Source organism: Alligator mississippiensis, chromosome 1 (assembly GCF_030867095.1).
Source record: "Alligator mississippiensis isolate rAllMis1 chromosome 1, rAllMis1, whole genome shotgun sequence".
Taxonomy (NCBI): Eukaryota; Metazoa; Chordata; order Crocodylia; family Alligatoridae; genus Alligator; species Alligator mississippiensis.
The window spans coordinates 47904597-47976060 of NC_081824.1; the positions used below are offsets into that span (position 1 = coordinate 47904597).

The 71464-nt window shown below is 45.9% G+C and overlaps 2 protein-coding genes and 1 long non-coding RNA gene across 5 annotated transcripts in view; 1 reads left to right on the top strand and 2 right to left on the bottom strand.

Moving 5' to 3' along the window:
- The first annotated feature begins 2176 nt into the window (after positions 1-2176).
- LOC132251247 (uncharacterized) lies at positions 2177-26538 on the top strand. Its single transcript, XR_009463203.1, has 3 exons — positions 2177-2390; positions 18391-18530; positions 25544-26538. It is a non-coding gene; the product is annotated as an uncharacterized LOC132251247 (long non-coding RNA).
- On the bottom strand, positions 23265-40489 carry LOC102573318 (glutathione S-transferase A4). 2 transcript variants are annotated; one of them, XM_019488438.2, is made up of 7 exons: positions 40407-40475; positions 34380-34485; positions 33272-33323; positions 29085-29217; positions 28536-28677; positions 26538-26669; positions 23265-23577 (listed from the first exon to the last, which is right to left on the bottom strand). In XM_019488438.2, exons 2-7 carry the CDS (start codon positions 34464-34466, stop codon positions 23452-23454), a joined length of 672 nt encoding a protein of 223 aa, XP_019343983.2. In that variant the 5' UTR covers positions 34467-34485; positions 40407-40475; the 3' UTR covers positions 23265-23451. The 2 variants fall into 2 exon arrangements, with proteins under 2 accessions (XP_019343983.2, XP_019343985.2); XM_019488440.2 differs by lacking the exon at positions 34380-34485 and having other exon boundaries at positions 40407-40489.
- Positions 40490-57640: 17151 nt separating this feature from the next.
- LOC102557849 (glutathione S-transferase A4) overlaps positions 57641-71464 on the bottom strand; it is a 15676-nt gene continuing 1852 nt past the window's right edge. For both annotated transcript variants that reach the window (XM_006262426.2, XM_019500597.2), the window contains exons 3-7: positions 70185-70236; positions 67369-67501; positions 62250-62391; positions 61560-61691; positions 57641-59066 (exon numbers count right to left, since the gene is read on the bottom strand). In XM_006262426.2, the coding sequence (XP_006262488.1) occupies positions 58941-59066; positions 61560-61691; positions 62250-62391; positions 67369-67501; positions 70185-70236 (585 nt within the window). In that variant the 3' untranslated portion in view covers positions 57641-58940. The remainder of the gene's footprint in view (positions 59067-61559; positions 61692-62249; positions 62392-67368; positions 67502-70184; positions 70237-71464) is intronic.

The window sequence follows — 71464 nt, forward strand, 5'->3', positions numbered from 1 at the left end:
TCAGTCTGGAACCAAACCAGATGAGTTTTGTCAGACTTAGCTACTTCAACCTGACCATACTCTCTCTACAAAAAACTCAGCCTTGTTCCCTGTCTAGGGAGTGTGAAGTAATCACAAACATGCATGTAATGAACTGGATGTCTAAAGTGTTGCTTTGGAAGAGAAAAGGAAATGATCAAAACTCAGCAATTGAAATTAAAAATTAAGATTTTTCCCAGGTGATAGACTGAAAATCACAAGCAAATCTTATACAATGGAATTGCAAGCTATCATTATTCAGGATTTTGAGGAATGATTTCTAAAATAGCAACATAAACATGGCAATACCCATCAGGAAAGATGATTTACAATAGATCAGGAGTCCAAAAAGACAACACTATTAGTATCCTTATTAATGGAGATGATGAGCCTAAGGTACCATTGTACATCACATGTATTTCACTTTCAATCTTCCCAACATTCGGATAACAAAGGAGAATTTTGCCATTTCATGGTTCATTTAGACAAAGGTAACTGAAGTGTGCACAGGAGGGCTCCATGCACTAGTCAGACAGCATGTTACAGCATTCGAAAGGAGTGTCACTGTGGTTGTGAGAGAACCTTTTTTAAAATAGTTCAAGAATTTGATGACTTCTAGTAATAATTTCCAGTTCACTAAAAAAATAGAGGTGTGTACAGAAGTGCTCCATGCATGTTTTACAGTGATGTAATTTAGAGCACTTGTTAAGCTCTATAAAGTCACAGCTATAACATAACAAAAGTGCAGTGTTTGATTGTGGGGAGGGGAGCCAACGAACCTCCCTGCACTTTCCAGGCTATGATGCAGGGGGCGTTCTGTAGCCTCCTGGAGCTTCGCCACTGGTCAGAAATTTGACCAGTGTACAGAAGTTATTTAAAGTCCTGTACATTGCTCAAGTAACATACCTCATTTAACAAGGGTTAAAGCACTGTACCCATTTAAGTGCTGTAAAACCATGCACTTCTATTAAGTTACAGCAATAAAGCACTTTACATGGTGATAAAAGCAACTTCAGTACACAACTCAATCTGTACATTGTTTGTTACCATAGGCGACTGGTAGGAGAGTATGGGGGGGCGTGTACCCTCCTGACAGGGCCGTCCCCACTGCTGATGCCACAGGTGGTGTCTGCAGGTGCTTGCCAGCTCCATCCCCACGGCTGGTGGCGTCTGTGGATGCTTGCCAGCTCTGTCCCCAGTGCTGCCATCGGCATCTGTGGGTGTTCACCATCTCTGTCCCCACCGCTGCTGCTGGCTTCTGTGGGTGCCCGCCCCCAGACTCGGGAAACAGCAGGCACCCATGTTTGCTACTTTCTACTCATAGAATTAGCCTTGCTAGCACTCATTTGGTTATAATATTGTCATTCCTTATCACATCCATGGAAAACCATTTCTTTTAATAGTGATGTAGAACTCAGGTAATAAACTCAGAACCATGGAACACAACCCTAAGTGTAAACCCAGGCAGATTTAGAGACATTAATAGAGCTATAATGTTTATATCACCTGAGGTTCTGGCCGTGTGTTTTCTCTAAATGTAATACTAAAGAGAAAAGTTGCAGCATATAAAAAATATTGCTTTAAGACTGGCTTGTCCAACATACAGCCCGTGGGCTGCCATGTGGCCTGCCAAGCTGTTTTCTGAGACCCAAGGTGCTGCGACAGGAAATGAAAGTAAACACTGCTTACTTTTGTTCCCACCCCTTGTCCCTCCCTCAACCCCTCAGCAGGTGACCTGTGAACATGGACTACGAGGTAGTTGGCTGCCCAGTGACTGCTGACCCTCTCCGTGGGGAGAGCAGGGCCCCTCTCTCAGCTCCCCTGACTGCAGCCATGGAGGCTGGGGTGGGTGAGCTCGCACCAGGCGGGTCCCAGGGCCCGGGCCGAGGTGCCCCCCGCCCCCTCCATGCCCATCACGCAGCTCCTTTAAGCCCCATGCTGGGGGCGGTCCGCACTGCATCGGAGGGGAAGAGGCAGCACAGTCCAGTGTGGGGCTGAGCACACGAGCGTGAAACATGGCTGCCTGGCTGTCAGCAGGGCCGTGTCCCTGGGTGGGATGCTGAGGAGCCTGTGCGGGGGTGCCACACGCATGCGTGCACTCATGAGGAGGAAGCACAAGGTCACACTCGCACCTTCCTCCTCCTCCTCCATAGGAGCCGGGGGTGAAGAGGGAGGCAGGCTGTGCACACGTGGCCATGTGTGAAGACCAGGCTCCTCATCCCTGATGGAGCTGGGCAGTGTCCTGAGGCGTAGCTTCTCCTCCTCTTCCTCCTCCTCACTGCTGCTGCTGGAGGCCAACAGCCGGCTGCTCCTCCATGGCTTCCTCTACCTGGTGCTGTACCCTGCTTTATGCTTCTTTCATTCACTGAGAAGTGAGTAGAAGAGAAAGTGTTTATTTTAGTCAAGTGTTTGGTATTATTTCATTGTTGCTTTTATATTGTTTTTATTTTGGATTTTAAACCACATTTCCAGACCCATTTCATTGTCACTTCCTGCAACTTCATTGGTGTCAAAGGTCACGTGATGTGATACCTCTTCCTGTGAGGTCTTTGAATGTGGCTCGCTGGCCCACTGGGTGATAAAAAGTTCATGATCTGGCCCCACATTCAAAAAGGCTGGACAACCCTGCTTTAAGATCTACTGTAATTTCACATTTGTTTCAAGATGTCTGAAGCACCATGCATATGATATAACTAGTGAGCTGTCAACTAGTGCTATTTGTCAAAGAATAACCAGAATAGAATAAGGGACAGAGTTCATTTGTGAACAAACTCCCTTCCTCCGAGTGTTAGTGTAATCAGAAATATGTGCTGGGTGCTGTGCTAGCTAACAATTAGCTTTTCACTCAGGGAACAGACTACCTAAAAGTTAATAAATTATGCACTGAGGATAGTGCCTACTTTAGCACATTTTCTCCAGCAACCATTTGTTATAGCAGTAAGAAACAAAATATTAAGGAAAACATTTTCTTTCCTTCAGCACAAAACATCTGTCTTTCTTCCTCAGCCCCAGCCACCTCCGGTTTTACCAGAAAGGCATTATGATTTGGATTACAGAGAAGCTCTGTTTCATCTTATTTGGCGAGTTGTTTCACTGCCTGCTCTGCTATGTAAGCCAACCTGTTTAGAAGGAACAGTTTCTCAATTCTGTCTTTGCATTCAAAATTATGCTGCCTCTCTTCCAGGCTCTCTTCCTTATGCCAGTCTGTTCTTACACAAGCCCTTTTTTCAGAAATGTTTCCCAATCTCACTAATACCAGTTCAGGCTCCACCAACAGAAGTATAGACATAGATGGAGCAGAGGGTTGGTAGATGGATCTACCAGTGTCTTGGACACTATGACTAGGGACAGACATTCAAAAAGTCTGAGCCTGAATTGATTCAATCTTTGCAGGTTAGTCTAAACTACAGAGATTGAACCAATTTGCAAGTGGATAGACATTCATTTTTCATTCCGGAAATGCAGATATATGCCTGCAGTGGCTCAGGCCAGAAGCCTAGGGGCATTAGAGCAAGTTCTCCCTTCCCTTCCTCAGGGAGGCTGAGCTGGGGGGAAGTGGGGGGGGGGATGTGGTCAGCCCCAGGAGGGACTGAGTATGACTGAGAAGGGTTTTAAACCCCCACCTTGGCCTGTAGGGTTCAGAAGGTGGGGGAAGAGGGAGTATTGCCAGATGGGGGCATGGCCAGATCCCCATAGTGGGGGAGGAGGAGGAGACCCCTGCCTGTTGCAGTGGCTCCCTGACAGCTGGGAGCAATCCAGGCACACAGCTTTGCTGCCTGGCCCTTTAGCGGGACTCTTTCCCCTCATCTTCCTCCCTCTCCCTGGCCACCGCAGGGCAGGGAGAAGGGCTCTGTACAGTGCTGCCCAGCCCCAGAGGGGTACTCTTCCCCCACCTCCTTCTCCTTGCTGCCACTGACGTGAGGAGGGGAGGTCTGTGCAGTGCTGCGCAGTCCCAGAGGGGGACTCTTTTCCTTCCTCCTCCCCCTGTGCTGCCACTGCAGGGGGGTGGGGGGGGGAGGGCTCTGCATGGCGCTGCCTGCTTCAGCCCAGCCTGGGTGCGGGGAGTGGCTATCACTAAGCCACAGCCACTGGAAAGGGCCCTGCCTCTGCAGCCTGGGCTGGTCCTGCTCAGCCCTGGCTGAGGCTGCTGCAAGGCAGGATTGGCGTGGCCCAGTCTGTGGGCGTGCGGCCCTTCCCAGTGGCTGCAGCTCAGTACTAGGGAAGCTGCCAGCAGCTGCACAGAGCCCCCCTCCCCACCCCGTGGTGGCTGTGGGGGAGGAGAAGGAGGAAGAGCCCCCCTCCATCACCACACAGAGCCCCCCCCACCCTGTGGTGGGGGGGCAGAGGGGAGAGAGTTCCCCTCTGGGGCCAGGCAGCACCACACAGAGCCCCCCCCCCTCCACCCTGCTCTGTGGTGGTGAGGGGGGAGAAAGGGGTCTGTTCCACCCTGGTTGCGGGCCCCTGGTGGGAAGAGGGGGAATTAACTCTCTCCCTGTCCCCTTAGCATTAACAGGGCCATTCTGGGGTGGCTGCAGTTCCTACTGGTGGGATGGGGAAGGGAGGGGGGAAATAAACTCCCTCCATGCTTGCAGTCCTTGGGGTACCCTGACAGAGGCTGCTGTCCCTTCCCCTCACCTTGCTGCTCCAGTGGTGGGGTTGGGGGCGGGGACATAGCCAGCATGGACCCATTAAGGCAAAGGGGGAGGGAGGAGGTTAATTCTGTCCCTTCTTCCCCCGGCACAGCAGCCGGAATCTGCCAGACCCGGCTGCTGCCTCTGCTGCTCACCTGTAGATGGGCAGACCCCAGCTGCAGTGGGAGTGGGGGAGCAGAAGGAGGGAAGAATTAACCCCCTCCCTGCCCACTTTGCCTTAATAGGGCTGCCCCTGCTCAGCCTCGAGAGCAGAGAGGTGGGGCCAGCCCTGCTCTCTGGGGCCAGCCCAGGGCTTCAGAGCAAGCTGAGATGCTGGAGGACTCTGGTTTAACTTAAATCAGCAAGGACACAAGTTCCATAAACCAATTTGACCCAAATTAGTTAAATTTGATTCTACATTCAACAGGTTTTTCTTAAACCAGGCCATTTTGAAGTTGGTTTATGTGCACTGAACTTATGTTATGTTACAGGTTTAACCAGTTACGTTATGTTACAGGTTAACCAGTCTGATCATTTAAACCAGTTATTGTGTAATTTCTGTATCTAGGCTATGTCCTCCCACCTGCTCAGGGCCAGGCTACACAACTCAGCCATAAAAGTGTTGGCAAGTCTACACTAGTGTTGTAGCAACAGTGGGATTAAGCATTGTTAGTGGAATTAAGTAGCAATAGGGGAATTAAGTAGTGGCAATGGTCAAAAGACACATAGCATACAGAAAGCTTTGTGTCCTCACAAATTACATGTCCTGGTCCTGTTTGAATTTTTTTTTTTTTTTTACCTTTTTACCTACTGATAATGAGCAACTGAATCACTGAATTACTTTTTATGTCTACAAACATAGTAAGGAAATCTATCACAACAATTCTACTACTATTGCATTCCTTAGCCCCACTGAAGTTATTGTCAAATGGTGAAAGAAATGTCCTGTGCATCTCTAAGGCTCAGTACTTACTATTTATTCATCCTAACTTGTCCCAAGCTCTTGAAACAATTTGAGTTGTCAAATTATAGAGCTTTGGAATTCCATCTATGTTGGGGCGGGCAATTATTTCAGCTGGAGGTCTGCTTAATGAGTTTTGGTGAGCTGTTGAAGGCCACATGGGTAGCCCCACCCATTGTCCCATACCCTAGTCACCATATTGGGACCAGAAGTCCCGCCCCACTAACCCCTAACTTTTACCACCAGAAGTCCCTCCCCTTTCCTCCCCCAATACTCTGGGGGGGGGGGGATCTTAGAACCAGAAAAAAAACAAATCATACATTAAAAGTCAAACACCTCCTATAACATATTTTAATTTTATTACAAAAATGTTTTTGAAATGATTTGTTTGCATACTATATAAAGAGGTTATTGCATAATAACTAAAAAATAAAGTCTTACTCTAGCATATCATGTGGGTGTGTGTGTGTGTATGGTGATGTGTGGGGTTATATGGTGGGGTGTGTTTATGTGTATGGTGTATGTGTGTGTGTGTGTATGGTGTGTGTGTATGGGGGTGTATGGTGGGGTGTGGGGGTGTTCCTGTGTGTGAGGGGGCATAGGGTATGGTGGGGGGTGTGTATATGTGGGGGGTTGTAGAAGCAAGGTGTGGGTGTGAGGGAGGGTGGGGAGTGTTGGGACCCCCCACACACTCCCCTACGTGGCCCGCTGCCCCCACTGCAGACAGCAGCTGCAGGCAGGGGGTGATTAGGGCGCTTGTACCCAATGCAGGTGCTGGCACCCGGAGGGGTACGGCTCCACCCAACACTGCATGAGGCAGGGGGGGCGAGGAGTGCAGCCTGCCCGACCGCCTCTATTGTGGACGCTGTGCGTGGCGTGCCTGAAGCTCCCGCACTCACACAGGGGGAAGACCCGCGGTAGCCTCTGAGTGGAAGTAGGGGCGGGGCTCCCTCCACTTCCAGTGGAGTCTGGGACCTCTGTGGCAGGGGTCAGGGAAGGCAGCCAGCTCCAGCACTGGGCTTCCCCCGGTGCAAGTGCAGGAGCTGCAGGTGCACCGTACAGAGCTCTCACAGTATAGGCAGTTGGGCAAGCTGTACTCATAGCCCCCATGCTCAATGCTGGCTGGAGCTACATGCCACTGGGCACCAGTGCCTGCGCTGGGCATGATTACCCTAAGTGCCCCAGCCTGTGGCTGCTGCCAGCAGCGTGGGCCACACGCCATGTTGGGGAGTGTGTGAGGGGTGGCCACCCACACCCTGTCCAGCCAGTCTCCACTCTCCCGCCACCCTTCTGGGGGGAGGAGGGGGACTCTGTGCTGCTTTCCACACTTCCACCCAGCTGCAGCTCCATGGCATCTGCCCTGGACCCCACCCCTGCCACTTCCCTTCCTGCTGCCTGGAGCAAGTTGGAAGCTGGGGAAGCTGAGCAGGTTCCCATGGGGGCAGCTGCAGCAGGGGCAGCAACAGCCCCACCCTGAAGCTGCATGCTGGCAGGATGGGCCCTTTTGCCCACAAGGGTGGGAGCTAGGCACAATAGGGTATGTTGGGTATGTGCATGTGTGGGCGCCTTGCTTCCATTCTCCTAGGTGGAAGGGCTCTTGGCAGGGCATAATTTGTTGGTGGGCCATTTTTTGCCCATTCCTGATCTATGTACAGGAAAGTCCAAACCTGCTGAATGGAGATGAGGTCCCAGTGTGCAGTTATGAGCTTTCTGGGATTTTTGTAGACACAGACAAGAAGAATACAGATATCTCAAATATGGCAGTTTGCCATGAAATAAGTTGGGGGAGGGAAGAACTCTTGTTATTTCCTTGATTTTTCTATGTTATAAGAAAGGAAAGGCACTGTCAGATTCAGGAAGCACTTTCAGATTGGGGTACAAATTTCCCATAGAACATGTACCACCTCCTTTGTATATAGGCATGTAGGCTTCAACTGCTCTTCAGAGGTGGACTCAATTCCTTCAGGGAGGCTCCAGGCAGGTGCAAACAGAATATGGATTCTGTTCTGATGAGACCTCAGTTAACCTACATTTCAGTTTTAAAGCCAACAGTTTATAACAGGAAAACCATGTCAGATCAGCAGGAAATCAATCAAGCTATCTATGAAATGGTTAAAATGTTCTGAAAAATGTTAACTCCCAAATATAGATTTATATATTCTTTCAAATGTATTTGACTTAAATCTATTTCCTCTGCTTTGTGGCTGCTGGTTTGATTTGTGAAATATGATTTACATCACTTATTGTTCGTGTTAAGGGACTGTGAAATTACATTGGCAGATGGATTCTTTTTGACTGCCAATATACTGCTTTCTATAATGTGGAATTAGATAGAATACAACAACAATAGTACTTAGTACTTATATCCAACAGAATGGAAAAAAAACAACACAATGGTTATGAAGGAAGTGGTTTGGCTATAGCAGGAGCTAGGAAAACCATGCCTTCAGCACAGGGGTTCTCAAACTGTGGGTTTGTTCATGACCCAGGCGGTCACAAGCAGCTTAAAAGGAGGCCGCAGACTTCCCAGGGAGTACACGTGGCAGCACGGGGTGGTAGATGGCAGCAGTGGTTGCCGTGTGCAAGCTCCCTGTCCCCCACCACCACCATCCAACACTCAGGGTTATGGTGTCACAAAGTTTGAGTACCCCTACTTTAGTATGTATGAGCTTTGGAGAGAAAGTGCTCTGTTCTGTAGGCAGAATATCAGAATAATATACACTACTCTGTGATGAACCCTGTAATCTGTGAGGGATTCCTCATATACTTTGGTGCTGCATCCTGTGTAGGTAACAGCAGCTTGGCTTGAGTGCAGATAACTAAAAGGGAGCAAGTCAGAATTGCTAGGCCTAGAATAAAACCTTTCTAATTGCCTTTCATGGGATTGCTGGGATTAGCATTGCTTTACCATTTTATGGGATTGCTGGGATTAGCATTGCTTCACTATTTTATGGAATTGCTGGGATTAGCATTGCTTGACCATTTTCAAAACCTGTACAAATGGTGATGCCAATAATTGTCATGTTACTAATTGCCATGTTAATACACAATGCATGGTGCATCTGCTAAAGAGCAAGTGTTTCTGACATTCTTCTTTATCGTGTTACGTATTGATCTGTCACTGAATGTTATTTGTAATAGAGGGAATTGTGAGAGTAAGAAGGCTTCATATTCTTCAATGTGAAGAACTGTGAGAGTAACAAGAGTTTGCATTCTTCAATATGAAGAATTATGAAAGTAAAAAGGGTTCATAGTCTTCAATATTCTTCATATTCTTCACATTCTTCAATCACTATTAGATTCAAGTACATGCACCTCACCCTGCTGGGCAGATTGCCAACTGGAAAATTTTGCCCATAATCTTTTAAAATCTGCATAATATGAGAGAAAATCATTTCTGTAAGGTAAAAGGGACACACACTGGGTAGTTAAGACATGCAAACCCTGATATTTTCTATCATGAGATGTATATAATAAATATATAAGGGGGACAGTAGGTGGAGGCATTTAAGGCCAATTCAGCTACATTGATTGCCCTTCCCTTTTTGTTATTCAGTTGTTTGTGGACATGCTTTATAGATGTGGAAACAGCAGCAGAGACAGACATTGAATGTTTCTTTTTTTGTGGAAGCCAATATAAAGAAAGGGTCTGACTTGCACCTCTCAATGTATCCTTCATTGCAGCATCCTGTAGCTGTCACATACAATCTCATACACTGGGAATGATCTGCTGTTTTCCTATGAATCAATAACACAAAATTTTCCTCCTTTTCATCAGGGGTGAGAAAGGCTAAAGCATGATCATTACATTTAGGTCCACTGCCCCCTCAGTGTACATACTGATCCTGAAGAAATTCAGTAAATAGTTTGCAAAATCACTGTACTGCATGACACCACAATGCCTGTATATACTACCTGTACCCAAGCAATTAGGGCATCTGTTACTTGGAAAGTGAGCCTCATGGCCTTCGGAGCAGGGGGGGGGGGGGGGGGGTAATAGCCATACTCAGAGCTTTTGAATTGTCTTGTACAACATAAAGAGATTTAAAAAAATCAGAGTAGGAGAAAAGACTTGGCTACAATGTCACCAGTAATGAAATGATGAAAAATATTCACTTCTCAGAAGTAGGGGGAAGTTATTTGTGTTGGGGTTAGCTTTCCAGAAAGATCATAGGTTCATAGGAAAGTTGGGCTAAAAGGGACCCCACCTCATAAGGTCTTCTAGCCCAGTCCCCTGATCAAGGCAGGATCATTCCTGACTAATCCATGCCAGCCAAGTGTCTGTCCTAACCTGCTTTTGAAAGTTTCCAGAGATGGGGATTCCACAACTTTTCTATGTCACCTGTTGCAGTGCCTAACCACCCTCCTAGTAAGAAAGTTCCTTCTAATCTCCAGTCTAAATTTCCCTGCTGTAGCTTGAGCCTGTTACTCCTACTCCTGTCCGCTAAAGCCACAGAGAACAGCCCATTTCCAACCTCTCTATGATCACTCTTCAGGTATTTGAAAATCATTATCAGTCTTCTCTCAGTCTTCTCTTCTCCAGACTAACTAACCCTGGCTCTATCAGCTTTTCCTTATAAGTCCTGTCTCCTAGGACCCTAATCATTTTTGGTGCTCTGTGCTGGACTCTTTCCAAACTGTCCACAGCATAGGGTTCAAAACTGGACACACTACTCCAGTTGAGACTTCATCAGTGCTGCATAGAGGAGAATCACTTCTCTTGATTTTTCAACAAGATGGCAGAATGTTAATTGGATCAGTGAGCCACTTGCTGTGGGGACCACACCACTGGACCCTCCCCCATTCCTCCTCACCATGCTCAGAGCCCAGCCCCCATCACTGCATGTGAAACGGCCCTCTCCTGGCCACACATGCTATATGGGCAGCTCACTCCCTAGCGCAGCTTCCCTCCACTGTGCATGCGGCACCCCACCCCTTCCATTTCATAGATTCATAGATTCATAGAAGTTAGGGTCGGAAGGGACCTCAATAGATCATCAAGTCTGACCCCCTGCATAAGCAGGAAAGAGTGCTGGGTCTAGATGACCCCAGCTAGATGCTCATCTAACCTCCTCTTGAAGACCCCCAGGGTAGGGGAGAGCACCACCTCCCTTGGGAGCCCGTTCCAGACCCTGGCCACTCTAACTGTGAAGAAGTTCTTCCTAATGTCCAATCTAAATCTGCTCTCTGCTAGCTTGTGGCCATTGTTTCTTGTGACCCCCGGGGGCGCCTTGGTGAATAAATACTCACCAATTCCCTTCTGTGCCCCCGTGATGAACTTATAGGCAGCCACAAGGTCGCCTCTCAACCTTCTCTTGCGGAGGCTGAAAAGGTCCAGTTTCTCTAGTCTCTCCTCGTAGGGCTTGGTCTGCAGGCCCTTAACCATACGAGTGGCCCTTCTCTGGACCCTCTCCAGGTTATCCGCATCCCTCTTGAATTGCAGCACCCAGAATTGCACGCAGTACTCCAACTGCGGTCTGACCAGCGCCCGATAGAGGGGAAGTATCACCTCCTTGGACCTATTCGTCATGCATCTGCTGATGCACGATAAAGTGCGATTGGCTTTTTTGATGGCTTCGTCACACTGCCGACTCATGTTCATCTTGGAGTCCACTAGGACTCCAAGATCCCTTTCCACCTCTGTGCCACCCAGCAGGTCATTCCCTAGGCTGTAGGTGTGCTGGACATTCTTCCTCCCTAGGTGCAGCACTTTGCATTTCTCCTTGTTGAACTGCATCCTGTTGTTTTCTGCCCACTTGTCCAACCTGTCCAGATCTGCTTGCAGCTGTTCCCTGCCCTCCGGCGTGTCTACATCCCCCCCATAGCTTTGTGTCATCTGCAAACTTGGACAGAGTACATTTGACTCCCTCGTCCAAGTCACTGATTAAAACATTAAAGAGTATCGGTCCAAGGACCGAGCCCTGCGGGACCCCACTGCCCCCACCCTTCCAGGTCGAAACCGACCCATCCACCACGACTCTCTGGGTGCGACCCTCCAGCCAATTCGCCACCCACCGGACTGTGTAGTCATCCAAGTCACAGCCTCTTAACTTGTTCACCAGTATGGGGTGGGATACCGTATCAAAGGCCTTCCTGAAGTCTAAGTATACGACATCCACCCCTCCTCCTGTGTCCAGGCGTTTCGTAACCTGGTCATAAAAAGAGACTAGATTGGTCAGGCACGATCTGCCTGCCACGAACCCGTGCTGATTTCCCCTCAGCATAATTTGTCCTGCTGGGCTCTCACAAATGTGAGCCTTGATAATTTTTTCAAAGACTTTGCCAAGGATGGAGGTGAGACTGACTGGCCTATAGTTGCCCGGGTCCTCCTTCCTCCCCTTTTTGAAAATGGGGACCACGTTGGCCCTTTTCCAGTCCTCTGGGATTTGGCCCGTGTGCCACGAGCGTTCAAATATTCCTGCCAGTGGCTCTGCAATGATGTCGGCCAGTGCCTTCAGCACCCTCGGATGGAGCTCATCCGGGCCTGCCAATTTAAAGGCATCCAGTTCTTCCAAGTGACTCTGCACCATCTCAGGGTCTACGCATGGAAGTCTGGCGCCTTGCTGCTGCCTCTCTGCAACCCCAGTGAGAGACTTGTCGTGCCCCTCACTGAGGAACACTGAGGCAAAGAACTCGTTGAGGAGTTCAGCCTTGTCCCCCCTGTCTGTCACCAATTGTTTCTGCCCATTTAGCAGGGGTCCTATTCCTCCCTGGGCCTTCCTTTTACTCCCTATATATCCAAAAAATAATTTCTTGTTATCTTTTACTTGGGTTGCCATCCTCAGCTCCATGGTAGCTTTGGCCCGTCTAACTGCCTCCCTGCAAGCACGAGCAGAGGAGGTATATTCATCTTTGGTGATCTCTCCGTTTCCACCTTTTATGTGCTCCCCTTTTGTCCCTTAGGCTGCCCTTGATTTCTCTGGTCAGCCAGGGAAGCCTCCTGGCCCCTTTCCCTCTTTTGCCTCGCTCGGGGATCGTCTTGCTTTGTGCCCGAAGGATCGTTTCCTTAAGGCACAGCCACCCTTCTTGGGCTTCCATTTCTTCAAAACTCCTACTCTGCAGTGCGTCCTTGACTAATCGCCTGAGTTCATTGAAATCAGCTTTCCTAAAGTCTAGCACTTTCACCCTACTAGTTACCTTACCCACTCGACGTCTTATGGTGTATTCTATTATTAGGTGATCACTGTCCCCCAGATGGTTACCGATCTGGAGGTCCGCTACCATGTCATCTCCCGTTGCCAATACCAGATCCAGTATGGCATTCCCCCTAGTGGGACCGTGTACCTCCTGTGTCAGGTGGAGGTCCTGTACACAGGTTAGAAACCTGCATGAGCGGTGGGACTTTGCTGTCTGTGTCTTCCAGCAAATGTCCAGGTAGTTTAGGTCCCCCATGACTACCACCTCTTTAGCTTTTATGGTCTCCAAGAGTTGCCTCAGGAGTCCCGAATCTCTTTCTTCCCTTTGATGTGGGGGTCTGTAGCAGACCCCTACCACCAAATCCCTTTCTCCTTGCCCCCCATGTAGCCTAACCCACAATCCTTCTACTTCCTCGTCCTTGGATTCCGTCTTGATGAGGGTTGATATATATTGCTCACTGACATAGAGCGCAACCCCTCCCCCTTTCTTCCCCACCCTGTCCTTTCTGTACAATCTATAGCCCTCAATATGTACCGCCCAGTCATGGGATGAATCCCACCAGGTTTCCGTTAGCCCTACTAAGTCATAGGTGTTTAGTGCAAGCAGGAGCGCTAGTTCATCCTGCTTGTTTCCCATGCTCCTAGCATTAGTATATAGGCACTTGAGCCCTGAGACTGGTGCCTTTGCTGCCCCCCCCGCTCCGAGTCCCAAGGGGCCCTTTGATTCTTACCTTCTCATTTCTTACCTGTGCCGTAGTACTGGCCTCCCCATGGCTTTCAGGTTCCCAATGTTGGGCCCCAGCTCCAATACACCAATGCTCTCTTTCTTCAGGCTGGGCTGTCCTTGTGGGTGCCACGTGGTTTGGTGGTCCACAGCTTCCCCCACCCTCATCTTCCCCTCCCCCCGACGAGCCTAGTTTAAAGCCCGCCGGAGGAGATCCGCCAACCTAGAAGAAAACACACGCTTACCTTTGGGGGACAGGTGAAGCCCATCCCAGCTGAGCATGTCCCTTGTCGTGATGTGCGGGTCATTGTCCATGAAGCCGAAGCCCGCCTCGAGACACCACTGCCGAAGCCGCCAGTTGGTCTCTCGGATACAGTTCTCCTGCCGTCTTCCGTGTCCGTTCACTGGTAGGATGGAAGAGAATACCACCTGTGCACCGAACTCCTTCAGCACGCCGCCCAGAGCACTGTAGTCCGCCATCAGGTGATCAGGGGTTCTCCTGGCCGCATCATTAGTACCCACATGGACTAGGACCATGGGGTAATAATCGGTGGGCTTGATCCTGGCCTGGATTACCTCCGTCACATCCCGAATCTTTGCTCCAGGGAGGCAGCATACCTCTCATGCTGAGGGGTCCTGGCGGCAGATGGGCCCTTCCATGCCTCTCAGGATGGAGTCGCCTATGACGAGCACTTGTTGCCTCCTCCTCTGCATCCTCTTGGATCTCTTGATCTGTACGGAGTGTGAAGAATGTGGTGTTTCTTCCTGCCCAAGGGTTTCCTCCTCCCCTTCCATCTCCTGCGGGGTCGCCAGGGCCTCGTACCTGTTCTCCAGTCGATCTGGAGAAGCTGGTACCAATTCTCTGCGAGCTGCTCCGGTCCTGGCTGTGACCGTCTGTCATTCTGCTGTGGAGGGCTTTCCCCGGGCTGCTTCTTCCTTCGGTGCCTGGTCCTCCAGGGAAAGGAAATAACTGTCAATTTCATCCTCTGCCTCCCTGATCCGCCTCAGCCTGCTAACCTGCTCCCGGAGCTCCCTCACCTGCGCCTCCAGAGCCCTAAGATGGGCACCTCCTGGACAGGTGTGGGGGGCCCCCCAATCTCTGCCCCCCTGGTCCTGCTGGGGATCCCCCACAGGCCAGGAGGTAGGGAGACATCAGCTCAGTTGCGCATATCATGCTGGCAGCCCCCCTACCGCAAGCAGCATGGGCAGCCTGGCCCTTCCCACCGTGTTACCCCACCCCAGGAGCAGGAGCAGGAACAGAAAACTGGAGGAGGGAGGAGGAGACTGGAGACTCTGGCTGCTACTGCCACCACCAGAGCACTGGGTTAAATGGATGGCCTGGAGGGAGCCTGCAGTTCTCATGCTAACACCTCACAGGCCACATGTGGCCCATGGGCAGCCAGTTGGACAGCCCTGAGCTAGGGCAAGAAAAGAAGTCAAGTCATTAGGGTCAGATCCCACAAAGGGATCTAAGCATTTGATGCGCAAAGGTATCCTGCCTAACTTTCAGGTGCCTGCTCCCTGGAGACGGATCCATGTGCCTCGGAACAGGATCTGAAGTCAGGCATCTGATGAAGCAAGATATCTGCTTACAAAAGCTTATGCCATGCATCCCTGATTTAGTTAGTTTAAAAAGGAGCAAATCTATCCTGCCTTCAGATTACCATGGCTAACTATGGTTCAGTACCATCCAGTCATGCTGCCACCTTGAAGAGAAATGGGGAGGAAATTTTGAAGATGATCTGATCAAGGAGCATTTTCTCATTGTTAGTCTGGCCCATGGTGGCAGTTCTTTTGTTCCTGACTTTCCTTCCAGTTCAACTTTCACTTGCTCACTTTCTCCCTCCTGTGAGAGCCCATGCGCTCAGTTTCTCTCATTCTCAGTGATTACCCCATGCTTTCACCTCCACACTTTCAACTGCTGGACTTTTCCTCCCTTCTGGAGGCATCTGTGTCCCCAGTTGACAGCTTGGGGGCTGCTAGACAGTCACTGCAACAAGTAAAGGAATCAGCAGATGCTATTGAACCATTCAGTTTGAGTTTCAATAGACTTGAGTTTCATGTAAGTGTCCTGCATTAATTCTTTAATACCAACCTGTTTCCAGTTTCTGATCAGGTTTTTTTGACCTCCAGTGAAATGCTATACATTCAAGGGGACTGTAGCTCCACCTACTGAGTGCACAGTGCAACTTCCCTCTGAGTCAAAAAAAGGAGGAAAAACAACAGAAGAAAAAATGAAAAAGAATAAAACTCCTCCCATCGCTTCTGTGGAAGTTTGACTGGACCATTATGGAACAAAAATGTATACTTCTTCTAGCAAACACATGCATCTGTACTAGTCTTTATCTGCTTTTCTCAGTCTCTTTGCTGTGCAAAACTGTGCTTTAAAATGGATAATTCATCACCATGATTTATTATAGAGTCAAAGGGCGGGATGGGATCTCAAGTGCCAGCTAATTTAAACCTATACATAAACGTGTACACTCTTCCTAAATCATCCTTGCCAAATGCTTATCCAACCTCCTCTTAAAATCTTCCATTGAAGGAGAGTCTATTGTCCAGACTGTCCTACAGCCATATCATTCACCCTCATTGGACAACACAGGACTATAATATTCACTTTGCAAAAACAAAGGGTATATTGGAACACCACATGTGACAAACTTGTAACTCACTAGCGGGATTTAACCAGTTAGCTTCCTTCAACCCATCCACATCAAAGATAACACCAGAATAGAAAAATGGAGCCTAACTCTCAGGTAAAGATGCATGACACCTGTTGGTAGATGGTGTCTACACTTGTCATTACAGCATTCTCTATGTGAATCATCCCCTGTTACACTTCTCCCCCCATGCAGCAGATTCTTAGGAAGTTAATAGTGACAAGGGAGGATATAGAAAGGCTTATATAGCTGAAGAGCAACCATCTCTACCTCACTTTCCTCTCAACAGTGACTGCCAGGGACAGCCTCGTGGAGAATATAACAAATGGGAATATAACATGGGAATATAACAAATATATAAAGTAGACTATAGACAAGACCCCAGTAAAGTCAGAAGTCTTCTTGGTCTTTATGCAGCCTGCACATAAGGTTGGTAATAGGCAAGGAGCTTTTGTTTCAAAATCCTTTTGACAAATATTATTAAGCCTGTCACATAAAGCCCTGATTCTAGAAATACTCAGACATCTTGATAACTTTATTCACAAGTAAACTGTCAACTTCAGTTCTAACTGTGGTTTCAGGGGGGAGTGAGGTCTGGAGTATATGTACATGTGTTGTATTTACTTTTTGTATTGCAGTTGTACTTACTGAAGTCACAGATCCATTGTGCTAGGCACTGTACCAATATATACATATTGTAGAAATACATTAAAGAAAGTATGTATTTCAGCATTTGTGAGATCAAGGCAAAGGGTAGTATACTAGTCACACCAGATACCACTGACAGCAAACAAGATAGTAAGTTGCTTCTCTAAGAGAAGTTAGTGGTCTTTCACTCAACAAGGAATTCTGTTTCCCTGTCCCACTGGAAATTTTCTCAATAGTAGTCTCATGTTCTGTTTTACACAGCAAAAAAAAAAAAAAAAGGATTCTTGAGAAATCTAAGCTATTACAATTCTGAGGACTAGAACAAGATAGGGTATGTTTAATTCAACTCTTGCTTCAGCTGTTTGATATATTGTTTGCAGGAGCTGAAAAACCCTGGTGTTTTCATTCCCAATGATGGAGTGTAACAGGGCTAGAACTGTGCGACTGTGTACAGCTCAACATCAGTTTAAACAGCATATTGTTTCGCTGAAGTGTAGTGGGGGTTTTATAATAGTTTTTGCAAAATAAGCAGTCCAAGGTGAGATCTTCCCTTCAACTTTCTTATTAAATGTTTCACTTGTTTATTTCTCTTCCCTTCTCTTCTTTATTATATTATTTGTGACACCAGTGTTAACACTAGCTTCTCTGACTGTTCACCACAGATTTTTGTCTTTTTAGTATTGTGAGATAAAAAATGCTTCACATTTCATGATGTCTGAATTTGCACAATTCTATGGACATAACATTTAAATAAACTGCATTAATGAAATGCTGCTATGATCTTGTGCAAAGCTAAGAAAAATTGGTTAATGAGGAGGAAATAATGAGATTTTTCATAGCAAACTGATCAAATCAAATTAACTCTTGAGTCTTAATTTATAAGAGATGATACTAATTAATGCATTTGGAACTATTTCAGAACATGTAAGCAAAGAATTTCAGAGAAATTCCACTGCATATTCAAACATCAAATGTCCATCATTTTTTGCTATTTCATCTGAAAAAGTGTCTCCTTTCTCTATTCCATTTAATTTCTCTGTCCCTTTCAATTAGTCTTAGGGTATTGTTACACATGACAAAAGGTATGTACTGACTCTAAGGAATGTTAGCATGTCTAGTGAGCAGTTGCACCTTAAGGGTTAATACCCTCTCTACAAACTTGAGCTGAAACACAAGCTGCCTAATATCAGCTGGAGATAATCCTCACCCAAACTCAGAATTTAGCTGGCCTTTTTCTGCTTTCATGTGCAGACACTCCTGTCTTAAGAGAATTTAACACATGAGAAAGGTAATGTCTAATAATGACACACTCACTTTCCTATCATGTTAATTAATTCCAAAACAAATTTTAGGATATCTTCTATATGAACTGTCATTTGCAAAACACAAACTCCATCCCCTTAACACTTGTATACAGATAAACAGTCCCATTATAAGGTTCAGGACCCTCTTCCCTAACCCTCCTTCTTACCCCCAGTGCTCTAGGATCAGAATAATTCCCCATGCTCAGCAACCTTCTCCCTGTGAATGACCAACCAAGACAGGAAACAGGAGAAGCAGGGCAAAGGACTCTACTGTTGCCTCTTTCCTGTTTTTGTGCCTTCTGCAGCTTCAGTACTCATGCCACAGGAATGGGAAAAACTAGTGCCTAGTTTTCCAGGCAGCAGAAGTCCTTTAATGACAGCAGGTGGTACCGGATGTGCAGCTCACCTGACGTGGTCAACACTGCAAGCAGATTATGGCGCTCAAGTAATTTGGTTTGTCTTAAAGTCTCATTTCCTAACTCCTGGAGTCAAATGACAATGGGAGAGTTTCAATTTTCACTAACAATAAAATCAGCATGTTGTTAATCCTTGTCATTGAGGAAAAGGCTTTTACAGGTGAACCTGGGTCAGCACAGCCTGTTGTAGTGGCCTCACTACAAAGACGGGACAAACAGACTTTGTCACTGCCACCTACTCCCCCCCAACCCCCAGGGGGTACATCAGCTGACACTGCTTTAATTTCTACAAGGGTCTTCTATGAGAGGATGAGCTACACCCTACACTACCCAGATGTAGAACTGTTTTGGCCCAAGGTGCCATTTATTGAAGCCCCTGGGTTTGCACTACCAGAACTTCTCCCAAAATGTTTTCAGAAGCTAGCTTGTTATAGAGTCAGCAAGCCTTTGGAAGGTGAAGTTCAGCTGCACCTACGCCAGACTTAATCTCACCAGGCTAAGCTCCCCAGACTCTCATCTCACCAGGTAGAAATAATGAATGCAGTCACATAAAACAGGGTCAGGGACTTGCACCACCAAAGAAATGAAGCTGTCAGATATTCAGTATTAGGTGCTTACTGGTACTCACAGATCTTGCCTCCCTTAATAGCACATGAGGAGTAGTCCCCTTGCTCTACCTGTGGCAGGTTAGGGTGTTATGTCTTGTGTCAAGTCAGGGTTGACTGGGTAGTGTTATTAAGTTAGACAATGGATTTGTAGAGGATGGTCTGGATAGGGATGATCCTGCCCAGGTAGGGGGGTGGACTAGATGACCTCTGGAGGTTCCTATTTTTCTCTGCTTCTATTATTAGAACAGAATTTGCACTGCCTGCATGTTGCGGGGGGAGCCACCTAAGCCAGCCAATGGAAAATGTTCAAGAAAGAAGCACCCCTTCACCTCTCTGGAACTTAGAAACTTACCCATTCGCAATGCATAGGGGGTGCATGTGGGTGCACATACACCTCCTGAGATTGGCCATGCACCCCCTGGAAGTACCAGCTGTGAAACTGGAAGTACCAGTTTCGCCCCTTGTGGTTCCACGATTGGCACTCAGCTGCTGGGGGACACTTTGCACCCCTACCCCTGTTGCCCCCCCGGTCTGTGATCTGGTGCCAAGACTCGGGAGGCACCAGTCACCAATGCACTTACCTCTGCTCAAAATTCGCAAGCCTAAATCCCCTAGCTAGAATAGCTATGGAAGAATACTGGGCCCATTTTCCTCATTCTGCCCAGTAGTTAAAGGAGTCAAGCAGGATTTGAGAGACCCCAGTTCATTTCTCTCCATGACCTGAGGTACATCTCCCAGGTAAATGTTCTAACTGTCAGGCTACAGGATATTCCGGGGGGGGGGGGGGCAGGGGTTCTCTGTACCCCTCTAATTAGAGCTATTCCACTTTCAGTTCATGGGATAGAAACATAGAATAATAGAAAGTTAGGGCTGGAAGGGACCTCAGGAGGTCATTTGGTCCAACCCCCTGCTCAAGGACCAGGCCTAACTAGATCAACCCAGCCAAACCGTTGTCTAGCCAGGTATTGAAAAACCCCAACGATGGAGCACCTCTCTGGGTAACCTGTTCCAGTGATTTACTATCCTCCTGGTAAGAAAATTCTTCCTAATATTTAACCTAAACTTCCCTTGCTGCAACTTGAGACCATTGCTCCTTGTTCTGTTATCTGCCACCACTGAGAATAGCCTAGCTTTATCCTCTTTTGAACCCCTCTTCAGGTAGTTGAAGACTGTTACTAAGTCTCCTCTTTTCAAGACTAAATAAGCCCAGTTCCCTCAGTCTTTCCTCATAAATCATGTTTCCCAGTCCCTAAACTATTTTTGTCACCCTCCACTGGACTCTCTCTAATTTGTCCACATCCTTTCTATAGTGGGGGGCCCAAAACTGAACACACTACTCCAGATGTGGCTTCAGCAGTGCTGAATAGAGGGGAATAATCACTTCCCTTGAGCTACTGGCAACACACCTACCAGTGAAGCTCAGGATGCTGTTAGCCTTCTTGGCAACAAGGACACATTGCTGGCTCATATTCAGCTTGTCCGCTGTAACCCCCAGGTCCTTTTCTGCAGAGCTGCTGCCCAGCCAGGCAGCCCCGGCCTGTACCAGTGCATGGGATTGTTCCGTCCTAAGTGCAGGATTTTGCACTTGTTGTTGTTAAAACTCATGAGATTCCTTTTGGCCCAATCCTCCAATTTGTCTAGGTCACTCTGAATCCTAGCCCTACCCTTCAGCATATCTACTACTCCCCCCAGTGAGTAGTAGAAGAGTGGGACAGAAGATGACCATGACTTACCATGGAGGTTAGGGTATTTAATTTGGGTTCTCCTGCATAAAATTAACCTTTAAATACTATACTATGTAGCTGCCTCACTGCTCAGGCCATCAAGAGTTAGGCAACTCTGTGCATGTGTAGAGGCAGTTGTTTACAGTATCTGGATACCACACTCCAAGTAAGGCATGTTACTGAATAAGTCCTATGCATTCACCCCTGAGGTTGTAAATTAGGGGTGTAAACAGCTTGCTATGGAACTGAAATCATGACTTAGCACTGTGCTGACGCTGACTCTGGCAGCGTAATGTTGCTTGCAGGACAGCCTAAGAATGATGCCAGGACAGACTCAGCACCACTCTAGGTCATTTACACTACAGATTTGTGAGTCAAGGTGCTGACAAAATGAACAGAATGAATAGGACTTTCTCTTTGGCAGCATGCTGGTCTTATTCAGAACATGATTAAATGTACCCTGAGGTGCCTAGAGAACTTGGCTGGTGAAAAATTAGGCAGTTTCAGGGTTAAGCAGCAGCAACAGAGCAGGCATTCTGAGGTTTTACATTTTGGAGTTTGGTGTCTAAATTGGCAGGGAGACAAGAGAAAATCGCTTACCTGCTTTTGTGGATCTATCCTTGGGTAACTAAAGACAGGCCTGGTGGGAAAACAGGTGCAGTGTCATTTAGGGAGGGAGACCATAGAGGCAGGAGATAACTACAAGACAGGACATCCCTAGAGTAAAGCAGATTCCTGGTAGGGAGGAGAAGCCAGCTGGCACTGTAGCATAGTTCCAGGCAAGGTAGTGGCTACCCTGTGCAGCTTGAAGGAAGAAGACATTTATTCTAGGGACTGAGGCTGGGAAGTAGCCAAGAGAAAGGACTCTCCAGAAATGGCAGGCTAGTGTTCAATATAAGCAGCAGCAAAAGTAAGAAGGGTTTCAGTTATAGACAGAGCCCAACTGTACAGGATTCTTTAGACCAGCATTTCTCAACCCGTGTATCGTGACCACGCAAGAATATATGAAAGGGTCACAAACAAACTTTAAAAATGGACTCTCCTTTAAAGAAAAACATGGAGAAGTGTGGTGTTTCCCTTTCAGGCTGGCAGAGTTCCAACCTGCAAGGGGTTACTTGCCCCCCGCCCCTGCCCTGCACACCCACTTCCTGCCCCACCCATGGGGGGACTGGGGCCAGTGGGTCAGGAGTGAGGGGCACTGGGTTGGGACTGGCCTTTGATGTTTACAAATGTGTCCTGGTACAAAAAAAGTTGAAAACCACTGCTTTAGACCAGCTACCTGCACTAGACAGTGAATTGTTTGCCCCTATACTGACATAAAACTAAGGAAGTGATACTCCCACTGTACTCAGTACTGGTGAGACCACAGTTGGAGTATTGCGTCCAGTTCTGGGCGCTGCACTTCAACAATGTGAAAAACTTGAGGGGGTCCAGAGAAGAGCCACCTGTATGATCAGGGACTTGCAAGGCAAGCCAGATGAGGAAAAGCTGAGGGACCTGGGCCTCTTTACCTAAAGAAGAGAAGATTGAGAGGGGACTTGACAGTGGTTTACCGCTATATCAGAAAAGTGCATCAGGAGTTTGGTGAATAACTGTTCACTAGGGCACTCCCAGGGAAGACCAGGACCAATGGATACAAAGTCATGGAAGACTGCTTCAGGCTTAAGACCAGGAAAAACTCAGGGTGTCCAGCCTGTGGAATAAACTCCCTCCAGAGGTGGTGCAGTCACCTATCCTGGAGGTTTTCAAAAGGAGACTGGACAGTCACCTCACTGGGGTCACCTAACCCCGGTTGTCTTTCTGCCTAGAGTGGGGGTGGGGGGGCTGGGCCTGATGATCTGCAAGGTCCCTTCCAGCCCCACAATCTATGAATCATACATGGGTTTGAAGGGACCCCTGTAACAAGGAAGATGATAGACTGAGGAGAGCCCAGGAGGGAGATGAATCAGAGACTATGAGAAAGGTTATGCCAGAAGAGAGGTAGAAGAAGAAACAGACCCCTGAGAAGGAAAGTTGTATCTAGTTTGAGATTGGGGTACAAGACTTGTTTTTTTCTTTGATACCTCAGAAGGGATAATCACATCAACAAATGAACTAGGCTGAAGGTGAAAGAATCACTTAGGATAAGAGAAAAACTGAGGAAGGATTACTGCAGTGCCCCATCATCCTGTGAGGGGTTAGGTTCTGGGGTTGCTTTATGCAACACTGCTGTATATCAGAGACTGTTCTGGCCTGTTGTTTATTGGATCAATTCATACACTACAGCTCTGCTACATGTATAAGTGAGGTCCTTCGGGGACACAAACCTCATTGCTTCCTGACTTAGTCCCAGAGTTCAGCTTCTAATACCCTTTTGTACTCTTTCTTGTAATTTATATTCTGATGGTGCCTGCAATACCTCTCTCCAAATGGACAGGAATATGTATATGCATTCACTGTTCCTAACCAATCTTTTATTTCAACATTTTATCAGGAACTTAACATGTATTAAAACAAACTGGAATCAGAATACAAAGATTAATCAGAAGGTTTTAGATCACTGGGTTGCAATTATTTTTAACGTCAGTGGTAAGCCACCTATCCTCTTCTAAATGTTCCCCGAGGGTAGAACTTGGCATTTAGCCTTCCTTTAAAATTTTCATCACAGTTGCCACATATTTGTCATCAGGCTGGGGTTTCCTCTGACTTCCAGGCTGCAGGAATTTCTTAATTGTTGCCATGTTGCTTATTCTTGTTTTAAAACCCTAAAATGAGAAACAATGCAGAAGCAAGAAAATAACTTACAACAGCTTAAACAGATAAAGCCAACACATTGATTTTGAAGAAACACAGCTCATTATAGAAGTAAAAGAGCTGCTTCACTGCCACTGATATAAAAGATCCTATTATCTTGGCATTTGGAACAGATAAAATCCATTTCTTTCTTTCAGCAGGGCCCACTGGCCCCAGTAGGCTTTTGCTCCTGTCAACCAGAGAAGGAGCAGCTCTCAAATTTCTGAGGCTGAAGATAAATGGAAAGCAGACATTCGAAAGAACTGGGAATATTACAGACAGTCTGGAAATCTGAATTTTAAAACTCCTTTTTCATTGCTGCCACTAATGATGTAAGCTGGTTAGGTGTAGGCATTTTAACCACCATATTGTATACACCTGCTAAGATAACATGGTTATCTATCAGCCCTACCTAGAGTTAATGTTCCTGTTCTGTCTAGAAGGTAGAAATACCCTGAAAATTCCTAGTACAACACCTTTTCCAAAGCTGAATCTAATACAAATTTCAAGCATCTGGAAGTCTCTAAGTTTAGGTGAGCAATTTTGATCACAGCGGGTGCCTATACACGTGCAGAGAGGTTGTTCCAATGTGCTGTAATTATAGCATGTTGGAGCAGACTCGATTAATCAATTAATATAATCGAGTCTGCTGAAGCATGGTAATTACTGCACTCCAGCAGACTCCAGCATCATGTGTATCAGTGTCCCCATGCTAAAAAATGGCGGTAGGGGCACTTCAACTAAAGTCCATTAAATGAGCTTTAGTTAAAGTGTCCCTGCCACAATTTTTTCAACTGATACACATGATGCTCTGGATGCTTTAATCAGAGAGACTCTTGGATCCACTCCAATTAAAGCACCCCCACCCACACACCTGGAGCATGTGTATAAAATAGCCAAGGGGCACAGATATAAGTGACAATTTTCACCCAATCTGGCCACAGAAGGTGGTCTATAGCTGTGACCAAACACAAATTCATGGCTGCAGACTGCTTCAACTTTGGCCAATCAAGTGAAAATCTGACCCCTCACTGTTTTAAAACAGTGTGTCTTCTGTAACTTGTCTGCCTGCCTGCCAGCCTGTTGCTGTTTTCAGAATGGGAGGTGGGGAAAGGGAGCAGAGGGAGTTTGGTCTGGGGGTCTGGAGTGGGTGTATTGGAGACCAAGGTGGGGCAGCTCCAATTCACTCAACCCCACCCTTCAGCACTGGCTGGGAAACCCCTAGAATAAGCTCTTTTTCCCCTACTCCTATTCTGAAAACTTTGCAGCCTCGCAGGGAGAAAGGGCCATTACTAGGGGAAATGGGCTGCAGGCTACCCGCTAGGACCAACAGTGAACTTCTGTTTGGTCCAGGGCATTGTTATAATTCAGAAACGCTTCCTGCAAAGTGTTCTTAGCTACAACAGGGAGCTACACTTCTGTCTGCACCCTACATTCTCATCTGGCTTCAGAATGAAACAGCTGGCACTTGCTGACTCAGTCTGTCTCCCTTCCTTCCTTTAGAAGGTTAATCAGAGATGACAGGACATGAAAAAAGAAGTTTAAAAGTAGGGATGCAGTAAGCATTGATTCCAGAGAATACTTCTCCACTTGGTGGTTGTGGATTACCCTTGTAATTCATGGCCTAGTAACCATGTGGACAAAAGTCTCTGATAGGCAGTACTGTGGTACTAGCACCAGATGCCCTAGCACCAATCAAATGTAAGTAATTAAGTAGTAGTGCATAAGGGGGTGCTCTGTACATGACCTACACTGGACACCAAAATGCCTGGCTTCAGCTCTGCTGATAGGACTGCCTCATTCCACTTTGAAGTACAATATAATAGAATGATGCATCTCATTTCAGGCTTACACTGGAGATGCTTAGATTAAAAGCTAGCCGGTTACAAACTTGGAATTATTATGGTTAGTTGTGTAATTGTTTGCTTTGGATTTCAGACAAAGTACTTAGAGTACACAGCCTGAGGGAGCAAGAGAATGTGCACAGGAACAGCATCCGCAACCCAGTCTGAATTAGCTGGCACCCAGCTGCTGCATTACCAGTGAACTCAGCCTGCTTCTTCCCATCAGAGAACAGCCTGCAGTATATATGGAGACCCTCTGATCCCTGGTCTAACTCCAGAGCAGAAATGCAATACAGCTACGCTGTCTGATACTTTGGTGCATGCAGAGGAACCCCAAGAATCTCACCCTTAGTTATTCATAGATATATTCATAGATATTAGGTTTGGAAGGGACCTCAGTAGGTCATGGAGTCTGATCCCCTACCCTGGGCAGGAAAGAGAGCTGGGGTCAGACAACTCCAGCTAGGTGCTTGTCCAGTCTCCTCTTGAAGACCCCCAAGGTAGGGGAGAGCACCACCTCCCTGGGAAGTCCATAATATATATACAGTTTTATTAAGTTTTATTAATTAATACTCAATTAAGCTTTGAGTATTAAGGATTATGCCATTAACTCTACTGAAGTTAAAGATATTATCCCACTGTAAAATAAGCCACAGAAAACATATTGAGGGTTATTCTAATCCAAATTATATCACCCTAACCTTAACAAGATTTAATATTTATCCTGGGGTAACTCTTAAAGGACAACCAGATCTGGGCTTCATTGGGATGATACAAAAAAACAGAAGGGCAGCAGCACCCCTCTGCAGGCTGCACAGGCACCGCCCAGCTGGCCAACATGGGGGAGAAGCTTGCACACAGTGGCTGCTGCCACTGCTACCCACCACCCTGCACTGCTGCTGCTCTGCATCCGGCCATGCACCACCTCCCCACCCCGCCCAGCTGCTGGGGGTATACTTATTAAAAAAGGTTGAAAACCCCTGCAGTAGTGTTTCCAGATGAGATCAGAACCAGCTCAAGAGTCCTTTGAAATGAGCATTTGGAAGTCTTTGTTCAAGGCAGTCATTGAGCTGTAATAGGAGAAATACCTGTAACAGAGGAAACTCAGAAAGCACAGTGGACTCTTTCTCTTCTACCATTAGAATAGCTTCAAGCAGGTGTACATCTGCCCAGCTGAGCTGGTTACCAACAAGAAACCCCTGGCCATGCTGTTTCAAAGCCTATAGAATACAAGGCAATACACGTTATAGGTACAACTGGAAATACAGTTAACTGAACATAAAGAATTACAAGGTCATACTCTTTGGATGAAACTTTTGGATGGGATTTGAAAAGTGACACAGTGACTGTTTGGGACTTATGCTCCTATATTATGTTAGTACTCCTGACATGCCCACTATTAGAATACAAAACTTTGGCACTAATTGAAATGTTTGTACTTAACAAACTAAAAGCTTTTTTTGTTTCTATTAACAGTGGAAATCTCTGGTGACTGAAACAGAGATGTACACTGAAGTAAAATATTTGTATTAGCTAAGAAATAGGAGGTGTAGGGATTATGGATATCAGGAAACATAAATGGCCAAGTGATGGCTATAGTTGAACCAGAGACACCCTAGAAAATGAGATTTTAATTTTTAAATTCAAATGGCCATCAGACCTGTTTGGCATATGGAAATTACTTAATTTAATTTATGGAGAATTCCATGAGGCTCATCAGCATATTATTGTTTTCCATCCAAAGGAGATTTAATTTTACAGACATTATGAAATGAAAAATGTTAATTGTGTGGTTGATAAGGATCTATTTTGCTTTAGTTTTGGAAATGACATGTTCAAAAAGTATGTTTTTTTATTTTTCTTTAAATTTGGGAAGTTTATCTTTGTATATTATTTTTCATTCTTGTACTGAAAATGTTCCAATTAAATGCAAATATGCTCTGAACATGACTGAGCATTGACCATTTCTCTCTAGGCAAAAATTCAGTGACATGTTCATACATATATTTTAGTGAAAACATAAAGTAAGCAGTGAAATTGACATAACTGTTATCAGTTCTTGCATGTTTTGTAGGAGGTTTTCAAATATTATAGTGGTGGAGACATAAGAGTACACTGAGGAAGACTTACATTTCAATATTTTCAACTGTAAATGACTTCATAGAACTGAGGGTTTGCAGCTTGAAAAGACTCCCCATCACTGAAATGTTATAATTTTAGAGATATTGTTTGCAATACTCTTAGTAATCCTGAATCGGATCTGTGTGTCAATAGAGTATTTACACCAAAATGCATGAACAATGAATACAGAGGTAGTCCTTTATCTTGTGAGTACATTATAACCTGTCTCTACAATAAAAGCTGCCATTGTATGATTTACCTTAGTATAAAGAAGGATTCTAGTATGTTCTTTCTTCCACTGAAGTTAATGAAGAGATTGTTATTGACTTCACTGGAAGCCCTAAATGAGGATTTTTTTTTTAGTAACCAAAGGACTTAAAAAATATCAGGGCAATGGGTAGCTTACTTATTTTTGTTATCTTGAAAATCCCACCTGAATATTCAAACAATTCAAGAGTTTTCAAATTCAAGGATTCTTCGAATTCCCTCAGTCCCACTATCTTTAACTAGCTGGCTAGATACTGAGCACATCACAAGGCCAGGGGTCTGTGGATTTTCCACTGGTTCCCACTGAATTCCAAGGAAATTTACTACTAATTTAAATGTGAGCATAATTATGCCTGTACTCAGTGCTTGGGAAAATCCCAGCCTAAGCCTATATGCCTGTTTCTGGAAGCAGATGATTGGACAGGAAAGCAAAATGGGATTAAGCTGTGTAATTCCCACTAACTACAGCTGCAGCTACCAGACTAAATCACTTGCAGTCCACTTTGTATGTTTACCCCTCTCAGTTACAGGTCTACTTCTTTCCCAGGTATCTCTCTAAAATGGGGGTTATTCCATTTCCTGGCTTGAAATTGAAAATAGTTAATTTCACTCACAAGTATTTGGACTAGTGCCTCCCCTGTATGTTTTTGCAGTCATGACAGTGCCATAGAATGAATCATTACTTAATTCCCATTTACCTTTTCATAGGCTGGGAAGTATCGGTTTTTGGCTTTCTCAATGATTAAGGGAAGATTCTTTTTTTTTGCCTCAGGTGGAGAGAAAGGAAGTGTTAAGATCATTTGCATGAGGTCTGTTGTTCCTTCCACATATGTGTCAATGCTGTTGTGGGGGAAAGAAAAGAACATGTATGAATTATATCAGATATTTCAAGCAACTGATGAAATGTAACTGTTTACAGATAACTTTATATAATCTGTTTTGTTCACTATAGGTGGCAGGATAGGAGGAAATAGTATTAAATTTCAGCTAAGCAGCTTTAGATCAAATTTCATGAAAACCTTAAAGACCAACTCTTAAAGAAGAGTAGGTCAATGGTACAGGATTGCCTCAGAAAGTTGTAGAATCTCATTCATTGGAGATCTGCAAGAGTAGATATTTGACTGTGACAGTTTAGGAATAATGAATCCTGTCTGTAGGGGGGTGTATTCGATGATCTTTGAGGTCCGCCACCCTTCCCCCCCCCATGTCCATTACAGTTTTATAATCAAAAGGAGGGGTTACGCTACAAGGCTCGCTCCTTCAGGCCCTTCCCATAGAGGTTGTGCTTTCCTGCTATGTAGCTGAGGATAGCTTTAGTCTGCACCATCTTCATTCCATCAATCTCCACCAGTGGAACTTGATCAAACAGGAGGTGTCCATCTTTAGAAAAGAAAGTTCAGTGTATTGTTACTTAGTCAAAATGGAACTGAAAAAAGTCTTAGCTTTTAGTTCATTTCCTATTGTATTTTAGAAGAGCTTTGATTTCTCCCAGGACACTAACATTTAATGCAGTAAAATTAATGTTGTGGAAAAGATTAATCCCAGCTACTCTGCAGCTAACCTCTAGAATAATAAATGTACATTTTACTTTATGAACCTATGATTAGAGATGTTTGCTGCCATGAAGAATGCAACAAAGAAGCAAAAAACTGTCCTCAAAGAAGCAAAAAACTCCTGATTTAAGTAGTGCAGGGTTAGGCCCAACAAGACATTAGTTATTATACTTCCTAATATACTGTGTCACAACCCAAAGTTGTGATTTTTTGTTTGTGTGTGCTTCGGCACTGCTAAATTATTTTTCCCGCTAAATTGCAGCTTCCTTGCACGGTAGAGTTTTCTGCTGCAGAAGAGAACCCCGGTGCAACGGAGTATTCCTGCCAAATTTGTAGCTTTCTTTGCATGGTGCATTTCTTTTGCATCCAAGAAATGCATGGTGCAAGGAGTTCCCGCCATTTGTATGAAGATTCGTGCCACATTATTGGCCGATTCTAATACATGCACATGTGGCGGCTAGCGATTGGCTTGCTAGCTGTATAAAGAGCTTGAGTGGTTTCCGCCCAAGTTGGAGAGAGAGCAATTGGAGTTAGAGAGGGAGAGCGTGAAGATCTCTAAGCGCTGCGGATCCTTACGGACCCAACGCTTTTCTTAAAAGGCAATAGAGGCCTGATAACCAAACCCGCGGAGCTTCAACAACTCCAGGGAAAAGAACGAACAGCCTCTAGCCTCTCCCCGTCACCGATAAATTCCTAGACGTATCCCTTCCTGTACGAGAAACTACCGAACCTGCGGAGCTTCAATAACTCCGGGGCAAAGAACGAATTGTCGTAGTCCTCTAATGAAGATTTAAGCGGAGCTGAACCTGGAAACTGTCCAGCCTACACCACGACCATCTTTGGTGTAAGTAAACAATCTTTAAATCAACCACTACGCGTCCGTGACTAATTCTAGCTCGCCCCCGGTCTTCTCCAGCCCCGCGTGCCAGGGCTGCTGGCCACAGCCCGCGTGCGCAAAGACGGGCCCAGCTCGCCCCCGGCCTACACATACTGCATTTGCTATAAATACATCTTGGATTTAACAGGACATTCTGTCTATTTTCCTCTGCTCACAGCACTGAAAATATTTAATTAACCTAAGATAAAAAGGTTCTTCAGTTGTTGCATATTAAACAGTTGTTTAGTTTCACAGTGTAATAGATTATGAAAAATTAGCATTCAATTAGCATCCAAATTCATTTTCAGTAAATACTTGTATAGAAGTAAGGTGTCTTCAGTTTCTGAGGAATCCTGTTTGAAAAGGAAGGAGCAATCTTTGCTTCTATTCTTGCAAGAAAGGAAGCAATCATCAGCCTTCAGGAGAGGGTTTCAGGCTATTAATCTTATGTGAATGGAGGCATCTTTCTGCAGGCCACAAAAGGGCCCCTTCTGGCTAGTTTTATGCAACCCTCCCCATGCTGATGGTTTAGATCATATTCTGAGGCCCCTAGAGGAAGCCAGGGACTGGAAAGGGAACCAGGCATAGACGGCATCTATACACGAGCAGGAGGGCTAGTTCGATGCGCTGTAATTAAAGTGTGTTGGAACAGGCTTGATTAATTGGAGCATGGTAATTAGTGCGCTCCAGCAGTCTCCTGCATCTCATGTATCAGAGTCTCCACGTTTAAAAATGTCAGCAGGGACACTTCAACTAAAGCTTGTTGAATGAGCTAGTTCAAGCACCCCTACCACCATTTTTAAGTGTGGGGATGCTGATACACAAGATGCTGGGGTGCTTTAATTAGAGCTGACAAGGGCAATCAAGAATCGAGAGGTTCTAGTGGTTCTAGTGCAACTCAGGCACACGTGTCCATGTGGGGTGGGTGGCTCTGGATTCTTGATTCAGCCCGTGACACGCGGTTGCTGCTGCTCCCACTTTTCCATCTTCTGTTGTTGTCTACTCTAGCAACTAAGCAACTAAAAGTCAGGTGCTGGAAAGCTAAATGCTGTGGTATCTAACTTGCTTTTTAGATAGTTTTCTCTCAATTTCCTGTGAGGACCTTGTGACTCTTGGAGGCTCTGTGGTTTTAAAATCAGCAATAACACCTGATTATTTCTCTGCTGCTGGAAAAATTGCTCTCCTATAAAGCCCTAATGCCCAGTGAGTGGCTCTAGCTGTGGTGGGTGTTGGTTGTAGCTGTGCTGGACTAAGGACTAGCTCTGGTGCAGTTCCACTCTTGTTCTCCCCAGGCTAGATTCATTCAGGTCCTGACTGATCTTAGCAATCAATCTATTCATGCATATATCTGCAAATACCATCCCATGGTCTCTTTAGCACAAAACAAGTGAGGCAAAGCATCAAAAGAGATACATAAGCATGTCAGAATGATACTGACAGTTCATAAATCTTAGTGAAATTTGTGTTTAACAGATTTCCCAGATCATCACCTCAGCTAGTAGGTGCCTGCTGCAATGAATTATATCCTTTTAGCCCAGGGCATTCAAGCAAGAATCAGTCTTGAACTGTGGGAAATTACTGAGACACTCTTACAAGAGCACTCATTTATTTTCTTCTCAAATAATACCTATTGCATCCACCCTCCTTTATGCCTCAGTAGAACAAATATAGATCAGGTCCAAACACAATATGCAATACAAACAGAAATCAAACATCTTTTTATTTACTAGTGGTGTACAAGACAAAACTTGCTGTTGCATTATGAGAAAAAAATGAGAAGATTAAGCACAGGTTTATACCAGTACAGCCCCACCTCCATATACAAGTGGAGGACGTCTACATAATCCAGAGTCTCTTCTAAATTGAAGACTCATAAATCTTCCTCTTTGCTGTTAAGCTACCTCTTTTCAGACAATTTAGTATCTTAGCTTGTCTTTCTGATGTCTCTTCATAAATGTCCAGTTACCATCCTCACATCTACATAAAACATTGAGTTCTAGATCCATCTCAACAAGCCCTCCCCTCTGCTCCTCACCAGAGATATCATCGCCATCCTCCTAGGCTCTATACAGCACAATACAGATCAGATAGGGAAACCTGAACAGTGCAGCCACTGGAAGCAGTATAGCCATGTTAGTGAGGTTTTCCACCTGAGCCGTGTTGCTTCCAGTGCTTTGAAGAAACTAGCTCAGAGTTCCCTATATACAATGTGCTTTCTACAAGGCTAGTAACCCAGGCATCAACTTTAACTTGGCCCTTTCACTAGACATGCACATTAAACCCTTGCCATTCTTGTCACTTTTTTTTACACCACAGCTCTGAACTCAGCTCTACCTTTTTGATCACACAGCTAAAACCCTAGGTCAGGGGTGTTCAGCCTGCAGTAGGAGGTAGAAGGCAGGGCAGGATGGCACTTTATAGACCAACTCATTCAGAGAGGAATGAGCTTTCATAGGCTACAGCCTACTTTATTGCAGCCTTTCAAGTGTTTGAAAAGTGCTATCATACCCCCCTTCCCCCCTGCCTTAATCTCTTTTTCTCCAAGCTAAACAGGCCTAGGTCTCTCAACCATTTCTTGTTCAGTTTTATCATTTCTATCACCTGCTTCTGGAAACTCTCTAATTTCTCCATAGCCTTCTTAAACTGAGAAGCCCAGAACTGCCACAATACCATTGATGAGGCCTAACCAATGCCGAGTACGCTAGTACCATTACCTCCTGCATCTTACACCTAATATAGTCCAAAACTATCACATTGCTGACTCATGTTGAGCCTGTGACCCACACAAATCCCCAGTGCTGCCAGCCAGTTACTTAGAGAAAAGCAGACTACCATATGAAGGATCTCATTTAGATATGCCTGTGGTCTTGCTATAAATGGATCTTGAGCTTGTTTGGAGGTTCTAGCAGGGAAGCACAGCTATCGTATACCCTTGACCGAAGCATGGTGCCATTCTATCTGGAAGGTCATCCTCTTTGACCAAGCATGCAAACTCAAGTCTTACCTTGAATTAACTTGAGATACTGCTCTCTTGTTTCCAAAAAATCCTCCTCAAACTAGAAAAGAGATGAAATACATTACAATATCACACTCCAAACAGACTGTTAGCACATGACCACCTCATGATCACATGGCAAAACAGAGCAATATATCAAACATGGCACAATAATTAAAAGACAATGAGCCACCTTCTCAATGGTTTTCTCCTGCTGAGCAGGGAAAGTACAGTATTACCCTTTGGGGTCTCCAGATCCTGGGCCCAGTCTCCCAGCACAGGTCAGAGCCTAAGGGAACAAATGTGGTTAACCTCTGCTCTTTCTATATGATGACCCATAAATAAGCAAAGTACAGGCCGACAGATCATATCAGCATATAACAGAGGAGCAAGGGAAACAAGTGACTCCCTTTGAACTCATGCTGCAAAACAATGAGTTAGCTACATCCTGTATCACATGTACATTATAACTGGGATGCTAGTGCCATGACATGATGGTATCTTTATAAGAGTGGAAACTCAAGCTAATTTCTGAACTTTGTAATACTCTCAAAATTGCTCAAGAGGTTTATAAAACCTCAAACTCCACTGGCATTGCCCATCCTGAACTTTAACCATTAAAAATAATGTACTGAATGGGCACATCTATACAAGACGCTACTGCGCAGTAGCAATGAGCTACTATGCGGTAGCTAGTTGCTACTGTGTAGTAACGTTGCCAGGCACTAACCTTGTGGTGGTGATATTGCTCAGTAGTAAGCAGCTACTGCACAGTAACATCGGAAAAAACCCATGCAGTGATGGTACTATGCAGTAACACTGGTACCTATACAGTTATTTAGTACAGTATTTGCAAAAGCAAGTACTAAATGACTGCACAGTAACAACTATGCAGTCCACCATGTAGACATGGCTAATGATACCTACATTCAACCTACTGGCCAAAGTGACTACCATGGCCAGGATTTGAGAGCCAGCTGTTATATATACAAATTTTTGGTTGATCATTAATGATTCAGAGCATGAACAACCCTTTCAGTCAGCCTGGAGTAACTTCTTTTTCCATGGGCCTGTGTTATGTAGAATGTCCAGTTGGAGGATCACAATGCAGACTAACCTCCACACCAGCTGCTGCCAAAAGCCACCGTATTGATTCCATTCGCCCTCTCCCATTGAAGTAGGTAAGTTTAGGTTTCCCTGACATGCTCCCACGTTTCAGGTTCCTGAACAAACATTAAGCAAAGAAGTATGTTTCTCAAATGTCAGTGTAAACAAAGATTTTTGGGGAGAGGGGTGGGATAGGGTGTGTGTGTCCGACTCGTGCAGCAGTGCCCAACCATTTGGCCCCACAGGCTGGATGAGCAGTGCCAGGTCAGTCCATGAGCTAGATACAATCCATACGCCTGATCCCAACATATGGAACTTGGAAATTGGGCGATGGGGAGTGGTGATAGTGTTAATTGCCAGCGCTCTCCCACAACCAAATTTCTGGACCCAAGGGAGCAGTACAGGCCAGACGACATGACTCCCTGGGCCAGATTTCATACTGATAAAGTATAATTTTTTGCACTATACTAGCATGCCACAGAACCCTTTGGAAATTACTTGTAAAAAATGACTGTTCTTTGTTCAGAGGGAAGAAGCAGCTGGAGAGGAAGAAAGAGAAAAGGTAAGACATGCAAAGGAAGGAACTGAATGGGGTAAGAAGATCCTAAGGTTTTTAACTATTTCCCTTAGTATAGTTATGTCCTGTATTTTCAAAACTCTCTCACATAAAGTTTTCTCCTTGAGCTATCTGTTAGGTTACCTATAATTACTCTAAATCTGCAGCTGATTGTATCCTTCTGCCAATTTAATTTAAATAAAAAAAATAGGTTGCCTACTTGCAAACTTAACCTTTATTTTTAAAAGAGTTAAAGTTTTATAATAGGATAAGCAGCTGTGAATAAGGATCCCATGCAATAAGAGCCTCAAGGGGAGAAAATGCCGTTGTGGGAGTTGCCAGGCATAAAACATGTCAGAGAAACTGCAGAATGATTTTGCTGAGACACACCTACTAATGCTTTGCCTTTAGGTGAGACAGAGTTAACTGATCAAATTAGAAATGATTTGCTATGGTTGCAGTTTCTATTGTCAGACCACTTTTGCCAGTGTAGAAAGAGGCTACAGCATGTTGATCCTGGGACAGCTGTGTCTAGGGTGTCTTTACTTGTGCTCGGGGGGGGGGGGAGGGAGGAAGGGGCACTTTACAGCAGCTCTTGGGAACTACTCTAATTAAAATGCCTGCAGTGTCTCATGTATTCAGCATCTCTGTGCTTCAAAATGGTGGTGGGGGAGCTTTAACTAAAGCTTGTTTGATGAGCTTTAGTTAAAGCACCCCCAGCACTATTCTGAAGTACAGGGGTGCTGAATACACATAATGCCAAGGCTGCTGGAGCATGTTAGTGCACTCCAGCGAACTCAATTAATTGAGCCTGCTCCGACACGTGCTAATTAGCATGCACAAGGGCATGTGTCTGGCATGTGTATAGGTGCCTTATATTAGAGGCTTTTCCTGGGATAAAATCATTTGCAGGTGGAGGGGGGAGAGAATAACACACATTTCCTAAGCAATATCACAGATCAGGGGTTTTCAACCTTTTTAATAAGTGTACCCCTTCTGAGGTTCAGCTCCTGTACCCCCTTATATTTTTTCTTGTTTTTAGGGAGGGGGGAACATTGAGGACCCCACAGTGCAGGAGGGAGTGGGTCTGGGGCAGGTGCTGCACAGCTGGGGTGGGGTGAGGTGAGGGATGGAGCCATGACCGGCTCATCTGGTGAGCTGTGACCAGTGGGGTTCCTCAAGGATCTGTCCTAGGGGCTATACTTTCCAACATCTTCATCAATGATGTAGACATTGGTGTCAGAAGCAGGCTGGCCAAGTTCGCCAATGACACCAAACTCTGGGGTAAAGTATCCACACCTGAGGACAGGAGGGTGATCCAGGCAGATCTTGACAGGCTCATGAAATGGGCAGATGAGAACCTGATGGTGTTTAACACCGAAAAATGTAAGGTTTTTCCACCTTGGGAGGAAAAACCTGCAGCATGCTTATAGGTTCGGCAGTGCTACGCTGGCTAGCACTACAGATGAAAGGGACTTGGGGGTCATGATTGACCACAAGATGAACATGAGCCTTCAATGTGATGCTGCAGCTAGTAAAAAGAGCAAAATGATGGCTTGCATCCATAGATGCTTCTCAAGCAAATCCCGGGACGTCATTCTCCCCTTGTACTCGGCCTTAGTGAGGCCGCAGCTGGAGTACTGCGTCCAGTTTTGGGCTCCACAATTCAAAAAGGATGTGGAGAAGCTTGAGAGAGTCCAGAGAAGAGCCACACACATGATCAGAGGTCAGGAAAACAAACCTTATGATGAGAGGCTGAGAGCTATGGGACTCTTCAGCCTGGAAAAGTGCAGATTCAGGGGTAATCTGATGGCCACCTATAAGTTTATGAGGGGTGCTCACCAGGATCTGGGGGAACGTCTGTTCACCAGAGCACCCAAGGGATGACAACATCAAATGATCACAAACTTCTCCGTGACCGATTCAGGCTGGACATAAGGAAGAACTTCTTCACTGTCTGAGCCCCCAAGGTTTGGAATAGACTGCCGCCAGAGGTGGTTCAAGCACCCACTTTGAACGCCTTCGAGACACATTTGGATGTTTATCTTGCTGGGATCCTATGATCCCTGCTGACTTCCTGCCCTTGGGGCAGGGGGCTGGACTCGATGATTCTCCGGGGTCCCTTCCATCCCAAATGTCTATGAAATCTATGAAAATCTGGGCTGTGTGGTGAGGGGGGAAAGCTCCCGCAACCGTGCACACCTCAGGAGGGCACAGGGGCCATGTGACTCCAGATCTGCATGGGGAGGGGTGGGGCAGGGCGGGGCAGGGCAGGCTGTGTTGCCCCAGTGGTGGGACAGGAGCAGGGGCTGTCCAGCCGGGGCAGGGCACTGGACTGAGCCATGCGGGAGAAAGGGGGGCAGCTCCCACTGCTATGTGCCCCCCTGGGAGGGCATGGGGGACATGTGCCCCTGGATCTGCGTGGGATGGAGTGGCCTGTGGCCAGGGCAGCACTAGGCTCTTCCCGGTGGAGGCTGGGTCAAGCTATACTCAGGGTGGGTAGCAACAGTGCTGGGAGGGGGTTGGGGGGGCTACAGTGAATTTTGGAGTGGCTGCAGCCCCCCTGCCCATAGCTCCACTCCTGTAGGCCCCTACTCCCATATGCCCCTGGATCTGCACGCAGGGCAGGCTGGGGCTCAGCAGTGCCAGGCTTTTCCCAATGTGGGGGTTGGGCCTGACTGTTCTTGGGATGGGCAGTGGCACTGGCAGGGGTGTTATGGGAGGGGCTGTCACCACTCCAGAATGCACCATAACCCCTACAACCCCCACCCAGCACTGCTGCCACCCACCCCAAGTGTTGCCCAACCCAGCCCCCACCAGGAAGAGCCTGGTGCAGCCCTGGCCCCAGCCTGCCCTGTGCCGCCCCATGTACAAATCCAGGAGCGCCCCCCCACCTCCCCCCACCATGCCCTCCCGAGATGCGTGTAGCAGCAGTGCTGGGAGAGGGGCCAAATGAGGGGAAAGCTCACATGCAGCTGCCACCACCAGCCGTTGGCTATTAGCCAATCAGGAGAGCAAGCTGGGATGGGAGGCGGGGAAGCACTGCAATGTGCTGCATGGAGCCGGGGGTGCCCAGCATGTCCCTCTCCCTCTCCCAGGTAAGAAGCGAATGCACCAGGGGGACGCTGCTGCCGCGTCCCAGGGCACGCTCCATCCCTGCCCGCCCACCTGTGCGTACCGCCGAAGACCTTCCTGAGTACCCCTGGGGTATGCGTACCCTGTGGCATTCCATTCCATTCATCTTCAGGTATAAAGGGGGTTATCTGAAATCATATTTAGTGCACATAGTTGCTTAGCTCCAGCACAGAGGTAGGTGAAGAGATTGCAAATACCTAATGCCCCTTGTCAGGAACAAGGCATTGTCTCATGATGGAGCAGGGGCAGCCACTGTGAGAACTGGTAGATGGAGAATGTCTGGCTGAGTGTTACTGACAGTGCAATGGGGCCAATTCTGGTCAGATGTGGTGGTGTTCATAAAGCTGTTCCCCAAGAACCTCAGATTCCACAAAAAACAGTTTCTTGTTTTGAGGACAAGTAAGGAAAGCTTGAAAATGTAACTTTGCTCTTACCACACTGTCTCAGAGATCAGAGGACAAAAAATAAAATCACCCCATTATTTTAAACTAAGCATAAATTGGGAGAAAGGGCAACCTGTAATACTTGAAAGCTATGTTTACCTTGCCTTAATGCAAAAGGGTGAGATAAGCCATTTATTTAGAACCAGTGGATCGCTTTCATAAGTACCCTCATCAGAACACTCCTAGAATTTTCTCTAAGCATGGACATCCACGCAGATTTCTGTTACTGAAAAATTAAGTTCAATGCCTATTCGATCCCAATGGATGTGATATGATCTGAAAATGCATGCCATAGATGCAGTCTGTCTAGCGGGTCAGCAAGAGGCAGCTAGACTGAGGGCGTCTGCCTAAATGCCCTCTCAAAAAAGCCTTTCATAAACTCATACAGTTGAAGGTGCTACATCCAAAATTGATTTAAAAAAAAAAAAAAACAACAACTGACAAGGCCCCTTGAAGTAGTTCTGCTAAGAGTCAAGAAATGTTATTAACAAAACCAAGAGCTCAACTATAAATATACTCTAGGTGCAAGGAAAACTGAAAGGAAAAATCACCACTTCTGTTTTATTAAAATATATTAATTGAAGCAGCTTTTGCCAAACAAAAGAAGGCTAATGCCTACATGTCTAGTTGTTTTTGTGTAAATGTTGTCTGGTGGTTGTTGTGAGTGCAATTATCTGTATCGCACTAGCAACGAACCAGTCCTGCATGATAAGTTATCACATTCTCTGAATACTTCTGGTCTTTTGTATCATCTCAAGGCACATGACTATGATATCTAATGTGCAAAGGCTCATAGGGACTAGCACTCTAACACTGGAAACCAGAGATTCTGTTAAGTGTTTTCAAATGCCAAATATCTGAAGTGCAATCCTCACAAGGAGCTGTATGCTGTTCACCCAGATGGAACAAATAGGTTGAAAAATTCCCAGTACCATTTTATACAGCCGAGTAGTAATATGGATGATTGCCCAGATTAATTGATTGCCCGGATTAACACCACACAGAGAGAACCAAATCCACCCTCAATTAATCCAGAATAACAGTATCAATTTACTGTGAATTTATACTTGTAACAGAGAAAACAGTTTGATTCCCCATTTTTAGTTTTGAACTTTTCAGTCAGAAGTGGCTGTTGTCACGATTAGGAGCAACCTGATAGAAGATGTTTTAAATGTTTTTGTTTAACGAGCACCTTCCCTCTATACCAGCCTGAGCATCCCTTCTGCAATAAACTCTAATGCGTTATTCTCTCTTGGTTTTCAGTAGCAGCAATTTTGATAATCGAGGATCAGGAAACAGCAAATATTTCTAAAGTAAGATCCTCTGAATTCAACAGAAACTAGCAACAGGTTCAAACTTGATGCACGTCTTCTGAGACAAAAGGTTTCCGTACTGAATTTCAGAGTAGGCTAAATCAGCCAGTTTTCATGCTCAGATCTAAAAGTAGTCACCTCCAGATTGTAGGCTGGCATAGAATCATAGCAAATTCGGGTTGGAAGGGACCTCAGGAGTTCATCTAGTCTATCCCCCTGCTCAAAGCAGGACCAATCCCAACTAGATCATCCCAGCCAAAGCTTTGTCTACCCAGGTCTTAACCTCCAAGGATGGAGGTCATGTTCAATTCTGAAAATCCCCTTCTCTCTTGTTGTCTTCCTTCCCCAGCTAAACAGTGCACAGCATTCCTCATGCAACTGTAAACTGTCGCAGTTCATTTCTTATCAATATATGCCTTTTTAAATTCTTTATACTGCACCCCCATCTCAGTGAACAACAGTCGAACAGCACTTGACAACCTTTAGTACAGAGACTAAAAATACAGTAAAATGTTTACATTACAATCAGTAGTTCTGTTAGGAATGAGGCCAACCAGGCTTAAGAATGTAATGCAGGGTTCAGTACTAACCTTTTCCAGATCCTGACTCCCTTGTTTTCTTAACTAGACTAGTCTCTCTTCAGGTTTTGATCCTTTAAAGCTCCTCCTCCTCTTGGGGAGCCTCCTCCCACATCCCAAAACAAAGAAAATTGCCCCACTTCTGTTAAAAGGGACACCACCTAATTAGAAGCTACCTTTCCAACTGAAAGTGCTGCTGTATCTATGGTTGTTATAAGTAACACCTAAAATTGAAAAATAGCTCTATTTTTTTAATTTGCTTATTTGATTCAGAGTGCCATGAGTTCCAGTATTTTTTTTGACCATTTAGTCAGCTTGTTCAGTTTAACTGGGTCTTTCACAGCAACAGGGGAAATGTATAGAAGAGTGGCCAGCAAACTTTTCCAGCTAATGGCTGGAGTTACCCAGTTTAGGTCAGAGATGAGCAGGCACTAGAATCTAGCCACCGCTTCTGCTTTTGTCTCCTGCAACAAAGGAACAGTGTCCACCACCAAATGTCACCGACATCCTCAGGCCAGGTCCAAAGGCTCCATGGGCCAGATCTGGCCTGTGGACCCCGGCTGCCACTCCTTGGTAGAGAAAAACAAAATTGACTACTGTCATGGCGGGGTCCTTGCAGAGAGCCGTGATCTCCTTGAGGCCCTCTCACTGCGCTACTCCGGCCCGAGGGCACCCTCCATTCTCGCCTGCCATGTCTTGATGGAATACATAATAGGGAGGCTGCCTTGTGTTTCCTCGGGCCTGTCAGCTCCTGGACCCCTCGTGGGTCTCCCCGTATAATGGGCGCTACCCAAGCGCCCTAGCCTTATGGGCTATGCGCGGCTCCTACCTCCCCTGATACCACGCCCCAAGCCTCGCAGATGTAATAGACGTTGTTTGGTCTATACGCCCGCTTCCCGGGCCTCCTCTCTCATGTGGCCCACTCTGGGCTCCCTCTCTCGTGCCCAGCCTCTTGCTGGGACTCCTGTCTAGCCCACTCTGGGCCTCCCCTGCCGGTGTGGTTCCGCTCCAGGACTCTCCAGCGGGCCTCCGGTCCTATGGGCCAACCGCACGGATACCCTCCCTGACTCTGGCTCCCCGCGCTGCTATTCCCTGTCTTCTCAGGGGCAACTGCAGCGCCCTGCCTTGGTCTGAGGGGGATTGCCGCACTAGCCTGCGGCCGGGCTCGCTATGCCCGTGCGCCCACACTGGGCTACTCAACAAAGCACAATGGCGTTCCCCCTTTCTGGGGCTCGCCGCGCCCACACTGGGCTACTCAATAACGTACAAGGGCGTTCCCCCTCTCTGGGGTCTCGCCGCGCCCACGCTGGGCTACTCAGTATGGCCCCGCTCTCTAGGGCTGCTCAGTATGGCGCTCCCCCCTTCTCTGGGGCTCGCCGTGCCCACACTAGGCTACTCAGTAATACCGCCCCTTTCCTGGGGCCGGGGGCTATATTCCCCCCACACGCAATCCGGGGTCTCGGTCCCCGTCCGCAACCTACGGGTTGCGCCCGCGACCCACTGGCCGCGCTCCTCGCCGCCAGCTGCTCGCGCAGTGGCGTGCGAGCTGCGCCTTCGGGGTCTATGTTCCCCCACACACAATCCGGGGTCTAGGTCCCCGTCTGCAACCTACGGGTTGTGCCCGCAACCTACTGGCCATGCTCCTCGCCGCCAGTTGCTCATACACTGGCGTGCGAGCTGCGCCTTCGGGGTCTATGTTCCCCCACACACAATCCGGGGTCTAGGTCCCTGTCTGCAACCTACGGGTTGTGCCCGCGACCTACTGGCCATGCTCCTCGCCGCCAGTTGCTCATACACTGGCGTGCGAGCTGCGCCTTCCCTGGCGCTATGTAGATAATGCGCCCTCTTGGCGCTAGGGCATCCCACACTCTCTGGGGTCCCTGTGATTGAGGCCTCCTCCAACCCCTACAGCCTCACCCAAGCCTCCAGGCGTAATAATACAAACACAAAGCAAAACCACAAGCCCCTAGGCTGTAACACAAATGCAAGCCGCATGGCCATAACTCATCATCATAGCTCAAGCCTCCAGGGCTATCATGAGCTGTACTTGCGACTTAGGCTCCTTCCCATATCTCGGCCGAGGGAGCTCCTGCCTCTCCGGCTGCTGGCAGAGAACTGCCAGCCTGGCCTCAGCCCTGAGCTTTATAAGGGCCAGGCCCTGCCCCCTACAGGCAGCTGGCTCCGCTTGGTTGCTCCGGCAACCCACAGCTGTGCTCACTTGGTTCTGCCACGGCTCTCTCCCTGGCAGTTTCTCCTCTCTTAGGAGCAGGGGTACCGAGGTGCCCTGCGACAACTACGTTTTGACTTTTTAAAAGCTTTATTCTACAAATATTAAAAAAAAAAGGTGAAAGTGCAAAAATGTGTAATTGTTCCAAGGGCTGAGCATGAAAGATTTGTCAGCAACAAAAACACCCTATCACTAGAGATTGAAACACCACTCCCCATTCTCTTCATTGGATTACGCATTTAGGACCAGCTGTCCCTCTTCCGTCTGGCAGAGTGCCCCCTGGAGCGCCCAGCCCTCCACAAGGTGGTCCACATTTTGTTGCTAAGTGAAGTATCCATATTTTGAGGTGGTAGTGACTATTTACCACCTGATATCCAGGCATTCTGGCCCTGATTAGATTCTTTCCATCTCAAGTGGGTTTGTCCTTTGAGTGCTGCAATGTTCAAAGACACCAAAAATGTGGAATAATATGGGCTGACTTAAAATGTAAATTCTAACAACCAGGTACTTACACACATGGGGTCCCAATGTGCATACATGTCCAAGGTAATCACATATGAAAAACAGATGCACTTTGTGTCACATTCTGAGCCTTCTGCTTTTAATCAGCAATGCCCATGGGCAGGTCTAGGATTTTGAAAAGGGGGTTGTAGGTGATGACACATCATCACATAACATGAATGACGACAGTGTTCATCACATAACATGAATGAGGCAGTGGCAGCAGTTGTGGCGGGGGTGTGGTGGTAACGAGTGGGGAGATCTTGCAAGCAGCCACGGTGGTGTCAGCGGGGTGGCAAGCGCCAATCAACAGTCAGTGACCACCTGCAGATGCTGCTGGCCGTGGTGGCAGCCAATGGCAATCAGGGAGTGCCCACAGACGCCACCAGCGGTGTTGATGGCAGGGGGAAAGGGGGGGTGCGAGCAGCGACCACCCTTAGGTGCCTCTGGTAGTGTTGTCAGAGCTTTTTACAGGGGGTGCACTGCCAATCTCAGGAGGTGCACATGTACCCATGTGCACTCCTTATGTGTTGCCAATGTTGCATAACTCAACACATTTTTCTCTACTTAAGAAAAAAAAATAGAAGATTTACTAATATGCTAGGGGGTATATATATTATTCAGTTTATGATTCAAGCAAAACAAATATAACTGAGCCTGTGGGGAGCAGACTGCCAGCTGCATGGTGGAGTAGGCATCTGGTGCCACAGGAGTACAGCTGTTACCTCCCAGTCTGGCCATGGACAGAATTGCTCCCTCCAGCCTCATGAGTCCCACAGATACTCCATCATGGCCCCAAAATGCCCCACACTGCTTTTTGTGCATTGCCCCTGCCCTTTCAAATGCTCTCTGCTTCCACTCTGTCCCTGTTATCCTATGTAGCCCCACCACATCATTCCCCAACCCCATAAGACCCAACTATCTCCCTCATGCCCCACTGAGTCCTATTTGTGAATTCACTGCACCCTGTACAGACTCATTCCCATCATGCCCGTCTCCTGACCCCTCACCATTCTCCTTAAACCCCACTGAACCCACCCCTACCCCTCTGAGCACCCAAACCTCAGTGCAGTCCCTCATACTGCCTTGATCCCCCCAACATCCACAATCCCTCTTGCTCCTGATCTCACCACATCCTATTTCACTCCCACAGAACCCACCAAACACCCATCAGCCCTTCACATCTCCTTGCCCCCATAATATCCCAGCCCCTCCTCACCTTATGTTCCTCTACCTCAGGGTTGGGCAATTATTTGGGCCATTTAGGACATTTTGGTGCACTGTTGCAGTCTGGGTCAGCACTCCCCCCTTCCCCCCCACTACCCTGCACCAGCCCATGGACCATATTTTGCCCACCCATGCTCTAGCCCATAGGACCCCTCTCTCCAAAAGCCTTTTGGTGCCCATGGCCCAGACCCTCATAGCCCCCAGGAGCTCCTTCCTCTCCAAAACCTCTCCCAAACAGTTCCTCCCACCTCTCTCTGTCTCTGACCATTGCCTCCCCCATTTCTCCTCCACCTCCTCACAGGATGCCCATAGCTGGCCCCTACTGCCCTCCACCCTCAACATAAATAAACATTTAGGGTGGTGGAAGGGCTGTCTTCAGTAGCACCTGTACACAGGGAGACCAACCCCCCTCATCAATTAGGGCTTTGCTTCTAGTAGGGAAAAGGAGTAGAGAGAGAGTGTCTGGTCTTGTTCTGGAACAAGTATCTCACTTATTAAAGGATGTACAGGAAGCTTAACAAGGTACATCTTGCAGCAGTGGTGTTTCATGTGTGGGGAAAGGCAGGTCTTTGATTTCCTCAGTGGGCCACACCTCCCTTATCAAGCAACGGGTCATGAGCTGGAGATGCACAAATGAGCTCCACTGGAAGGTTACTAAAGAAATCATCTCTTCCCCACCCCGACAATGGTTTGATTGGGATATGCTGACCATCAGAGACTGCCCCGGGCCTGTACCTATGTCCGTCAGTCTATGGCTAAAGAAAGAGGAAGGGTAGCTTAGCTGGGATTACAATAGGCTGGTACCTGGAAGAATAAGGTTGAGTTCCCAGCTTGTTCCTCAAGTGTATACTGGAAACCGTCAGTTCCCCATGTGTAGTTTGGAGATCCCAGCACTGCCCAGCAGCCCAAAGGTGTTAGTACAGTCACCCACCCTGGCGATCTTCAAAAAGTGTCTTGATGCCCACCTTGCTGGGGTCATCTGATCCCAGCAGTCTTTCCTGCCCAAGTGCAGGGCGGCTGGACTCAATGATCTGTAAGGTCCCTTCCAGCCCCTAACATCTATGAAACTATGCCTGGCTTTAGACCACTCTAGTTGAGCTACTGATTCAGCCTCCCACAGCCACTGTCATTTGTTGCTATGCATAACTGGAAGGGGAAGGGGTCACTGCAGTAACTTACCTCTTCGCCTCACCTTTTCAACTCCCTCCTGCCTCTGACTGCTGCGTCAACAGACAGTTTAGCCTGTTTTTCACCTTGCCCTTCCCTCCCTGTTTCTGATTTGTTGTGGATTGGAATCTCATAGGAACAAAGCCACCCAATACAGGTTCCTAGGCAGCAGTGCACCTTTATTAGACATGATGGGTGGGAAGGGGAGGAGGGAACAGAGAAACATTACCAGGAGTAAATAGCAAACAGGATAACTATAGAAGAAAGTCTAGCATGATTAGGGGAAGATCAAAGGTTGTTAACCCCACCCCTGTGCTATGGAGTGAAGAAATAATGGCTGTTATGGAGTGAAGAAAATAGCAGAAAGCAGGTAGATAATAATGAACCATAAAGTCAATTGACTCCCTCGCTCCACCTGAATAGAAATGTAGCTGTCCTTGCCAGACAGTTTGTTTTAAACTTTCAGGTTATGGGTACACCAACACTTAGGACTTTTTCCAAAGGGTAAGGTTTCAATAGGGCAGTAGCTAGTACATTCTGTAACAGGGAAGCTATTATCAGCTCCTGTTAGGAAAAAAAAGTGAAATAATTACCTGGGATGAGAGCATGGAGCATGGCACGAAAGATGACATCATCAAGTGGCATCCACCAAAGGAGATTCCAGATCCAGCAGAGGGGGGAGATGATTGGTCCTAAACACCCACTGGAATCGGAAAGACCTACAAAAAGAGAAACAATATGAAGGTTAGTTTCCCCTGGAAGGGGATGGAGGAGCAACTCCCAACAGTTGCTATCATTTACATGGAGGTGTATAGCTGAACAGAGTCTACAATGGCAGACAATGAGTTGAACTGTTGATTATGAGATCTCTGTGAGAGTGATGGTGAGTCCTGGTGAACAAGACAGCTGGGGAAAGTGGAAAGAAGAGTGGGAGGATAATGAGGAAGCTCTTCTGCAACAAAGGAGTGGGGGAAATTCCTTCCTAAACCCACTGTTGGATAGAACTACGGGAGGGAAACATTCGCTGATGCAAGTGATTGTATAACAGTGAAAGAGACAGTGTATCTGATAAAGTTAGATGAGAAGGTTGGCAGTAGAACAAACCTGCTGGAGGTATAAGCTGGGTGAGGCATTTTCCATCGTCCATGAGTAGGAATTTCAAGATCAATACTGATTGGGCATGGACGGGCATAAGGGGAGGTGGAGACCTGCAATAACAATAACAACAACAACTATCAAATTGGAACTGTTATTGTATGCTAGTCAGTGGTCACCCCTTTGTGGTATATATTAATTTATTTTTTCCTATCAAGGCATGGCTGGAGAGTCCCCAAAGAGGATGCAACTACACACATACGTACAGAGCAAACTGGGATACCTTTATGTGACCTGCAACTGTCCTGTGACACATTCCATTTGTTATGGGACAATGAGCTGAGAATGAGTCAAACTTAGAAAACCTACTCCAGCTTCAACACTGGATGAAGGAGTGTTAAAACTAGAACAGGTTTTCCTGATTTTGGATTGCCTTCAGTTCATTCTCCTATAACAAATAGTACCAGATTCTGCCCTTTGGAAATGCTCAATTTTTGAGAGGGTGCCATGCATTCCCTGGAGCAGGAATAACTAGCACTTCTACACATTGTAATTGGCAGACGTTAAGCATTTCCCCTACATAGGTAGCCATCTTTTTCAAAAAGGTGAACATAGTGATATTCAACTCTGGATGAAATCTGCCAGTGCTGCCTTTGGACATCTCTGAAATCATGTTTTTCATTATCACAATATCAGCATCCAAATCAAACTTCTTGTCTACCAGGCTGTTGTCATCCCTACCCTGTCGTATAGGTGTCAAACTTAGATGACATATTGGACACTCTTGAAAGCTCTGGAATGTTACCATCATCAATGTCTTTGGAAAATGTTCCATATCAGGGGTGCTCAACCACTGGACCACAGGCAAGATCCAACCCATTGTCATTCAGCTCACAGTGTGATGGCCCTGCACACTAGAGGGCAGCACAAAGCCTGATCCCAGTATACCAGATTGGGCAGAGGTGTTCATAGATTCATAGATTCATAGATGTTAGGGTCGGAAGGGACCTCAATAGATCATTGAGTCCGACCCCCTGCATAGACAGGAAAGAGTGCTGGGTCTAGATGACCCCAGCTAGATGGTTATCTAACCTCCTCTTGAAGACCCCCCAGGGTAGGGGAGAGCACCACCTCCTTTGGGAGCCCGTTCTAGACCTTGGCCAATCAAACTGTGAATAAGTTCCTCCTAATGTCCAATCTAAATCTGCTCTCTGCTAGCTTGTGGCCATTATTTCTTGTAACCCCCGGGGGCGCCTTGGTGAATAAATACTCACCAATTCCCTTCTGTGCCCCCGTGATGAACTTATAGGCAGCCACAAGGTCGCCTCTCAACCTTCTCTTGCGGAGGATGAAAAGGTCCAGTTTCTCTAGTCTCTCCTCGTAGGGCTTGTTCTGCAGGCCCTTAACCATACAAGTGGCCCTTCTCTGGACCCTCTCCAGGTTATCCGCATCCCTCTTGAATTGTGGCGCCCAGAATTGCACGCAGTACTCCAACTGCGGTCTGACCAGCGCCCGATAGAGGGGAAGTATCACCTCCTTGGACCTATTCGTCATGCATCTGCTGATGCACGATAAAGTGCCATTGGCTTTTCTGATGGCTTCGTCACACTGCCGACTCATGTTCATCTTGGAGTCCACTAGGACTCCAAGATCCCTTTCCACTTCCGTGCCACCCAGAAGGTCATTCCCTAGGCTGTAGGTGTGCTGGACATTTTTCCTCCCTAGGTGCAGGACTTTGCATTTCTCCTTGTTGAACTGCATTCTGTTGTTTTGTGCCCACTTGTCTAACCTGTCCAGGTCTGCTTGCAGCTGTTCCCTGCCCTCCGGCGTGTCCACTTCTCCCCATAGCTTTGTGTCATCTGCAAACTTGGACAGAGTACATTTCACTCCCTCGTCCAAGTCGCTGATGAAGACATTAAAGAGTATCGGTCCAAGGACCGAGCCCTGCGGGACCCCACTGCCCACACCCTTCCAGGTCGAAGCCGACCCATCCACTACGACTCTCTGGGTGCGACCCTCCAGCCAATTTGCCACCCACCGGACTGTGTAGTCATCCAAGTCACAGCCTCTTAACTTGTTTACCAGTATGGGGTGGAATACCGTATTAAAGGCCTTCCTGAAGTCTAAGTATATGACATCCACCCCTCCTCCTGTGTCCAGGCATTTCGTAACCTGGTCATAAAAAGAGACTAGATTGGTCAGGCACGATCTGCCTGCCACGAACCCGTGCTGGTTTCCCCTCAGCATGATTTGTCCTGCCGGGCTCTCGCATATGGGAGCCTTGATAATTTTTTCAAAGACTTTGCCAAGGATGGAGGTGAAACTGACTGGCCTACAGTTGCCCGGGTCCTCCTTCCTCCCCTTCTTGAAAATGGGGACCACATTGGCCCTTTTCCAGTCCTCCGGGACTTGGCCCGTGCGCCACGAGCATTCAAATATTCCCGCCAGTGGCTCTGCAATGATGTTGGACAGTGCCTTCAGCACCCTCGGATGGAGCTCATCCGGGCCTGCCGACTTAAAGGCATCCAGTTCTTCCAAGTGACTCTGCACCATCTCAGGGTCTACGCATGGCAGTCTGGCGCCTTGCTGCTGCCTCTCTACAACCCCAGTGAGAGACTTGTCGTGCCCCTCACTTAGGAACACTGAGGCAAAGAACTCGTTGAGGAGTTCAGCCTTGTCCCCCCTGTCCGTCACCAATTGTTTCTGCCCATTTAGCAGGGGTCCTATTCCTCCCTGGGCCTTCCTTTTACTCCCTATATATCTAAAAAACAATTTCTTGTTGTCCTTTATTTGGGATGCCATCCTCAGCTCCATGGTAGCTTTGGCCCGTCTAACTGCCTCCCTACAAGCACGAGCAGAGGAGGTATATTTATCTTTGGTGATCTCTCCTTGTTTCCACTTTTTATGTGCTCCCCTTTTGGCCCTTAGGCTGCCCTGGATTTCTGCGGTCAGCCAGGGAAGCCTCCTGGCCCCTTTCCCTCTTTTACCCCTCTTGTTGTGGGACACCAGGGCTCAAATCCCAGCATATGGGATTGGGTGAAGGTGGCACAGTGTCCTGGGCCCCTAATCCCAGCATGCAGGGCTGGCCAGAGGCAGTGAACTGCTCCCATCATGGAAGACTGGGCAGAGGTGGCACAGGGTCCTGGGAATTCCATCCCGACAAATGGGGCCTGGTGGAGGCAGTGCAGGGACCCAGGACCCTAGTCCTGGCTTTGGAAACTGGGTGGAGGCAGTGCAGGGTTCTGTGGTTCCAATCCTGGCATATGGAGTTGGGCAGGGGAAGTGTGGTGTCCTAGAGCCCTGATCCCAACATGCAGGACCAGGCAGAGGTGGTGTGTGGTCCCAGGGCCCCAGTCCAGGCAGCACAGTCTGGATCTGAGCACATAGGCATGGTCCTGGGGTATGGAGTCTGATTTGGCCTGTGGACTGGCCCTGCTGCACTCATTTGGCCCGGGGGCCAAAAGGTTGAGTACCACTGCTCCGTATTAATTGGAAGGACAAAAGAACCAATGCCAGCATTCTAGCTTAAGCAAACACTCCCAGCCTTGAAGCCATGTTGATACAGTACCAGCTCCATTGGACAAGACATGTCAGAAGGAGGCCTGACAACTAGCTTCCAAAACTGGTCCCAGCTTACCGATGGTCACTGCTATAGAGATAGGCAAGAGAAGAAATTCCAGGACAAGTTGAAAGCTAATCTGAAGAAATGCAATATTAACATCAATATCTGGGAGGCTCAAGCACTGAACAGTCCCTAATGGCATTCTGATGTATGACAAGGCATGAATCATGTCATGCAAACTTGCTTCACAGTAGAGGCAGATAGACCAGAGAGACAAAGTGAAAGAGCGGTGACCCAACATCCCTGGGTTGTACTCTTTCCTTCTAGAACTATTTGCCATGTCTGCAGTCAAACATGTGGATTGTAGATCAGCCTCCTCAGTCACCTACAGACTCACCAATGAGTTCCCTATTTACTGGAAGACTGTCATCCTCTTATCAGGGGACTACCCATGATAAATGGAACAGGGATCAAAAGTGGGGAAATGTAATTGCAGTCTGCTACCCCTCATGCCCTGCCTTGGATTCACCCCCTGTAAAATGCCTATTTTATAGTTTAAGATGGAACTTGTAAAACTGAAGCAGAGCTGAAAGAAGGTAGCATCACTGCCACCCTTCTATTTCCATGCAAAACTATTGTAGTTTTTTTTCTTTCATTTAAGGCAAAAGGACAAAAGCAGGATGCAGAAAAGCACTCTGTCAGGACATAGCTGAAACACAATGTTCTGGTCCCATCTCTGCCATAGACTACATGTATGATTTTGTGTAAACCACTTTGTTTCTGTGACAAGCACTAATGCAACCAGCTATAAAAGCAGTTCCTACCCATCAGGCTGTGGTCCCAGGCAGCAGGTTACTAAAGTCATGGTAACAGTTGCCTGAAAACTGAAGACAAAAGACTTGAAGTAACTGCTTTGGGGAAACTACACTCAAACAAAGACATGGCTGTTTCATTACATGAATCAAGGCATCCACATAAAGCTAAGAGGCCTGTGCCATAGTTACAAAAACAGCACTGTGCACACACACCCTAGGGATTTCAGGGCATGGCCTTGTCTCGTACATGCTGGATAGTTGCTGTGCACAGTGTGATATGTACCAGGGGCAAGTCTCCATGTTCCACATCCAGGGATCAACTGCTAAAATGCCCGTGGTTCCCTCTGATAACTTCTCTCAGGATAGAGGCAGCACCGTTTTCAAACTATAGGGACAGCAACAGAGTTGAGTTTATGTCTTGATCTCACTAGAGAACACACAATAGAGGACAACGTGGGGTCAGGCCAATGCTCAGGATCTCAATATTGTGCTGTTAGACAGAGGCAGACTGGAGGGGAGCTGGGGTTACTTAAGGTCAAGTGGCCCCAGCGTTACTCGAGGTCACTGGTGCAAGTGAAAAAGCCTGGTGGCAAGGAGGAGACAGCCAGGAAAGGGAGAGAGGCAGAAAGCTGGGAGATTGGGGCTGGAAACTGAGGCAGAAAGCTGAGAGATCATGGGGCAGATAAGTGGTGGCAAGGAGGAAACAGTCGGAAAACAGACAAAAACCCAACTTGGGGTTTCAAAATAACAGGCTTATTAAACAGACAACACACTACACAGCCCTATGAAGTTATTGGTTCCTACACACGCACACACACAAGCACTCACAACGGCAGCAGGAGAAAGAGACTCAGTGGAAGGGTTGGAGTCCAGGTAGGAAAGAAAAACAGAATCCAAGTCCTTGGTTGAAGAAAGGGTGGGGGTGATAGCTACCTATCCAGGCTGGAAAGGGGTCTTTGTCCAGCAAGTGTTGGCCAGAGGGGGTTGCTGGCAGGGCCTATGGATGGATAGGTGGTGTGACATGGTGCTGGTCCAGATGGAGAGGTTGTTCCACTGGGTCTGTCTTCACTGCCCTCTACAATAGGGGCAGACCTCCTATGACCCTAGTGGCAGGGGCATGCCCAGGCAAGAATCAGCCCCGGTGTACTGAGCATGTGCACTCCTAGGTAAGAACATGCAGTTTCAGGTGTCTGTAATGGTAGGTTGACTGATTTCTGCAGCAGTCTTTGTCTTCCAAATCTTTAGTCAGGGAGGGTCAATGCAGGGTGACGGTCATGTCATCGAGTTGATGGTTCGATCATTCAGAAGGAGCTTTTTTAGACCTACTGCCATTGTCTCTCAAGCACCCTCATTCATCCCCATTCATTCAGGAACCATTTTCTATAGGAGGGGTAGGTATGAGTCATAGGTTACAACATACTTACACAACAGGGCATGGGGACAAGATAGGAACAAGAAGGGAACCTGACACACAGAAGAATACTTGACATCACTCATGCCAACCCATATTGCAGGCCTAAATCTTACAATGTTAATATGAAACAATAAAAATCAATGCACAAATGATAGGAATACAATATAATACAATATAAAACAGTAAAAATCAATACAAACATAACAGAACACTATTTACAATATATAAAGAAGGGGCTTATTACAATAATAGTATACAAGAACTTAGCTTACCTAGTACTACCTGAAATCACTTATAAGGGATAGAGAGGACAGAGAGAAAGTCAGAAATGGTTGGGGAAGGGGGTTGGAATGTATTAAAAAACAAACAAACAAACAACAATTTGGGGCTTTGCTATAGCGTAAGCTTTCAATCTTCAGAAATTCAAGGTAGCATGTGCTTTTACCTTACTAGCATGTTAGGCTGCCTGTTCACAAACTTCTTGCTTCAACTCCTGGCCATAAGTGTAAGCACATGGAATGGCAATGCTTTCAGTAAGTGAGAAACAACTCTGCCCCTTCTCCCTACCCCACCCCCTTCTCCTAGTTATTAAGCGTAAGTAGAAGTATAAAGTGAAAAATCCCACCATGTGCCAAGAAATGCAAAACCAAACAGGGCAAACCAGGCCAGGAGATTAATTTGGAGATTAACAACACATACAAAAGAATGAGAATGCAGTACAAACCAGGGTGGGTCTTTAAAGTGAACAAAACTTTATGCAACAAGTGCAAAAATAATTACAATAGGGGCTGGCTGATGGCATAAACTCTTGTATCTTGACTCCTAGGTTGCATGCCTGCCATCTGCAGGACAGCCTAGAGCTGAGGTCCAGCATTGCCACTACCGGAGTGCATTCCCAGCTCTAGAGACCTGAGGGGTAGAGGGTCGGGGAGTAGGTCAGGTTATTAAGCTGAGTTGCTGTCACATGCGTGGTGGCTTCTGGGACTATCTGGGCAGCATGGTTTGAAATTTTGCTCAGCTGTCTGAGTGAGCAAACTGGAAACTGTGGAGAATCATGGATACGGGTCCTGCTGCTGGCTTCCTCTGATGTATGCTTTGAGTTTAACGATATCCTTCTCTAATGTATGCTTTGAGTTTAATGATACCCTGGTGCTCTGGCTTCCAATTTGAGAGAGGTTAGTGCAGGAAGGGTGCAGGGGGCATCAAGAAAGGCTGGTGATTGTTTTAATATGTCCCCACTCTCTGGATGAAGAAAAAGTAAATAAAATGCTTAGCCTTTCCAACTTAGGGGAAGTCTGCTGGGTGCACATTACTGGTTTTCATTAGAATGGGGCTTTCAACAGTTCTGGGTGAAAGACTGTATAGCCATTTTCTGGGGAACTGGCAAGAAGTGTTCATTGAACTTATTACATTTGGGACTATGCTATAGCATTTTTTGTCTCACTGTGTCCCACTCTGGGCTGTACATTCTTCTACAGGATTTTAGGTATTGTGGCTTCTGAGTGGCTTCTAAAGCATAACAGGGTGAAGTTACAGGTTATACTTAGACCATACTAAAGGCCCTTAAAATACAAGCATCTGTACATTAAAACTCATTACCTCATGCTTAGTGCTATTTGAGCATCTCAAAGTTAATCATCAACTAAAGTAGGCTAACTCTGGGCTGTACTACCTACCTCATGTTATGGTACCTTCAGTGTGCTCCATAGAGATAAAGAGCAATTTCCAGTCTTCTAAAATCCCAAGATATATCACTCACAGCCACCCCCACAAAACAGAGATAAAGCCCAGGTATCCTAGCTCCTAGTTTGCAAGAAATGGTAGTCACCCTTGACATAGTAGTCACCCTTGACTGCTCACAGCACATTCTGGGCATTTGTATAAATGGCAAAATGTGCATCAGCACTGAGAAAATGGCAGCAGCATGCTTTTGAACTAAAACACATCAAAGGTATTTTAGTTCAAAAGCATAGCACCATCATTTTTTCAGCACTAATGTGTATTTCGCCACTTATACAAGCACATGCAATGCAGTGCCAGGCACGTTAGCTCGCATGTGGAGCAGACTGGGATTCACTCCAATGTGCTGGAGATCCGGCATGTTGGAGGAGACAAATGTATGTGTATAAATACCCTCTAACTTTAACACTGCTTAACACTGCAAAGATTCAGTATGGTTTCAGTCAGGGGATTCAAACCTAATCTGGCTCCAAGTGCTGTCTGGGCTGTATGCCAAACTTGGACTGATCCCCTGTGTAGCTTCCATAGCACCAGGTCCAGCTTGCATGCAGCATTCAGCACAAATTAGCCCCAGAGCAGTCTGTGCACATGGCACAGCCTGGGGCATGCACTGCCTGTGGTGCACAGGCTGGATCCGGCACTGCGAGCAGCACAGGGGCTCAATCCAAGGTGCCACATGTGGCCCACAGCCTAGGCCCTCTGCACCACGTGCAACCCTGATCAGGCAGTACACATCCTGTACCAGCTCCGTGTGCTGCGTGCATAGCGAGGCCTGTGGCCAGCATGTGGCTGTAACATGTAACATGCTGGGCCAAAGCTAGCACATGGAGTCTGTTCATTGACCCATGGGCCAGATCCAGCCCATGAGCCATATGTTTGACACCTCTGATCTAAGTGTAATGTATAACTTCACTCATAGTTGCCAGGGCATTTCCTATAACTTCCTCCTCCCCCAACATGAGTTCACTGTGTGAGAGAGGATTTGAATTTAGTATATCCAGAACCTAGTGGGGGCAGGAGGTTGCAACTAGAGAAACAAGTAAAAATTGTGGAGTGGTTTGAGGGAGGGGATGCAAACAACGTATGCACAGTTAAAGGCAGGAGAGGGGAAAGCAGACTGGGCTCATCTAGGAGAATAGAAATAGCAGCTCGGGAAGGTTGGGGAAGGAGACTGAGAGACATTGTTGGAAAAAATCACCATTTTGGGTTCACAGAAGGAGGACAGAAGAGCAGAAAACAGGAGGTGCATTCTCTCATCTGCCCAGGGTGGCAACATGCAGCACAGGCAACAAATAAATGCTGATTAGCCACACCTGGGCATGCTCCAATATGAATGTGAAAATGTGTGCATGCTTACGGTTATATCCCTCCTCATCCCTCCTGCAGCCAAGAGCACTGCTGAGGGTGGCCAGCTGGCTGGCAAAAAACAGTGGGAGTTGAGTTTCTAGATCAGGGTGAGTAGCTGAGCCACCAGCTCCTGGCTGGCCAAACAAGTCCCAGCTTTCCTGCATCTCATCATGCATGAACTCCTCAGGTTATCCCCTTTATCAGCAATGAAATACAGCTCAGTGCTTGGCCTTCTCCACCAAGATCCTCTTCAGCTCCTTCCTGGAAGGAAACATAGTTCACCTAGTGCCTGAGCAGCCATTGATTTCTCTCACCTACTTATACACCCCTTTAAGTCCCTGGCCTTGGACCAGCATTGCAAGCTGTCACAGTGGTATTCCCTCACTCCTATCTGTGTGGTTATGGCTTGGTGTTCTGGTGACTTATTTCCTCCAGGGTTTTGCCCTCACCAATAGCAACAGCAGGTTGAGGACTTCTTCGTGGGTTCAGGTGCTGGAGGCAGGACAGGGAATTCTTGATGGTATAAAGGTTAATGTGCATGTAGAAAGATGAAGCTGGGGTGATTCCCAGAGCATCTAAGAACAGTAAGAACCTGACTGCACACCAGAAGGTACACTAGTAGGTGATATGTGGTCACCTAGAGAAGTGAATAAGGCACATGCAAGCAGAGTATTTGGATTAGAGAAGGAAGCAAAGAGTGTGGGAATGTAGCTGGCAGACTAGATAAATATAGATAGATATCATGTGATTAAAACTCTTTTTTTTCCCTCCTCTTGACTCGACTGGGTTTTTCCACTGATGCACCTAATACCTATTCTTTGTACTGCTCCTCAGAGCTTTAAGAACAGAATTCCCCTGGCAACATACATACTCAAAGGACTTTGATCAGTGTGGAAATAGAAAGAAAGAAAGAAGGAAAGAAGTGAAGACTGGAGAAAAATGAACAAAATAAAGCTATGGTGAAGGTAAATATAAGGCTATAGAAACGGGAAGGAGGAAGGATGCCAACTGGCCCATGCCTGGCACGAGGGCAGATGAGAAAGGAGAGTACTGTTCCAATTCAGTGCAAATGAGGCACCAATGGTGCCTGGAAACTGTTAGTCCATAACTTTTGCAATGCAATCAACAAAAGTTTTCACTCATTCCTTCCCCATTCCCTCATGCAAATCATTAAGTAACTGTAATTTGGAGGTCAAGTTCAGTGGCAGCCCACATTTATCTTCTCTGCATTCCTCGGAGTAGATGTCTTGTTCTTAATTACTATTGCTGAATCATGTTTCATTCTAAAACAACATTTTCCCTTTGACCTGTGGTTATTTAATTTTCCATCGCAGCCTTTTGTGAGGCGATTCTAAAACCATTCAGATTCTCAAATATGCCAAATCCTTTAGTTTATTTTTAAGTTATAATTTACCATATTTTCTTGCATACAGCACACACCTTTGCTCCTGAAAAATAATCAGGGAAGCCTATTTTTTGCCCGAGATAGAAGTACCTTTCACTGCTCCACAGTGTAGCAGCTTTGGTATTACTATTCAGGCAGTTTAGGGAGTCAATGGTCTGAGTTCATGACCAATCGTTCTTCACAGGAGTTAACAATCATCTCTCTTTTTAATGGCCAGTCTACTAATCAACCTTTCTTAGGGCAATCCTGCTTTCTGCTAGGGTTTCTGGTCTCTTGCTTGATCTCTTTTTAAGATGATAGATCTGTCAGGGTCCACAGACGGATTAGGCTTAGTGGTTAGAGCCGGGGTGTTACCAGTGACCCTAATCAAGGTGAAAGCTGAAGTCAAACTGGGATTCACACACTGAGTAAGAGGGGTTACCAAAAGTGGATGCCAGGAAATGAGCCAAAGTCAAACTGGGGTTCTGAAGTTCAGGGACTAGATACCTGGGCAGGAAAGCAGAAGCAGGCACCAGGGAAATCGTAGGAATGAGAACTACTCATAGACTGAAACCAAGCTGTTGCACAGCAAGGGCCAGGTGCTCCAAGAACTTCTTAAACAGGCCTAAGGGGTCTGTGAAAGATGACTGGGATCAATCAAAAGTATGTGAATACCCACTCTTACAATTCAAAGGGGTCCATTATTTCATTAAAAATGTGTAGGGGTCTGCAAATGAAAAAAGGTTGAAAACCACTGCTCTACAGTATTGAGGGTGACAAGTTTCTTTTATTAAATGTGTATTACAGTTCGGATTCTTGGGCTTGAGGTCGGAAGTGCTTTGAAAGGGCACAAGTGGGATTCAAGAGGTGAATAAACCTTATTCGGGTCCTATTGACAAGGATAAATTTATTTACAATGCACAGAGCAAGAGAGGTGGAAAGCAAAGCTGGTACGTAAAGCTCCCACGTGTCGCTGTTTACACTTCTTACAAGGTGTTGCCTTGGGGAAGTCCACGGAATTCTTTTTGTACCAGCCTCTGATGGTCAAAAAGCACCAAACAGCCTGGTAGGGAGCTGGGCAGCTTGTTCATCTGATCAAATATCCTTCCCATCTCTAAGGATGGGGTACAAGGTATTGCTTGCTGCAGGATCAAAGTTGGGTGGGCTGATACTCCCTGGACAACTTAGCAAGCTTCTGAGGACAATGTAAAACAGTGACATAATGACCTCAGTAACAAACACCTGTTTTGATGTGATTTATAGAAGAAACATTTACCCTGCTAGTTAGTTTATGGTGTGTGGCAGAGTTCCTTCTAAGTCTCTAACATAACAGGGATAGCAGCTGTGTACATTGTTATAATTAATAGTCACAAACATTTCCCAATTTTCAATAGAGGGAAAAACAACTTTAATGAAAAATAGCAAAATATTGGAAAAGTGAGATTGGCTTGGTTGTTGATTTGATTTAAAAATGTGATGTCATATTTTTACTATTTTTCAAAATGTTTGAGGATTGGATGCTTTTTTTAAAATATATATTTTCTGAGGTAAAATTATCTCTATCTAAAATCCTTGATAGACCAAAATTAGGTTTATTCCATTTTTTCTTGTCTAACCCAGTTCAATTCCTAGTCTTTCTATTCTAGTGGAATTTGAAGATTCCCAGTTTTTCAATATATATTTTGATCCCATATTAAAGTATAAAATATTTCCTCTCTCTTCTATTGGCTTAGCTTTTAAAATCATCATAAAAAGTTGCATTGAAACAAGAGCAATGAGACATCATTCATTCAAATCTGAATATATTTTTCCATTTTTAAAGTTATTTATTTACTAATCTAACTTTATCCAACATATTTTTCACAGCATGTTATAGTTTCAAATAGTATTTGTGAATAATGTTCTAGCTGTGGATTTCTCTTTCAAACATGCTTTTTAAAAGACTATTTTGTATGCTTTCATTTGACATCTGCATTTAAGTGTCCATTCTGTACACTGCTAAATACAAAACTCTCCCTTCCCAAAGGATCATTTCTGTGAATCACCTCAGTAAATGGAACCCAGCTTTTATTTTCTATTGAAAACTCTGTTTGCAGTCACTACATAACTTTCATCAGGTGGTGGTTTCCTCTGGCTGCCAGGTTGCAGAAACTTCTTAATTGTAGGGATGTTACACATTCTTGTTTTAAAATCCTAAAATGGGAAATAGTACAATTTTGAAGAATCATTGACATTTTTTGCAAAAACTATTTAAGATACATGTCTGGAATCTGGCTGAGCTCCAGTTAATGAGATTCTGGATGAGAGATGCATCTATCCCATTCTTTTCCAAGTAGATATGGAGATAGGAAACAATTTTTAACGTAATAATATTTCTTTTAAAAATGTTCTTCTTTCTAGCCATTTGTGCCTTTCATTGTCCAATATCTCCAGAAGACAGGGGCAGGGACAGATGCTAAGAAGGGACAGCAATGCCACTGCACCCTCGCCTTTCAGCTGTGCAGAGAAAGGGCAATGAACTCTCTGAGCTCAGTGGCAAGTCAGCATACCTCCTGCTGGAGCTCCCCATGTGCCCTGCACTCTCAGGCTGCCTGTACATGTGCTGCTTCATATTCTAATTAAAATGTGTCAGAGCAGACTCGATTAATCAAGTTTGCTCCACATTCTAATTAGAATGCTTCAGCATGGCCTCATTGTCACATGTATGGGTTTAAAAATAGCTACTGGGGCACTTTATCTAGTGAGGTAAGTGAGGTTTAGATAAAGCATCCCACGATCATTTTTTAAACCTGTGGGGGCTTAATATGCATAATGGTAAAACATTTTAAGTAGACTGGCTCTCCAGGAACCGCTCTAATTAAAATACCCGCCCTGCAAACCCTGATAGGCACCCTCTGTATTTACTCATTGATTGGTGCAGGATCTGGCTGCAGCCCTTGCTTTTATGCAGCTCTAGTGCCCAGGAGGTGAATCGTTTAAACCCTCCTTTTCCCCTGCCACTGGATTCAAGCCCCCCCCCCCGCTCCACATCTGTGCAAAAGCAGGGGGTCCTGGTCAGAGCTTAGATGGTTCAGCTGGTAAGTACAGGAGACAGGCAGAGCTCTGCTAAGAGCTTCACTGACATGCCAGTGAGCTCAAAAAGCGCAAGGTACATGCACCACACAACTGACTGGGGTGTGTCTAGAGACTCTTTGCCTCCGTTCTGGACTTGCCCATGGGCTGGAGAATATATTGCCTTCAAAGGGTAGTATACAGAAACTGTCATACTGGATGAGACTCAAGGTCCATTTATTTCAGCATTCTCTCCAACAATGGCTGGAACCAAACACTTCGCAGGAAGGCTTCAGTGGACTGACACAGAAGAATTTTTTCCACTTATTAGGGCTCATTCTTGTTTCTAACAGTTATAGTTGCCTATGCCCTGAAATATGAGATTTAATATTTTTCAAGAATTATTAATATTAGCTATTATAATTCTAGATGGAGTTGCTATCTATATAAATGTCCAATTCCTTTTTCAATATTTCTAGTTCTTGTTTAAATGACCTTTCAGAGCAAAAAGTTCCACAGTCTAATTATGCCTTGTGTTAAAGCATTTTAGTTACATAATTAATTTTGAATGTGTCACCTCTTAATTTGATTGTAATATCCTTGTTCTTTTGTTATGAGACAGGGGGAAGAGACGCTTTTGACCTTCTCTCTTACAGGGACTGCATACATAAAACATGGTTAGTCTAATTTCTGAGTGAACTGGTTTTCACTTCAGCTTACATATGAAATGAATGGTGAATAGCATTAGCCCAGCTGTGCATTTCCGTGTCTTCTAATGACAATGAAACAAAACAAACATTATAGAATCATAGAAAATGAGGTTTGGAAGTGACCCCAGGAGGTCATCTAGTCCAGTGTTTTTCAACTGGTGGGTGGTGACCCAAAAGTGAGTTGCAAGAATATTTGAAAGGGTCACAAGCAAGTCCCAGGAAAATCCATGAATGTGTGAGTTTCCCCTTGCAGATTGCTTGGGATGATTGGAGGCAGCAGGCACACATGCGTCTGCAAGCATGGGAGCAGCCCCAGCTGCTGGAAACAGGTAAGTGTATAAGGTATGGGGGGTTGGAGGTCTAGGGGACTGTCCCGAGAGCTGGGGTGTATGCCTGCAAGTGCTGGGGAAGGTGACTGGGCACAGGGCTGTGACAGGGCAGAGGGAGTAGGGAGAAGGGGATGGGGGCAGTTTGCAGCGGGGAGCTGTGTGCCTGGGCCAGTGGTCCAGGGCCAGTGCCCAACCATAAAGGGGCCCGCACTTGCTGCTCAGGGATTGGAACAAAGGCAGCCCTCACTGCTTGTGCTTTGGCCCAAGCGGGATGGGGCAGTCAGGGTACCCTCCTGCAGGGTTGTGGGCAGGGGACTGCAGGTCAGGAGTGAGAGGCCCAGCATGGCCCAGGGGGGCAGGGGACTCTGGGTCAGGCACCAGCAGGGCCATGGGGTATAGGTCAGGACAAGCCATTGATCTTGGCAAATGGGTCCTGGTATGCAAAAAGTTGAGAACCACTGATCTAGTCCAACCCTCTGCTCAAAGCAGGACCATCCCCTTTATCTCTTGGTCTTAATGTGGTCATTTTGAAGGCACTAAGGTTGCACAGTAAAGTCTGCTGACAGTGATTACATTGGATTCCAGGTATTCCTTACCTGTAATAGTGGGAATTTGGAGAGAATTGTGGACACTTTCTCTTCTACCATCAGTATAGCTTCAATCAGTTGGACATCTGCCCAGGTGAGTTGGTTTCCAACTAGAAACTCTGTTCCATGATCTTTTAAAACCTACAGAATACAAGGGAAATTTTGCAAATACTATGGTTATACTATGGTTATTATACTATGGTTAAATTCAATTAAAAACATTAAGGACAAGTATGAATATAAGAGTTATGTTTTAATGGTTTTTACATAGTTAGGTTATCTACCATATTATCAGAGGTCACAACACCCAAATAATAAAATTGTTAAAATTCTCCATGTATAGAATCTACTTATTGAAGAGTCATCTTAAATTTGTGTTCCTCCCTGCCTCTTCCCCCCACCCAATGCGGTGGTGCCTGGGTGCAAGCAATGGGAGGGGCAAGGGGGGAGCAAGGTCCACCCCCTCCTGCTTCCCTCTCTGCTGGCTGCCCCCATTTCACCCCACCCCTGTCCCCCAAATAGTCCCCCTGGCTGCCTGGACTCCCTTGCCAGGCAGCAGCAGCCCCATCCCTGGTCAAGCAGCAACAGCAGCAGTTCCAGCTCTGCCTCCAGCTCCATATTGAATTAATTAAATTTATTCAGTTAACTGTCCTTTCTTTTCTCCTAGTATTATTAAACAACTTTAAAACATGAAATCACCTTTTCATAAACTGGGAAGTACCTGGCTGTAGCCCTTTCATTTATTAAAGCCAGATTTTTCTCCTGTTCCTCAGATGAAAATTTATGGTGGACTCTGATCAAGTCCATCAGATCTCTTGTCCCTTCCACATACATGTCAATCCTGAAGAAAACAGAGAAAAACAATATTTTCAGCTTTTCATTCTTCCTTAGAATAACTGAACCGATTTTTACAGAATTTAATTTTGTGTGATCAATCAACTCATGACAAACTGTGGGTGTGTCTGCACAAAACCTAAATGCGCATTAGACCAAGTCTACTGTGCATTAATGCATCATGCAGAAAGTGAGCTAATGTGCTAATGCACAGTAGATTTAGTTGAATGTGCATTAAGCATCACAAAAAAGTGTTAATCTGTGCTAATGCACAGTAGCACCAATTATGGAGCACTAAATTAGTACCTGTTATTACAGGTTCTGAACGTAATGTGCCATAATTACAGCAAATTAATGAACATGTAGGTGTGTCCTCTCTGAGTTCCCCAGAACCCCAAGTCCTTCATACTGCTGTGCTGCTTGTTCTTAGGGAATATACTAGATTTTCCTTTTCCCATTTCAACAAATCTCCCTAGCCTCTACCAAAGTCTGCAGCTCTTTAGGCGTTTTTTTCCTTTAGAATGCAACTGGCTATTGTGTGAGTTTAACATTGCTCAATGGGCACATCTACATGTTCATTAACGTGCAGTGCCTACTACGTATTAAATTTAGTACTTGTATAATCAAGTACTAAATAAATGTGCAGTAGGCTACTGCACATTAGCATGATTGCATGCTTTGTGTGGCACTTAATGCATAGTAGACTAATACTACTGTGCATTAGCATATTAGCATGGGCCCAGTGTCTCCCAACAAGATTTCTTAATATGAACTAGCTATTAACTAATCAAAGTAGTTGCACATATCAATAAATCAACTTGATGACCTATTATGCAAACTCAAAAACATGAAGCCTATCTTATATTGAACACCATGTCACTTACATTTATGTACATTTTACAAATGAACATAGCTTGTTATTAGTTGTTGACAGAAACCAAACATGAAGTCCAGTTTCGGGAAATATCTATGCCCCCCTCTCCCCCCAAAATTACTCACCACCCACCTGTGCACCCTGTGACACAGCTTTTATTATTTTTAATATAAATGAAGAGCCTTGCTAAGGGGAGTGTTTCATCTGCCTGCCTGCATCTGTTATTTTGTATATAATATATAAAACAGCAATGCTGTTGTTTCTATTCTGCTATTACCCTATCAACATAAGCTTTAGCAGCACTATTGTAGATGTCAGAGGAGAGCCCTAGTCTACCAAGATGTATTTTGACTGTTAAGGACCAATGTCCATTCCCCCACTCTCAGTAGTTTCGCTAATACCTCTTTTTCCCTCTAGGCCAACATACCTGACTGAATTATATCTCCTGTGCACATAGAGAAGGAATCCTTGCTACTGCAGACAGCAGCAAAGCTATTTAACTATGCAACTTCTAATGTGTCTCTTTCACAGGGCATGGAAAATCGACTGCTGGATCCTACAGGAGATTCTTTGGCCTCAGTTCTGAACTGCCCCCTTCTGGCACCTATTAGAGACTGGCCTGTAGCTAGAAAAGCAAGTACAGAAAAACCCAAGACAATTGCATGGGTCTGGGAAAAGGTTCCAGTTTAAATAATTTTGAATCTTATAGGATCTTCCATCTTCCCTTCACCCTGCTCCATGCTCTCTCTCACTGATTCTCCACATCCTGCTCTGTGCTCACTCCGTGCAAACACACCAAAAAAGATCATTATTTTCTATGATAAACATGGTGATTCTACAAATGGGCCCCAAATTCCCCTTCTGTTGCCATATTAGACAGTTCCCAGCTTCTACAGACATTATATTATATTATATATATTTCTCATAAGGCATGTCAGGACTGTAGACATTTTCCAACATGAGCATTTTTCTGGCTTTTCCAAGTTCCATCTTGGATAGACATAGTCAAATATAGTAAAACCTATGTCCATGTGATTGGTCCTAGGGCAAAGGAACACTTGTCCTTGGTTCAGACTCCTGAGAGAGGACTATTTGTGGATGTGTCCACCCAGGAAGATGGAGGTATGATTGTAGCATAGGCAGGTAGAGATGTGCTAACTTTAATATGCATGGGTAGCATGCAGAACCCAGGATGTGACAGCAGGGACCTAAACACAGACTAGCAACCACAGTATAAGGTAGTGTTCTGTGCCCCTCTTGTGGTGAGAAGAAACAGGCTCCTATTCTTTCCACATTCTTTGGGCAGGCATGATACTGAACAGTGTGGGTATAGGTGTACAAGTCAGTGTGATGAAAAGGACAAGCAACAAGAGGGAATCTGAATCATTAGTACAGGCATTAAATTACTCCTACCTATGCAGCAGAGCCAAGAAGTGGAATCCAGAATCAAATGACTCATACATAAACACCAAAAGTACATCGTGTTATCCAGTAGAGGTTGCAATAGTGCCAAATACTAATGCATGGGTAATATGACCTTCATATTAAAAAATCCACTGTTTTACATCCAAGCATCCCTTTAGCCCTTTGAATGACAATGTCACACTAGAAGCTTGTATTCAGGCAATCATCTACCAATTCTTTTTAGCACCACTGCTCCAGAGGATGGAGCCCCTCTAATCCTATAAGCATGTCCATCATTCTTTATCCATAGATTCTAGGACCTTTTATTTGGTCAAATTGGAAGGCTTCCTTGAACTTAGTTTGCCAACTGATCCAGATCTGTCACAGTCCTAGTTATTATTTGTGCCTCCAACATCTATGCAACATTGCTTTAACATTATTTTTGTTTTGTTTGTTAAGGATCATCATTTAATAAATACGTGAGTTGGACAAAGGCCAAGATTCAAATGAGGTGAGATCCCATTAAAAACATGCTCAGTGATGATTCTCCATTTATAATCACATTTCTATACCTCTCACTTGACTAGTTTTAAATCCAGGTAGTGTGCACCATATTGGATGCATCCCCAAGAGCAGGGGCATGTGGTTGCCATCAGAGAGAAAAACAGCAGCACAAATTTATGCCACTGCTTTTTGCCTTGCTGCATGCCCTTACACGTAGAGTTAGCATGAGAAAAAGTGCTCCAGGTGGGGTAGGAGAGACTGAAGCCAGCCCCTGGGATGGTCCCAAAAGCCTTATCTGGGGTCCCGAGGGCCTCCCAGGGCTCTAGCACCGCACTGCTAATTTGCGGTACAGCAGGGGTTTTTTACACTGGGAGATTCCAGTGTCAAAAAACCCGTGCCAGGAAAAAGCAGGCTGGCACATGTGGTGGCAGCATGCGCCACTTGAAACCAGAGCCGGGCCAGCCACAGCCATGCTCTGGCTGCCAGCCAGGCTCCATGCCCCCAGATTGCTGCCACTGGAGCTCTGAGAGGTCCCCAGGACCCCAGGTATGGTTGCTAGGGACAGCCCAGTTGCTGGCCCCAGCTTTCCCAGCCCCACCCAGAGCATTCTTCTCCATGCTAACCCCATGTGCAGGGCATGCACTGGGGCAAAAAGCAGCAGCACAAACTTTTGCTGCTGCTTTTTTCCCCTGTGGCAACTGCACGCCTCTGCTAAAGGGGATGTGGCCATTGTGTGGTATCTGTGTTACATGATTTACAGCAATGTAATACTGATGCTATTGTTTTGTCAAGTAACTTGTCAAACTAACTTGATATTTTTGAAGATCCAGGCTGGATAAGCCCATGTTGATTGAAATGAACTACATTACTCTCCTTTAATTCTTAACCAAGTCTTGTAACAGTCGAACCTCCACTTTGCCCTGGAATGCTGTTAGGCTGTATGCTGGATGATTCATTTTTTCTGTTATGCCCTATCAGCACTGGAAAAGCAAGTCCTAGGAAATGAATTTTATCAAACAAAAGAGTTGGAAGGAACTTCAAGGATCATCTAGTTCAGCCTCCCTACACAGATGTAGGATTCTCTCTTACTAAAATCAAGGCTTCAAGATGAAAGAGTTATGCTTTCAGCATGCCTACAGCATTTCTTTCTCAGAACAGTTTTGAAATTCTTCTAATGACCAGAGAGATGCCTGTAGGAATACAGTTGAGACATGGGGTTGTAGCCTGACACCAGGTTTATTTTAAACTACTTACCTTTGAAGGGGGAAAAAAAGGAATCTTTTGTTAATGTCTGCTCTGAGCACTGACCTTGTCACTTCTCATCATGTTTGTAAGGAAATACTGATTAATATTTGTACAGAGTCTTCAAGTCTGTCTATTTTTAGAGGGCATTGTACACTAACTCATAGAATCATATTTCTTACTGAATAAAAAGGCAACACATTTAATATCTTTTGTTCTGTCACAACATTTTCTTCTATTCTTTCTCTTCCCTATATATAATATAGGGAAGAGATATTAATATGTAGGGCAATATATATTACCCTATATGTAATAAGGTTTCACATATGTATATTAAGAAAAGGGGCAACTGTTACAGAATACATGCAACCCTTTGGGTTGGAATTGCCAGTTCTCACAAGCTAAACAATGTCCTAGCTAGTTGCTATTTGTGAGAGAATTTTTTCTTGGAAAAATGCTACAGAAAGCGGCATTGATTACATGAACCTTGATCCTACAGTTTGCTTGCCATAGACAAAATGTTTGTGAGAGCAAAGAACCACACTAAAATACCTAGGTTCCACACCTCCAAATGCAGGTGTGCACCCCTAACGGGCAACTTGCAGGACATGGCAGGGAGAGTCTCTCTTTGTACTGTGCCAAGTAGCATTAAGTTGCTGGGGCTGTCATCTTCCAAACAAGATGTCCAACTCATACAGTGAAATTTTTCAAAGCTGCTCAGATCTCATTGAACTCAGTAAGAATTTGGCACTTGACTTCATTAGAATCTTTGAATCCTATCGCACTCAATAAAGGAACAATGGCACAAAAATTTAACCTGATGTTCTTGTCCAAATCTGGGAAATGGGATTCTACCACTCCAACATTTGACCTGAGAGGGGTCATCTTCATTTCCTAATCTTAAACTCGTGTACTTTGGAATTAACACATTTGCATTAGAGTGAGTTATTAATACCATACAGGGCTCTCTCCTTCAGGTTCTTCCCATAAAGGTTGTGTTTTGCTGCTATGTAGCCAAGAATGGCTCTGGTCTGCACCATCTTCATCCCATCGATTTCTACCATGGGCACTTGTTGGAACAACAGGGCTCCATCTTTGGGAAGAAAAGAAATAGCATCAAGTCACTCAAAGCCTATAGCATCACACTGGAACCAAGAGGCATAATTTGTAGGCAACTGTTTTGGTCCTACACCTTCACCTATATATGTCCATGAGGTACACAATGCTGCTTCAAGATGAGAGCTGGGTCCCAATATATTTATGTATTGCAGAGACACTGACATTCTAGCATATAATGTGTAATTAATAAAGCATTATTACTGGTTGTGGGAAAGAGCATCTGGCTAAACAAAAATGGATTAGTGGTATCTTTAACATGCTTGAAAAAGACTATGCCACAATTTTATCAAGGAGAGTTTATACAGTACTGAGAAATGTTCCAAGTATGTTGCAGTTTGAGCTATTGAGGATTATAAATCACATTAGGATATGGTTTTATTAGAGGCCATGAACAACCAAGGCACTTGACAGTGTTTTCTAGTGGCAGGCTGGAATGTCTCAGCTTGGGTCAAAAACAGGCCAGTGCTAGGACCCAGCTATTGCCACCGCTTCTCCCTGCCTGTTTGCTGCAGCAGAGGGGAAGCTCTGCACCTCCAGAATACTACCAAAGCTTCCCAGCTCCATGGGGTGGATCTAATAGCTCCATAGGCTGAATCTAGCCCACAGGCCATATGCTGCTGACCCTGATCTAGGGCACAGGCAAACATTCACTTGGAGCAGCTTCAAAAGGAGAGCATGTAGCAGCTGTTGCACTAAATGCTACGTGTGAGCAAGCCTGTAGTGATATAGAGGAACTGGATCGGAGTTAAAGCTGGAACAATTTTGTTACATGAACTTTTGGATATTTAAGTAGGTAACCCCTTATTAACAGATGTCTTAACTCTTTATGAAAATACTCTTTTATATTCCCATAATATAACCCCATGGGAGCCAACCTTTTTGGCAGGAGTGCCCAAAACCAAGTCCCATGTGCTCCTGGAGTGCCGCTCCCATTTTCTTCCCCTGCCTGTGCTCCTGCCTGATCTGTTGCTCTGTTTTCTGCTCCCTTCCCCCTCAGCTGTGATGCTGCCTATCCCCACCCTAATCTGCTGCATGTCACACAGGTTGCCCATGCCACTCGTGGCACATGTGCCACAGGTTACCCACCCCTGTTATAAAGCATGACTCTCAGTTACCAAGCATATCAGAGCACCAGCTGCTGCTGCAACTACTAAAATATCTCTTTATTCTCTAATTTTAACTATTTTAACCAGTCAGCTCTAGTTCACAGTGGGCACATCTACACATTCATTAATGCACTGTGGTTACAGTGTGTGACAGGGGGCCTCCTGGGGCCGAACTCTGTGGCCCGCCCGCCTGTCACCGTGACAGCAGGCCTACTCAGGGCCGAGCTCTTCGTGGCCCGCCCGCCTGTCTCTGGGCAACCGCCCGCTTATCTCGCCCGCCACGCCTTTGATGATAATTGATTCGTATATCGATGTCAATTAAGCGGGAGGCTGCCCATTGTAATGCCCCGATGCCAGGGGCGCTCTGCGGCTCCGACCTCCCCTAATACCGCAGCCCAAGCCTCGCAGAAGGCATCTCAGTGTTAACACTATCACCGGCTCCATACTGGGCCCCAGAGTCGTCCTAAAAGGACCCCTCTCTGATCCTTCCTATCAGGTGGCCTCTCCGCCGTCATCCGGGCTACCTCGCCCTCCCGAAGCCATGTTCCCCTCTCGGGTGCGGTTCCCCCGGAACCTTTGGCCTCTTGCCCTGGCCCACCTCAAGGCCAGTCGGGACCCCAGCCCTCCGGCTCTTGGGCGTCCCTTGCGGTGGGCCCCTGGCCCTTTTGACCCTCTCTGGTCCTGGCCCCAGCATGGGCCAGTTGAGGGTACTCTCCCCTTCGGGCTGACCACCGCAGGACCCTGCCCTCTCGAGGCCTATCGTTGTGCTGGCCTTCTACCGGGCTCGATATACGGCCCCTCTCGGGCTCCTCGTCGCTGGCCCCCTTCACACTGGGGCCTCTCACACTACCGCCCCCTCACACCGGGGCTACGCAACCCACTGGTTGCAAGTGGCAGGCACACACAGTGCAGTGCCACACACCTCCCCGCTTAATGGGGCTCGGGGTCTATGCACCCCACACGCAACCCTCTGGTTGCACCTATCACCGCCCCCTTCCTGGGGCCGGGGTCTATACCCCCCGTACGCAACCCACTGGTTGCAAGTGGCAGGCACCCCCAGTGCACTGCCACACAGTGCATTAAGTTTAGTACTTGGTTAAGCAAGTACTAAATCAATGCACAATAATTTGCACTACTGTGCAGTAGTGCTGGCACACAGGTTTTTAGTGATGCTTACTGTGCAGAAGCCTAATACTACTGCGTAGTAGTGTATCAGCATGGGTTTTTGCCCAGCACGCTACTGTGTGTTTAGCATCTCGTGTAGACACACCTAGTTTCTACAAGAAGTCTTGATTGTTCTAAATGAGGGTGCTCTTACCCTGCTTGTTGACTTAGTCCCAGGAGAATGATACATCCAGAAGTATCCAGAATGCAAATGCTCCCTTTCCAACTGCTGATCTCTGCATCCCTCCCTCCCTTCTATCCTCTACAGGAGCTGGGAACAAGACATAGGCTATCCTAGGTCCACCAATATTAGACATACCTTGCTAATATAATACACTTACAGCAATCCTAAAATAAAGAAAACTGGCCAAGTCACTGTAGCCTTACCCTGCAGTAGCTTTTCATACTGTTCTCTTGTTTCCAGAAACTCTTCTACAAACTGGGAATGGAAGAACATAGAAAGGTAGGTTACATACAATGTGTTGGGAATTATGGGTCAGGGTTAAAATAGAAAACCTCATGTCACCAGTTCACAAATGAGACAAGTAAGGAAGTCACCCTGACTCTCCCTAGCTTTGTGGCCTGGACCACCAAGAAGAAGTACACAGTGAAAAGGAGTATTGTTTAGAATATCTGACAAATCTTCATCAGGTCAAACTTCCCTTATAATTTTTTATTCTAAGTAGAGCCTCACAAAACATTGCAGTAATAGTAAATGGTGACTAGTCAAATATCAGTCAAAAATTGTAAAAAAATTGCCAATAGATCCAAGTAATACACGGGAAAAGCACAAATTTTCGATTAAGAAATGTGTCAAAAACAATAAAATATCACATTTCTGTCAAGAAAACTACAAAAAATGTAGTTTATTTGTAAAATTGCTGTAATCTTTGACTGGTCAAAAATGCACTTGATTGACCAGTCAACTGACAATATTTGACTGGTTAATTGACCAGCTTGCCATCCCTGGAATGGAATTATATAATATGGTAGCCTATGTCAGCAAAAGACTGGACTCAGTGGCTCAATTCTGTTCCAGTCCTCTGTTTCTAAGCTATGAGCTAAATACACAAAAGTCAAGATAATGACTTTCTGATTAGGGAAAGAAAATTTAAAAAGCCTTACACTCAGTTCTTATGCCTGGCTGGTACTACATGAATCATAAACACATTGATAAGACCTTCAGCTCTATTACGATAGCGGAAGCTGCATATTTTTAAAACAACTGGGGATGATAAACCATTTCAGATTTTTCTTAGTCAAAACTATTGAGTTCTTTGTGCCTCTGTTTCCAAACTTAAGCTCTAGAAATATAGCGTTCACCTCTCACCTGCTCTATAAAACCTTCAATTCTTCCTAATAAAATTGCACTAAAAAAGAGCTTTTGCTCTCTGGTGTCAGAGGGAGTCTCTGAGCAAACCACAGCAGCTATATGAAATGTTTTGCTGAAGTATCCAACTCCAAATTACAGAAGGAATCCAGTATTAAATATACTGTCAGTAAGCAGTATATTTAATAACAACAAATAAAATCTATTTCTACATTTTTAGAAATGTAGATTTGGGTAAAATTTTACCCAATTTTAAAATGACTTTTTCTCAATTTAAACTCCGCAACAACTATCTTTCCTATATTTGTGTGTGAACTGCCATTAATTCTATAGGTGA

Excerpts from the sequence above, each read along its gene's own strand:
- LOC102573318 (XM_019488438.2), bottom strand. The coding sequence starts at position 34,466 with ATGTCAGGGAAACCTAAACTTACCTACTTCAATGGGAGAGGGCGAATG. Across the intron at positions 29,218-33,271 it reads GTATCTCAAGTTAATTCAAG|ATGGACACCTCCTGTTTGAT; the intron begins GTAAGACTTGAG and ends TCTTTTCTAAAG. Across the intron at positions 23,578-26,537 it reads CTGAGTTTCCTCTGTTACAG|GGTTTTAAAACAAGAATAAG; the intron begins GTATTTCTCCTA and ends TTCTCATTTTAG.